The sequence below is a fragment of the Callospermophilus lateralis genome, chromosome 5 (genome assembly GCF_048772815.1).
Source record: "Callospermophilus lateralis isolate mCalLat2 chromosome 5, mCalLat2.hap1, whole genome shotgun sequence".
NCBI lineage: Eukaryota > Metazoa > Chordata > Mammalia > Rodentia > Sciuridae > Callospermophilus > Callospermophilus lateralis.
Genome location: NC_135309.1, coordinates 17,313,147 through 17,385,235, shown reverse-complemented (window position 1 = coordinate 17,385,235; position 72,089 = coordinate 17,313,147). Strand labels below are relative to the sequence as shown.

Genomic DNA, 72,089 nt, shown 5'->3' with positions numbered 1-72,089 from the left:
TAAAATATATATACTTTGAAAATACCATAAAATGACACAAATAAGTAAAGAATAAACAGGAACAGTGGAAACAAAAATGTTTGAAAAAGTGAGTGCTTGCATTGTTTCAATAATCTAGTTTTCAGGGAAAACAGAAGCAGAGGTTTTCAGTCTATGATCAAGGTCTAACAGAAGGACAAGATACGGATGAGTCAAGTGAGGTGCTTGGGACAGAAAACTTAGAGAGGCAGGGACATGACTTTCAGGACTTTTAGATCTCACACTAGTCTAACATTACATTGAAAATATGCCCAAAGTCAAAGGACCAGCTTCTTAGAGAAGCCTGGTACAAAACCAGTATCTGAAATGTATAATGGTAGATTTCTTTCTCTCTCTCCACACACACAAAAATAACCACTGAGTTTAAGTCTAACATATCTCATATACAATCTACTAAAATGCAAACTGAATGAAAGTCCTACCCTCTTCCTAGCTTTTCTGTTTTCCTTTGGGAATGTCATCCTGAGAAAGGAAAGGAGATTGTTTGGAGTGTATGGAGAGAGTCTTTTTAAAAGCCTGAATGTTGACCTTTGGACTCTCGAATGGTTCAACAGGGAATTTACTCTCTTCCTTTGACCAGAGTGATTTCAGCATAATCATTTGTAAGATTAGCTTCACAAGTTAGAAATGCACAATATGAGACTGGCTTAGAGTAAGATGAAATGACCTAAACCATATGCTCTGTATCTGAAATGCCCCAGAATGGCCCTATCATTTGCTTATGGAACTCACCTATTCTGACTAGTCAGTATCTATGCCTTGTTGTTTATAAATAATTTTGAATATCATCCCTGGGAAAATGTAAGACTGTGGCTCAACAAATAGTTTTATGTTCAACCAATCTAGCTGAGTTCATACCTATAGATATATAACTGGGTGGCATCTAGGTAACCACTAGAGGGTAAAAGTTCATGAATATGATACACCAAACTGAATCATCTCCCCAAACTCCATGCACTTTTCAAATTAGGCTTTCATTCCCCAATGGAATTGATCATGGATTAAAAACCACATGAAGCAACTTAAAATGGGGATCAAAATTTAGTAAATGGGGCAAAGAAGTAATTGGGGTTTTACTGTATAAAACAAAATTTTTTTAAATAGAATTACTCACCTTTTAATAATTTACGAATTTGTTGTAATTATCTTCTTATTACTAGGACAAATGTTGAATCAACTTTTGGTTGTACTGGAATAAAATTCTGTAATAAACTTTATGGGAGCTAATACAATAATACCCTTTGTTTCATGACTGAGTTTCTAAGCACTTTTTAAAATAAAAATAATGCATTGAACAAATTTTTCCCCCAAGGCCATCTCTTAATTATTTGATGGCCAAATCTTTTCTTTTTGAAGTGCTACTGTTTTCCTCTGGTTTGTTTTGTTTTCATTTGATAACTGGACTCACAGTACATGTGAGTAGGAACCAAGAAGTTCTCCAAAGATGGCTTTCATTGATGACATTAAATCTTGTTGCAGTAAGGCAGCCCCCAAGATTCCTGCCCCCTGGTATATATATAACTATATAATCCCCTCTCCTGGAGTGAAGGGGGAGACTGATTGTGATGAGAGAGTGACTCCTATAATTAATTATGTCTTATTATACAAGACTGGAAAGAGAACCTCAGGTTTGCCTGGTAGAAGTAAGCAGTCAAGTACCTATGGAAGGGGACATGGCAAAGCCTCAGAGCACCCTCTAGGAGCTAAGAGCTGTCCCAGCTAACAGCAAGAAATTGGAAACTTATGTCTTATAGCCATAGGAACTAAATCCCACCAACAACTAGTGAGTGTGAAAGAAGACCCCTATCTCAGAGGAGATCACAGTCCTTCTTAAAACTGTAATTTCACATTCAAGAGACTCTTGAGCAAAAGATCCAGCTATCCCATACCAAGACTCCTGCCCCACAGAAACTGAGATGGTTTATATGTGATGTTTTAAGCTTCTAAGTTTGGTAAAGTCTTACAGTAAGAGAAAACCAATACACTTAAAATTTCTCAAGTATTTATATTGTTTGAATGTTTAGAGAATCTCTAAATTTAAAAGTAAAATGGCAGAGTTATTAGCAGGTTAGATTAGGACAGTTTCCACAGTCAAGAGGAATGGGTTCTGAGGAGGGGTTTTGAATGGTTAGCTCATTGCTGAATATTTTAGTTCTATGATGACTTTTGCTTCCCTAAGCTTCCCCAAGCAACCCTGTAATTCTAAGGCAAAGGACACTTGGAAACAAGGACTCTTTCCTCACATTTAAGACAAAATCCCTAGTCTAAAAAGTGTTTGCTCCAGTCCTCTTCCTGCTCCCCTTTTCCCTTCTTCACAGATGTCGATCCTAAAGGAACCCATTAATAGACATCCAGTGTAAGAGACTCATTCCAAGAGTCCTCAAAATGAGATCCCAGGAAACCCAACCAAAATTAAACTTTTACAACAATGTCATCTGTGTTTTGTTCCAAAACATCCACAACACATTTGTGAACAGTGTTAATAAATGGTGTATATTTTAAAGTAGACACAGGTTTTATTGTATCATATTTTCAAAATTTTCATAGCTTTTTGTTTCAAAATAAAAAGAATTTGTATAGTGCTTTTGGTAGTATGGTCATTTTGATAATATTAATTCTGCTTATCCAAGAGCAAAGTGGATCTTTCCATCTTCTAAAGTCTTCGTGGATTTCCCTCTTTAGGGTTCTGTAGTTTTCATTGTAAAGATCTTTCACCTCTTTTGTTAAGTTGATTCCCAAGTATCTTTTTTTTTTTTTTTGAGGATATTGTGAATGGGGTAGTTTTCCTCATTTTCTTCTCAGAGGATTTGTCAGTGATATACAGAAATTCCTTTGATTTATGGGTGTTGATTTTATATCCTGCTACTTTGCTGAATTCATTTACTAGTTCTAGAAGTTTTCTGATGAAGTTTTTTGGGTCTTTTAGGTATAGAATCATACTGTCAGCAAATAGTGCTAATTTAAGTTTTTCTTTTCCTATAAATATCCCTTTAATTTCTTTCATCTGTCTAATTTTTCTGGCCACTTATAGCACAGGAATTAAAACCAAGAATCAATAAATAGGATGGAATCAAACTAGAAATTTTCTTCTCAGCAAAAGAAACAATCTGTGAAGTGAACAGAGAACCTACATCCTGGGAGCAAATTTTTACCCCTCACACATCAGATATAACACTAATCTCTAGGGCATATACAGAACTCAAAAAGCCAAGCACCAAAAAAACCAAATAACCCAATCAATAAATGTGTCAAGGACCTGAACAGACACTTCTCAGAAGAGGATATACAATCAATCAACAAATATATAAAAAAAAATGCTCATCATCTCTAGCAATTAGAGAAATGCAAATCAAAATCACACTAAGATAGCATCTCACTCTAGTCAGAATGGCAGCAATTATGAAGACAAACAACAATAAGCGTTGGTGAGGATATGGGGGAAAAGGCACACTCATACATTGCTGGTGGGACTGCAAATTGGTGCAGCCGATATGGAAAGCAGTATGGAGATTCCTTAGAAATCTGGGAATGGAACCACCTTTTGAATCAGCTATTCCACTCCTCAGTCTATATCCAAAGGACTTAAAAACAGCATATTACAGGGACATAGCCACATCAATGCTTATAGTAGCACAATTCACAATAGCTAAACTGTGGAGCCTACCTAGATGCCCTTCAGTGGATGAATGGATTAAAAAAAATGTGGCATATATACACTTTGGAATTTTTAAACAGCAATAAAAGAGAATAAAATCATGGCATTTGCAGGTAAATGGATGGCGTTGGAGAAGATAATGCTAAGTGAAGTTAGCCAATTTCAAAAAAACAAATGCTGAATGTTTTCTCTGATATAAGGAGGCTGACTCATAGTGGAGTAGGGAGGGGGAGCTTGGGAGGAATAGATGAATTCTAGATAGGGAAGAGGGGTGAGAGGGAAAAGGAGGGGGCAGGGGATTAGCAAGGATGGTGGAATGTGATAGACATCACGTATGAAGTACATGTATGAAGACATGAATTGGGTGTCAACCTACTTTATATACAAATAAAGATATGAACAATTGTGGTATAGATGTGTAATAAGAATTGTAATGCAAAAAAAAAAAACCAAAGTGCATGTATAAAGTCATGAATTGGCGTGAACATACTTTATATACAAAGATATGAAAAATTGTACTGTATATGTATAATAAGAATTATAATGCATTCTGCTGTCATGTATTTTAAAAAAATAAAATCAATTAAAAAACAAAACAAAAATAATAAAAAGAAAAGTAGGCAAAGAAGAAATAAACATGACTAACAAATAAGCCCCAAACAATACCCTCTTCTCAACACTGTCCAAGAACCCCTAAACAATATCCACTTCTCAACACAAGTAGTGGAATTTAGAAGACAGTGGAACTGTATCTGGAAAATAGGGAATGAAAATTATTGATTTATAACTTAATGCCCAACAAAAATTTTAGAAGTAGTCAAAAATAAAGATACTTTTATTTTTTATTTTTTTAAAGAGAGAGAGAGAGGAGGGAGGGAGGGAGGGAAGGAGAGAGAGAGAGAGAGAGAGAGAGAGAATTTTAATATTTCTTTTTTAGATTTCGGCGGACACATCTTTGTTTGTTTGTGGTGCTGAGGATTGAACCCGGGCCACACGCATGCCAGGCAAGCGCTACTGCTTGAGCCACATCCCCAGCCCTAAAGATACTTTTATATAAATAAGTGTTAAAAACATTTGTTAGAAGGAAGCTAATTGCAGACTGAAGCAGAGATACAGAAGTAATACATAACAATGGGAATTCAGAGAAAATGTCTATGGATACATCTATATCTCTTAACTTCATAAAACAATAATGATAATTAATTATGGGTCTCCATATCCAAACTTAGAATCCCTCCCCTGCTCTCAAATCTTTTTCTCTTTTATACCTTTTTTCTATGTTATGGATTTTTACTATTACATTTCCCTTATTAGTTATATATTCTTACACATAGTAGGGAAGAGCTCTGTCACTGAGCCACATCCCCAGCCCTAATATTCACCTTGAATTTGAATCTAACATAAATGTTTGCTTTTGTGAATTCTTAAGAAAGTCAAGGATGTTAGAACACTAACTCCACTTACCTCCACCATTTTACTTCTGTGCTATTATAATCACATATACATCCCTTTAGAGATATTTGCCAATTTTCTTCCACTTTTCATTATTGATTTTTATGGCCTTTCAATATTTGTAATATTCTGATACTCATCCTATATCTGTAATATATTGCAAATTTCTCTCAAATATCTGTATATTTTCTCCCATACATCTATGCATCTGGGAAAACAATACCATAATCAAGATATAGAATATATACTCATCATACACAGCAGGTTTTTTTCTTGTCCCTATGTAACCCCTCCCTCCCCTTCTCTTCTCTTCACCCCCACTGCTTTCAATTATGTACATTACTGATTTTCTGGAGTTTTAGATGAAAGAAATCATATAATGTGAGCTCATTTTTTGCTTGTTTTTTTTTCTCAGTGTATTTGTTTTAGGATTTATTCATGCTGTTCCTTGATTCTTTCTACTACTACTGAGTAGGCTACGCTTGTGTGGACATACTAAAATTTGTTTATCCATTCAAATATTGTTGGACAACTGAGTCACTAAAATTTCTTTTTTAACTTGAGCCATCCTAGTTAGTCTATAGTATCTCATTGTAGTGAACATATCCCTACAGTTAGTTATCCTGAGCTATGTTTTGTGGGCTTATTAACCAAAGTTGTCTGTATCTGATGCTCATTTGAATTGTGTTATTTTCATTTTCTTATTATTGAACCATAAGAATTCTTTGTATATTCTTGATACAAGCCCTTTGCCATATAGATGCATAGAGAATATTTTTTCCAGTTTATAACTTATCTTTCAAAGGAAGAAGTTTTTTTCTTTTCTTTTCTTTCTTTCTTTTTTTTTTTTTTTTGTACATCTCAGTAGCAACATATACTCTGAGGGTTGAATCTCAGAATCTGAGCTCAATTGTTTATGCTATTATTGGAACAAGAAGAATTACTCTTCAGTGTTTCTACCAGTGAAATATTTATACATCTCCCTGATGTCAAATAAAATATTGTCTAGAACAGCACAAAGAACCCTTAGTTAACTGTCATAAAGTTGTTGACTTTATAATGCATGCCTATCAGAAGTAATGAAGTTGTCATGCTGAAAATCTGCAACTTATTTAAAGTTCAGATATTATGGGCTCTAATTAAACTGAGTTCATCCTCCAAAAATCCATTTCAGAGACAATCATAAAGCTAAGACACTCCTAACCTGCTACACACAACTTGAGGCTGCTACTGACCCTTTCAGTTATGTGAGGTCTGTGGGAAAGCATTTCGTTCTTCACCAGGGCCCTACAAATTTTCATCTGCAATGTCACTGATTTCATACCTGCTTCATATAACTATTCAAGAATTTCTTCCAAAAGTCAATCTAAAGTGTTTGCTCTCTAGCCTCAGTTGCAATAATACCCCACAGGAAAAGAATCAGAAAAGAGTGTGAACAAGTGAAAGCAGGGAACATTGTCCTCCCAGGGAATGGCTTCTGTAAGACAGAACAATGCGACACTAGGGAACTCTCAAAAGCTCCCCAAGAAGAAACATCCACTTAAGTAGGAAGATGCAAATCCATTTTTATGTGACAACATTGAGATATGCAGGATAATAATTGAAAGTGTAATATTAACTGGTGTGTTCAAAGAGGAGGCTTCTAGTCATCCTTTGCTGGAAGTCACTACTCACAAGATAGGCATCTATGCTCAAAAAAATGCAGTGACAAAAGAACCAATTTCAAGCTTTAAAATCCAAGGGCTAAGGAATAAAATGAGTATTGCCTTCTCCAGTTTCACTTCCTCTCCCTCTCTGTACTCTGATAATTTTCTGAACTAATATTCTCAATTAAAGCCCCCTTTACTCAATTCTCAATAAAGGTCCAAGATAACTAAACATAATGAATGATTCCAAGTTAAATCTTAGATTAGGAAAAAAATTGAAAAGGAGACTGCTGGAAAAACTGAAAAATCTTTAATATGCATGTATATTAGTGTCTTTTTTCATTGTGTTGCTATAACAAAATACCTGATGCTGGGTAATGAGAGAAGAGGTGGCCAGATGTGGAGGGGCATCCTTGTAGTTCCAGTTACTCCAGAGACTGAGACAGGAGGATTACTTGAACTCAAGAGTTTGAGGCCAGAGTGGCAAAAATAGTAAGAGCCTATATCAAAAAGAAAAAGGGACTGGGAGTGGTGACATATGCCTGTAATCCCAGTGACTTGGAAGGCTCTGGCAGGAGGATCACAAGTTGAAAACTAGCCTTAGCAACTTTGAGAGGCCCTCAGCAACTTAGAAAGATCCTGTATCAAAATAAATAAAAACACCTGGAGATGTGGCTCAGTGGTTAAGCACCTCTGCGTTCAATTCCCCATACCAAAAAAAAAAAAAAAAAGGTTTATTTGACTCACAATTCTAGTGGCTGGAAGTCACCTGATACAAGTCTCTGGTGAGGGCCTCTGCCTGCATTATAACATGTTGAAGAAGCAGAAGGGAAGCAGGCATGAAAAATAAGACCAACATGAGGTGGTCTCACTTTAACAATCCACGCTAATGGTAACTAGTCAATTCCATGAGATGGGCATCAATCCCTCCAAGAATGGTGTCCCCTTGTCCCAAAACACTTCCTAAAGTCCCCATCACCTTTTAACACTGCTACACTGTGTACGAACGAGGCTTCCAACTAGAGTTTTGGTGGGGACAAACAATATTTAAACCATAGCTATTAGTAAGGACATTGTGTTAATATTAAATTTCCAAATTTGAGAAAGCAGAAGAATGTCTTGTTCTTGGGACATAAATGGTGAAGAATTTTGTGGGGAGAAGTTGTGAGTATGAGTGTGTGGACAGAGAGAGAGAGAGATTAAGCAAATGAGGCTACAAGTTAGCCATTACTATATCTAGATAAAGGATTACATATATTTATTATTATTATTACAACTTTTCTGAAAATTGAGCTTTTCAAAGTTGAACACTTTTGTAGATAGACAAAAATAGAATCAGAAAAAAAAAAGACAACAGTGATATTCTGGTCAGGGAGTCAGAAAGGAGGCTAGTGTTAACTGTGAAAGGAGAGTGATGATGAGATAGGAGAGGGGAATTCCCCCCCCACACACACACTGCCCACCTAGATCTGGGGAGGCAAGTAGCATTGCATGAAAGGATAGGTGAAAAAGGCTGCATGGATGTGTGGGGCCAAGAGAATCCAAACTGGCCAGCCACATCACCCAAGGCACGGCAAGGCAATGAACTGTGCATCGTTTCCTTGGCTGCTGAGAGATGTATGAGTTTCTGGTAGCTAACTCACCTCCCTAATGCCACGATGCTACCTGCCACTCAGGAAGAATGGAGAGAAGGGATGCTCAGCCTGCTGAGTTTAAATCAGGAAAGACTGAGTTTATCCACAAGGGACTAACTTTATATTTAGTTCTACTCAAGAGAATGAGGGTTGAATATTGATGTGAGGTTTGGTGCTTAAGAAAAATGTGAAGTTTTACATTTCTTGTATATCTATGTTTCTGTAGCCACAACAATATGTGCTAAGAAGCAAATATAGCTTGAATGTTAGCAATTTATTCTGCCTTGGGCATTGGTCATTTAATCTGTATTTTGTCCCAAGGATCCCCTGTGATCAGGATTAGTAGACTGAGACAAGAAGGGAGGAGATGAATTCATGTATATGAATACTGAACATGAAGACTCAGTGTACATCCATAAAATTCCTCTTTTGGGAAGTGCTTCTCTGGTAAAATCACAAACACTTTTAAAGCAACCAGTACAGTAGAGCATGGAAAGGTTTCATAACATTAAAATCTAATCTTGATGATTACATAGTTGTTTCTTTAAGTCAGACAAGGCACCTTATATATATATAGTTTCAGAATTTTAGAAGATTTTACAGTAACAATCATCAACTTGTGTTTTAAATGTCAGCCTTCAAAAAAAAACAAGAAATATTCCTTGTAGTTTGTGTTGTTAAGCTAGATTTTTACTTGGCAGCACTCAAGGTGAGGATTCTTGCAACATTAAGATAATGATCTCTTCTCTATAGATGTTTAGTACCTCAGGGATTCAAAGATCAAGTTGCTTAGAGACCCCATGGAATTTGCCTGGGAAAAGCAAACTCTAATCTTGACATCTGTAATTAACATTTTATTTGACTCTGAAAATTTAGTTTGCTAGCAGCTTAGCTTAGCTGTTCTTCCAAGCCTAATAATGATCTTACTACACCACATCCCAAATGACTGAGGGTGGGGTGGAGTGCTCTGGGGCTCTCTAGGGACTCTTCTCTCTTGGGCACAAAGTCAAGCTCTTGCTCTTATTATTAAAGGTTGCCTAAATTTCCTTTCAATTCCTCTCCCTGTGGGTTTCCTAAGCTAAGCTAACACTTCCCTGATTTCTGATGCCCTTTACACTGGTGTCACAGCCCAAAGAATATGTATGCATAGATGACAGCCTCAACCAAAAGCTGTGAAAATATCTGTATAATTATTTTTTCCATGAAATGTAAAATATTATCATCATGACAGTTAAAATTGTATCTTTACCTCAGTAACCCAGACCATTGATCACTCAGGCAAAAGCAAGTTAAGTACACCTGACCTAGATATGCATATATAAATATGAATTTTATTGTGACTAAGGCATATGCAGTTCTTATCACCTAGCATCTTCGCCATGCATGTATGTTGTAACTCTGTGGACTGAGGTGCAAAGTGCTTGGCTGACGAACTAATAAATACCATTATTAGAGAGAACCCATCTTCCATCTCACTTTTAAGAGATAATTTACTGATTTGACTAAGTGGTTGAGTTGTTAGAGTATTTTAGCCACTTTTCATACATTCAACAAATATTTCTTGAACTCCGTCTCTGTGGCCTGGCCTGCCATCTTCATTGAGGATGTCACAGTGACATGCTAGTTGGGGGATAGAAGCAATGAACAGGGAATGACATTAATAAAATAACAGTCAGATGGTGATATGAGCCAAGAAGGAACAAACACGGAGCAATGTCATAGACTGGCTGGTACTGCACCAGACCAAGGGGCCAGGGGACATTCCAAAGGAGGTCACTTCTGAACTGAGACTTGAAACATAGGGGTTTAGGTTACAGCATCATGCTCTTATTTTTTGGGGTCATCTTATGACTTGGTCATGAGAAAAAGATCTTCTTAACACACATTTAAATAAAGTTATTGAATATACATCTTGTGGATGTGGTTGTACAGTATACACTTAGTCTACTTCCTTTTAAAATCTTCACTCTTAATATGCTCAACTTCCATCTACTTCCTTGTTAAGCTTCACCCTCAAGTGCTGTCATATCACTGGAATTCATTTTAGAAATGTAAGTGGCAAATCTAGACCCATTAGCTATAATTGATATAAAAATCCACAAAAGATATTCCAGTGGTAACAGCACTGGTCTTGTAGACAAAAATAATGAATTCATTGCTCCACCAGCTGCCCTGGACACACACATCTCTACTTCTATCACTGACCATAATCATCCAACAAAATGAATCCGTAAGTGCTTATGATGAAGAGCAGTTACCAACACATGCAGGCAAGCATTCTTATATTCATATCTTCTGTGAATTCATCAGCCAGCAGTTCCCATGCACAGGGTAAGGAGCAGACATATTTCTTTCCAGGCAGTTTATCTATTGAGATGCTGTAGGATGCTGTTCATCTATCATTTTGGACTTCATATACCATAAGTCATATTGCTTATGACTTGTAGTCAACAGAGAGAGCCTTCTGAAGGTGTCCCCAAGCAAAGTTATAAGAGAAAAAAACTAGGCATATAACCTTATACCAATCAATTATTCTCCCTAAAATCAATTTTTATATGTAAAAAGAAGATATTAAACCAGACAAATTCTAAGTTCTAATTTTAAAGAAATAATATCTGAAGATTTTGAGTACTGTATCCATTGAGAATATGCTTGGTGGTAATCAATGAAAAAGTTAATAGTAGCCTAAACAAATATGTTGGGTTTTCCCACATAATAAAATGCCTGGAGGTAGACTTCAACAGGGTTTGGTTGAGCAATACCACAATGTTCAAGCCAGACTATCTTGTGGTCTTTCCCCATCTTGTAGCCTGCAGTTCACAAACTGGCTCCAATAATTGTAAAAATCACATCCTCATAAATGTACTGAATAACTGGAAGACTGGGGGAGAAGGGAACAATGACAGCCAGATCTATGGTTCCATCTAGAAAACAAAGTGCTTTATAGAAGCCCCTGCAGCAGCCAGAACCTCTGGTTTTATGTGTCACCTAGGCAACTATAAACCCAAGGGTGGCTGCAGAACTGGGCATCTTGTATCTCCAGCCTGAAGAGTGGAGATCCCTCTCTCTTCATTCTGTCTACTACAATTATTTCATTTCTGTCTCCTTAATTATAACTCCTTCTCTGTTCATTTCTGTCTCCTTAATTATAACTCCCAGGATATCACACCAAAATATAGGCATGGAACCAATACTAAATGATGGAAGAATTTAAATTTGTGAAGGCATTGGCTATAGGAAACATGAGTTGGGAAGACTAAAATCAAGGGAGTCAAATGGGAAGTCCTCAATGTTGTCAAAACAAACCAAGTCTAATGGTTGAACGTTTTTTTAAAAAGATTTTTTTTCTAATTTTTGGAAATACAGGTTGAATAAGAATCTTTTTCAAAATATTCCTATTTTCTATAATTAGTTATACATAACAGTAGAATGCATTTATGCTCCTTGATATATCATACATAGATGGGATATAATTTCTCATTTTTCAGAGTATACATTTGACAGAATCATATTGGTCATGTAGTCACATATATACATACAATAATAATGTCTGTTTCATTCTACTGTCTTTCCTATCCCCACATCCCTACCCCTTCCCTTCCATCACTTCCCTCTATCTAACCTAAGGTAATGTTATTCTTCCCTAGTGCCCCCTACCTTATTGTGAATTAGTATCTGCATATTAGAGAAAACATTCAGCTTTTGGGTTTGTGGGATTGGCTTATATCATTTAGCATAATATTCTCCAACTCCAACCATTTACTGTCAAATGCCATAATTTTACTCTTCTTTAAAGCTGAATAATATTCCATTGAGTATATATACCACATTTTCTTTATCCATTCATCTATTGAGGAATACCTAGCTAGGTTGGTTCCATAGTCCAGCTATTGTGAATTGAGCTGCTATAAACATTGATGTGGCTGCATCACAGTATGCTGATTTTAAGACCAAACTTAACACCAAAAAAAAAAAAAACAACCAAATGACCCAATCAATAAATGGGCTAAGGAACTGAACAGACACTTCACAGAAGAAGAAATATAATTGATCAGCAAATATATGAAAAGTATTCAATGTCTCTAGCAATTAGAGAAATGAAAATCAAAACTACTCTAAGATTGGGAATGGAACCACCATTTGACCCAGCTATCCCACTCCTTGGTTTATACCCAATAAGACTTTTAATTGTAAAGAATCATAAAGAAAGCAAAAGTGACCCCCAAATAACCCCTGATATAATAATTTGCTCTATAAAACCTTTCTTTCCAAGCATTCTATACATTTTCCTTCTTCCTCTGCTCCATTATGATAAGTCCTTCTGAAATCTGCTTTCCTCTATTGAATTTACCCTTACCCTCTCTGCACAGTTGCTGTGTTATATTATTATGACGTGTTGATTGTAAGACCAAATATTCAAGCCAGGCTGTCAGGTATCAATCTCAATACAACTCTTACCTGCTGATATCTCAACAAGTCACTCAACCTCCTTAGGGTTCAAATTCTCCATCTTTCAAATGAGATAATACCATCTATCAGAGGACTGTTGCAAAAGTTAAGTGAGTTAATCCTTATAAGACACTTAGTACAGTGACAGCCAAATAACAGTGTTCAATTAATGTCAGCTATTTTCATTATATGGATATATGTCAAGCAGTTTTATTAATACTGAATTGATAAATATTAAATTTTTAAAAAATATTTGACTTTTATAAATAGTCCATCCATTAATATACTTGAAGGTATACAGTTGTCTAATAATTTCCTAAGGATACAGTCCCTCAAACGTAGTTGCTGGTCCAAAAAACATCCACATTTTAAATTCTGAGACTTATTTCTGAGTTTCTCATCAGAAAACTTGTTCCAGGCCATGTAGGGAGTGTTGGCTTTTGTGTACAAGAACACCTGTTTTCCCACACCTTTTCTAACACAAAATATTAATTTTCCAAACTTAGAGGAAAAAAATTCCATCTTTAAATTTGTATTTCTTTGTTTAGTAAAAAGAATTAAAAATTTAAATATTTTTAACAATTTATATATTTTTTGAAATGCAAAACTACACTGAGATTCCATCTCACTTCAGTCAGAATGACAATTATCAAGAATATAAGCAAAAAATAAGTATGATTGGGATGTGGGGATACTTTGCTGGTGGGACTACAAATCGGTGCAACCACTCTAGAAAGCAGTATGGAGATTCCTCAGAAAACTTGGAATGGAACCACATTCCACTGAGTTATCTCACTCTTCAGTATACATCCAGAGTACTTTAAATCAGCACACTATAGTAATGCAACCATATCAATGTTTATAGAAGCTCAATTTAAAATAGCTAAACTATGGAACCAACCTAGGTGCCCTTCAACAGATGAATGGATAAAGAAAATGTGGTATGTTTACACAATGAAGTATTACTTAGCCATAAAAAAGAAAGACTTCATGACATTTGCTAGTAAATGGATGGATCTGGAGAGTATCGTGCTAAGTGAAATAAGCCAATCCACAAAAAATCAAAGGGCAAATGTTTTCTCTGATATGTAGAAGCTAACCCACAATAAGGAGTAGTGAGGGAGGAAGAAGAGAAGTCCAGTAGATTAGACAAAGGAGACTGGAAGAAAGGGAGCAGGATAGGAAAAGGAAAGACAGTGGAATGAATATGACATAACTTTCCCATGTACATATATGAAAACAACACAGTGAATCCCACCATCATATACATCCATAAAATAGGATCTTAACTAGAATAAGATATATTCCATGCTTGTATTATTATATCAAAATGGATTCTGCTGTCATGTATAACTAAAAAGAACCAATAAAATTCATATTTTAATGATTATTTTGATTATTTCCCCCAGAAATTAACTGATTTTTTTGTTACAGATGTTAATTGTCCAATATGATGTTTAAAGAAAAAATTCCAATGACAAGTGAGTTTGCCCATTTCCAAGCATTTTCTTTTGCATTCTCAGTGACTGTTACCAAATTCTCCTCAGTTTGAAAGAAATGTATAGTAAAGGCAAATTTTCTACATTTGTGAGACACATCTCTTTAGTAAAACCTATAAAAATGGAAAAAGTAAAAAGATAGCAGGGGCAGGAAGAAAACTGTTTTTAATGAGAATGAGGTATTGAATTATCTGCTTTATTTATTTTATTTTGAATATGTTTTGATTCGATTTACCATTGTTTTGATCTGTCCCAAATTGCTAAAATGAGAGTCAACTTGTTTGTTGAGTATTCTTGGAGTCCTTATTTGGAGGGAATATAAGTCACATACAATACCTTTTTCAAAAAGCTTCCATTTACCTTACCATCACTTGGAGTTTAATTATATACATACCCAATTTTGGAGCTTAACTTTCACACTAAGAATGAGAGTCTCCAAAGATATAGGCCAGACAGCTACATATTTTAAAGACCCTTCCTAGGAGATTCTTACAAATACCAAATTTGAAGAATTTAGGAAAATGCCAGTTTAATAACATCTATTTCTTAAAAAATAATGAAAATCAGGGGCTGGGGATGTGGCTCAATGTGGTAAGCCATTGTTGTAGATTGTGGCCGCCATTAGAAGATGGCGCCGGCTTCCACTGTGGCCTGTGGTAAACAAATTCTTTTGTGGAGAGTTGGCACGCTATCCCTTGCCACCCTATAAGAAAGATCCACGTGGCGGCTTAAGATGGTACGTAGGAGGCTTTATTAGGCTGTGCTTGGGCGCTCGGGAGTAGGAGGGGGGTCACTAAAAGATACTTTAATCAAGGCCTGAATAAACTGCTGAAAGAAGATTCCTGAGTTGCGTCTTCCTTGCGGGCAAGGGGTCGCGACAGCTCAAGCAGTAGCGCGCTCGCCTGGCATGCGTGCGGCCCGGGGTTCGATCCTCAGCACTACATACAAACAAAGATGTTGTGTCCGCCGAAAACTAAAAAATAAATATTAAAAAAAAATTTTCTCTCTCTCTCTCTCTCTCTCTCTCTCGCTCTCTCTCTCTCTCCACTCTCTCTTTAAAAAAATAATAAAAATGAAAATCATTTCTATGTACCTATGTGGCAGTAACTATTCAGGAAATTAAACACTGAACTAAAAAAAAAGTCCATGTTATAATAAAGCTTACTTTATAATGAAGAAAGTCAAACAACAGACAAGTAAATGTATATTATTACCCATAGTGGTTAAGTGCTATTACAAAGAAGAAAGCAAAGAAAAAAGAAAGGAGATGTGCAGTAGGTTCTTCTTTATATTCTTTATATGTTGATCAAGAATCAAACTTTCACTGGTCTCTTCTGTAGACAATAAAGTTACTCTAATATCAAACTTAGTGACATTCCAATTTCTCAATTCACTTGAGTTGGGGCTGTTCTCTAGCACAACATGTGCTTGCTTCCTTCTGTCCAAATCTACTGAGGTGAGGTAGTCCTTCAAACTACTGGCCCTATGGAGTATTAGAAAAAGATGGATTCAAAGGCCAAAGGGCCAACCACCTCCATTACAAGATCATTAGCAAATTAAGTGTAGTACACAGGATAGACAATAGTAAAGCAGTGGCAAAATATGAACCAAGGCAACAATGATAGTTCACCCAAGCCTAATAAATGTTTGCCGGAATCTTCAAGAAATGTACAGGCCATGGCACTTGGAGGCATCCAACACAATGGGTAGCACCAGAAGTTGCTGAGGCTCTGCTGGGAAGATGAGCTTACTGAGCACTCTCACTCATGCTTGGAGTAAAGAGAGGTCTAGGGGTGTGATCTAGAGGGATAAATTGAAAGGTTTGAAAGACCTTGAAACAAATCACTGGACAAGAAGTTTTAAGACTCTAAAACTGAAATTCAGCCAGAAACCCATACTAACAGATCCGCCTCTGTCAGAAGTAGCTGGAAATAGTCATAAACATATTCCTTGGCAGTTAGAGTTGTCTGTGTAGCCCTCAGATTAGAGATTCTTAACTGGTATCCATGCATTTACTGGTCCACGACCCCCTGAAGTATGCATACCTTCTATGTATGTGTTTGCAGAGGGCAGGGGAGCAAAGAGCACTGTGTGTTTTTTCCTAAGATGTTCCATATATTTCACTAAAGTGAACTATAACCCAATAAAGCTCAGAACCAAGAAACAGCATCCTATAGACCTTAAGATGGAATACATAATTCCACCTCAGAAGGCTTCTAGTTAGGATGACTGTCACAAAAGGCTTTTTCCACAGACCCTACAACACTGACATCCTCCCTGAGGGTTGTAAAATGCCTCATGCCTTATGAGTTAAGTCCTTTGCACAGGGTGGTAAAAGCTTCATGTTCATTATTGAAGACTTGCTTTAGGCACTTTAAGAAAACATATCACTGTGCTAGTTCTCTATCAGTTGATAATAAACCACTCCAAACATTGTGGAGGTGTTTACTTACAATTCTGTAAAGTCAGCACTAAGGGCTGGGTTCCGCTCAATGATTCTTCTGCCTAGAAATCACAAAACCTGAGTTTAGAATCTCCCAACATCACTTTTGTCACATCTATTAGACATAACATGCTAGAAGGCCAGCCTAGGTTGAAGGGGGTTCAAAAACAGACTTCATCCCCTGATGAAAGGAGCGAAAATAAGATTGCGAAGAGGCTCCACACAGAAGCATCATTGTGAACATCTTTCAAACAATACCACACTTGCATACTGAAAAATGGTATACCATCTGTGATGTGATTGCAAACATCCCAAAAAAAATTTATTGGGAAAATTGTTAAAACAAAAATCTCAAAAAATTCTTGTTGAAGTCTGACCGTGTACACATTGGGATTATTCACATTAGTCTCTTTACTTTCATGTGTGTTTATAATTTTCTAAATAAAAAGGATAAAATAAGCTAATAAAACACACCCTCTCAATTAATCCTTACAGTATTTTTCTCCTCTCCTTTTACAAATGGGGATATTGAGATAGGGGCAGCCGAGTGACTAGTCTTTGCTAAGGTCACTCATATAATAAGAGTAGCTAATAAGAATGAAGCACCAGCACCTTTCCAAACACATTGAATATCACATCCTATATAATCCGCACAACAGCCACAGATGGTATTATTATATCCATTTCTTAGATAAGAAAACCTTTCTAAGTTCACAGAATAAGTGGTGAAAGTATGATTTAGATCCAAGAAATGTGGCTCCAAAGCCCTTATTCTGTAAAGAAGTTAAGCTGAGACTAAAATCAAGCTTTGTATGATTCCCATTTTACAGTGCCAGCTTGGGACCTCTAAAGCTGGGTGCTTCCTCCATCATATCCTTCAGTCCAAGACCTGTCTATGTTTCCTCTCCCAAATTTGTTCATTGCAAGACTGGATGGATTTACTTGTCAGTAGTATTTCCTAAATATCCCAATCCCCCACACTCAATCAGAAATTTAACTAAATTGTTCCACATAATGCCCTTGTTTTCTTCCTATAAATAATGTAATGTGTCTATTAGTACTTTCCATACTGTGAGGTCTGATAAAAGGTTCACTCATTTTCCAACGCACATAGTGTTCTAAACCAAAATCATTTGAAATTTACTTTAAAGACTTTCCAAAGAAGTCAAATCTTATGGTAAATTTCCTTTTTGAAATTTTCCTTTCCAATACTTATAACTATCAATGTATAAATGTATTATTTTAGGGTGAGAATTGTAAGGTTTCAGAGGCATCATTGTAAAGTGAGAAGCAAGAATAACCATGAATGAAGCTTCTTTCCAGGGAGACCTGAAAACAACTGAATGGAGCAGCCTGGGAATTTGTCCATTCTCTTCCTTCTAAGTGGAGGTGCCACTTCTGAGTACCCTCCTATGAGTCAGAGCATCAGTCACCCCATGCTGAAGGCACTGCTCATTATTCTCAACCCTGAAAGAGCCAAAAAGCCAGAGGGAGGGATTCACTCCTGTGTCATGTGAACTGTCACTAGGCTCTGCCTGAAGGACTTCTTCCAATCAGCAGAAGTGTTCTAGCCTAACTGCAGTACTGGTGTGTAAATGTAGATTAGGGCTAGGGGTGTGTGTGTGTGTGTGTGTGTGTGTGTGAGAGAGAGAGAGAGAGAGAGAGAGAGAGAGAGAGAGAGAGAGAAGAGAGAGAGAGAGAGAGAGAGAGAGAGAGAGAGAGAGAGATATGGATGAGGTCCTGAAATCTAGAAACATGCCAAAAGTTTACAAATGAAGCACTCCTTCTAAGAATTAACTGCTGATAACCCCCACACACTCAAAAAAAAAAAACCTGCCATGATATTTTATTGAAATTTAGTATATTTCTCCAGGGTCACAGAATATCTGAACTTGTGTCTCTTCCAATATTGAGAAGAAATAAGTAAAACGGTGCCTTCCTCACAGAAGCAAAATATAGGATTTGCTTATCAAGAGCATTCTCTCAAGCAGCCCAGCTTTTCAGGGAAGATATCAGAGAACTGAAGATATTGATTCACTGATTGACTTCAAACTATCAGTGGTTTTTGATGCTTTACCTTCTTAAGAAATAAAATTAAGGAGCATGAGAAAGTGGTGTCAACTAATTACAAAATTTAGTACAGACATATGTAAAGTATATGGGCTATGTAGGTGTGAGTGTATATGCATATGTATTTGTGTGTGTATGTTTGTATGTGTGGAGGGAAGGAAGGAGAGAGAGAGAGAGAGAGAGAGAGAGAGAGAGAGAGAGAGACAGACAGAAGAGAGACAAGACAGAGAGGCAAACTCTTTACAGACATACACCTTAATCACCGAGGTCTCAAATTCAGTCTAAAAACACATAAAACAGTCAAATATTTAATAAAAACACAGTTGGAACTTGACCTCAAATATGTGTAGGTGCATTGTACATATCAGGTTTCCCAGAAACAGAAGTCATAAAAACACATTATTTATTAAGAAGTGTTTTCTCTCACCCTCCAAGTAAACTCTTCCCCTGGCAACCATGCAGCTGTTGCCTTCTGGACACAGGTTGGGCGTGGGTACTAACTTTTATGCCTTTTTGTTCCCTAGAACCAGACAAAAGTACTCTAAATTTTTAATTCTCTTTAGCTTTCAGAATTTCAGAGAAAATAAAAATCCATACCAGAATATAGGGAAAGTTGATTAGTCAGATACTGTGAGGAGGTCATCCTTGAGAGATTTGGGGGACTTTAACCTTAAAGACAGTGACATTCAGCCTGGGATGCACTCTTGGTCACAGCTCTCAGCACATGCCCCTGGTAGTCACGGCCACCAGACATTTTTCTTTTACTGTGGGAAAGTGTCAAATCTTTTCTCTGTGTGTTTGCATATTTGGGTCACAGGAAATGGTCTTCACATCTCACAGGAATGAATGAAGTGTGAAAAGATTTTAATATCACATAAATGCTTCATGTCTTTATCAGATTGGATTTGCTTTTGTTTCTTGCATATAACTGCTTAAAAATTTTAACAATTATAAAAGTAATATTAAAACATGTACACAAGATAATAAAAGAGAAGAGTGGGAGAAGCCATCTAAAGTCATGAAAAGACAACTAACTACTGCTAGCTTTTTTGTTTGGAAATCCTTTTTCTTAAAATATGAATTACAAATTTTTCATTATTGAGGTCATCTTCATGTTTTTAAGAAAAGAGCCTACAAAATGATTTATAATTTTATCACAAATAATTCTGAAACTTATAAAATAGTTGTGACAATGTTATAATTTTGTTATAAATAATGCTTCCAGAAATAAATAGTAAACAACAATGAAAACTGATAAATAAGCCTAAAATTGTGTCTATTATATAATTGAAGGCCACTAAGGGTAATGGACATAATATCAGCTTTTGTTAAATTCAATAGAGATGAGTTTGTGTGCCAGCTTGACAACAACCCATAGTGTGATCAAGAACAAGTTACTTTACTTATGATAAGTTCAGTTTTATTTGTAAAATTATGTGGCCAGCTATTGTCCATGAGGCCCCTTCTAGTGCTAAAGTTGTCTGATACTAAGTCGTGAAGATCCAAAAGTTGAGAACTACTTCTCTATATTTTGCCTACACTTGCAGCCACATTCAAATTGCTAATTCCATTTTCCATTTATAGATGAGCTTATCCAAATGATCAAAATTAATTCTTCACCAATGAAAATACAGCCAAAGAAGAAAATCAACTTAAGAGCTATTCTGTTGGTCACAAATTCATTCATGCCTTAAACAAACTAATTGAAATATGACAGAAATGACAGAACTTTATAGCTACAATATAGCTGAGTTCTTTCCCCCAAGCAAATATCAGATTATCTATAGCAAGATTGAGAATTCCATTTGTATAAAAGAAAATCAGAGAATCAGGTTGGAGGACAATGGAGCCATATCATAATCAAATCTTTCTGGCAAATTCAAATGCACACAGGAACAATGCACGAAAGTAATATAATTGTCTCCTTATATGTGACTCACCTTACTGAATGATAATACAATGAAAAGAGGCAGTGATGAACTAGAAAAAGAATAGCCAGACCAACACAAAGATCAGAATGAATTACTGAGATGAGGAATGTGGGTACAGGATAAAGAAACATTTTGATTTTTAAAACAAGCTGACAATCCAGATGTGTGTGTGTGTGTGTGTGTGTGTGTGCGCGCGCACGCGTGCGCACACATGCACCTGTGCGTGCATGTGTGTATTCCATACATATTCCATTTCTAAATTTGGCTCAAAGATTTTTCCTACACTGTATGTGGCAATGTTGGGCTACTAATTTGTACACAAATTTACATGGAAACCCAACTTGCTCCACTTTCTGTAACAAGTGTTGCCCAGAGATAGTACTGAAACATTCCAGAAGAACTAGAAGACCAAGACAATTGGGAAAAACAAGGATTAATCCTGGAATGTGCTAAAACAATGTCAACATTTAGACCCAAGGAGATAGATTTTTAGAAGCATTTTCTCCAAATTGTTTCGAGTTTGTTCATCTAGGAATAAAATAGCTAATAATGATTGTTTTATTCATAAGTAAATAGAGATGCAGACTTTTGCTTTTCAGTGTTGGCATCTTAAAAGACAAATTAACTCATTTTATGTGGACTTAAAGGTCTATTCTCCACTTGATCTTAGCCAAAAGGCTGAGAAGCGATGGGGGTCTATTCTCAATATATATGATTATCTTGAATTCAGTGTGACAATTAACCCAAAGCCTCTTTTTTCCAGCCACATGAGAAAGGAGAAGCATGGTGAAGAAACAGTCATTCCACCACTTTGCTAATATGTAAGTGTTACAATACCTGCCCCTCCTCTTGTTCCTATAAAAACATCTGTGCAAAGTGAGCCCAGGTGATCTGCAAGTGTGTTGCATAATTCGGGCCAGCTTCAGCCCTTCCCATGGCCTTTTTGTTTTGTCTTCTTGTTGCCAATAGACATTTCTCTTTTAAACATCCAATGCTTACTGAAAAAAAAATCACTGTTATCAGGTTAAAAGTTAATGTGCTTCACCTGTTTCACCTCCTTCCATTAGTTAACTTGGACCAGCACTGAGGGATTTGACATTTCACCCGTTTGCCCATCTTCTACTTGGAGGAATTATAAGGGGGTGCTCAAGAGTTGTTCATCAAAATGTCAGGCATCAATTTGGTAAAATAACTACAACTTCTGCTTTCTGGAATTGTTGTGAAATCTCACTCCTTTTCCCTTTATGGATACTGCTGTTGCCTAAGAAATACACCAACCATGACTTTTAGTCCTTCTTGGGATGAAGGGGAGGAAGGAAATATCAGGAATGAGCTAGAGTCGAACAGTCCTTTGAGTTTCAGGCCAAAAGGCATCCAGACTGCTTGAGAGGCCTCCTGAGATTAAGGTTCTTCCAAGACTGTCAGGGACTTTGAAAGTTTCCATTAGTTCGGACTCACTAGGCTAGGAGAACAGTTCCAGCTGGGAATAATCTTAACTCCAGCCAGGGCAGAAGGTATCTGATATTCAGGTAGATTAAGAAGGAATTATAATGTGAAAAAAGAATAAGGAAAAATAAGTCTGAAACCATAGAAAAGACTCAAAATGACAAAAAAGAAATCCCAGCACTACTGCAGCTAGGGTTCCTGAAAGCAAATCCTAGACTCCAGATTCAGGTATTCACCTCTTCTGTGTCCTATCTCCTTGCATAGCCATATCCTTCCTCTTCTGCACTTCTCACAACACCCCTAGCAAAAGGAAAATCTTCTTGGCTCACTGGGGGATTTTAAGCAATCTATAATTCTTAATATGCTGATGCCTTTTGGGGGGGGTTGGCTGGGAGTTACTGGGAATTGAACCCAATGCTTCATGCATACTAAACACATACTCTGACATACACCTCCAATCCCTGCATGTTTATCTTCCACTGATGGAGCTAGAACGGGTCAGAGCTAAAGTAAAAATCCCAGATTCTGAGGACTAATAGGATGGTGCTCTCTCCAATCCAAATTTGACTGCTGTCTTTCCCAAAGATAAGCCATATTCTCCTACCAATGAGTGTTTCCAAGCATGCATAAGGCACTGGTTTTGATTCTCAGCACAGCATATAAATAAATAAAACAAAGGTCCATCAACAACTAAAAAAAATAAAAATTAGAAATTAAAAAAATACAAGGTTCCAGTTCAATTTGAACTTCAGATAAACAGTAAATAATTTTTATTATTCATTGCAAACATTGCCTGGGCATACTTTTAAAAAAGTTTCATTTATCTGAAATCAAATTTAACTGGATTCCCTGTGTTTTATCAGGCAACACTACTACTGCACAGAGATTTGTGAAAATGTTTGAACTTTAAGGCCAAATGAACTTAGGAAGAAAATTCATTCCACAAAGCTATTGAATAGGAATTTTAACAATGCATAAAGCTCTTAACAGCAAGGAAAAAAAAGGCTAAGGGACTCACTTGATCCTACCTCTTTATATGATCAGCTGGTCCAGTGATTCTCTACCATGGCTGAATATTAAAGTCACTCAGGGAACACCTAAATATTTCTGATACTTACATTCTGCCTGATGCCACATGATACCAATAAGCAGTGAAGTTGAGAACCATTGAACTAAAGAGGCACTGAAGAAGAGCTGAAGTGTGTGATAGAGATCTCCTGATTGTTTGAACTCAGGTACCCAAACGTTGCTGCACATAGGATTCACTTGAGGATTTAAAAAACAATTGCTGATGTCTGTCATCCAACTCCAGACCTTCTGATTAAATTAGTTCTGGGTACAGCCCAGCCATCAGAATTTGTAAAACCCTCAGGTATTTTTAATACAGAATGATGCTTGGAAATCACTCTTCTCAAGATGAGAGCAGGACTAGTTACTTTTTGTGGAAGCAGCATTGAAATCTAAGATTCTAACCATATTATAAAATAAAATGTTACCTTTAAAACCTATTTTTCTGTTCATAAGACTAACACTGATTCCATTTCCAAGAATTTTGTGGATGGGAGAATGACAGTCACACAGGTCCTTCCATAATGCCCACCTTTAATCACACATCATCATTTGCCATATAACAATGCTCTGGTCAATGATGTACAGTAGTACATGTATAACAGTATCCCATAAGATTATAAGGGAGCTGAAAAATTTCAGTCACCTAGTGATGTCACAGCTATCATAATGCTGTAATGCATCATATCACTGGTGTGTTTGTAGTGATACTGGTGTAAATAAATCTGCTGAGCTGCCAGTCCTATAAAAGTATAATTATGCACAGTAAATTAAAGTCACTCAGGGAACACCTGAATATATCTGATACTTACATTCTGCCTGATGCCACATGATACCAATAAGCAGTGAAGCTGAGAACCATTAAAACCATTATTTGATAATAAACGACCATGTGACTGGTTTATGTATTCATAATACCATGCTTTCTCTCCTTATTTTAGAGTGTACTCCTATCTATAAAACGTTACTATAAGAGCATGCTGTTTTATCAACAGTAGCCTCATCCATCTCATTTTTACCACAACTCTTGAATACATTAAGAGTCCACATCAAGTGATTGACCTATATCATCTAGTTTATGCAAGTTTACTCTATGGTATGCATACAACCACAAAAATCATGTAAAGATGCAATACTCAGAACGTGGCCCTATTGTTAAGCAATCCATGACTAGATAATAAAAATGCTGGTGATTACACCAATTCAATTCAGAAGCCATACTTCATTTCTGTATAGATTGCTTCCCCTGAGGGGAAGATAGTGACACCAACCTCCAGACTAACACACAAGAAAGCAGAACATAATCTAGGCTTAAATGTAGTTATAAGGAACTCTGACCTTTGCTAAATGCACACTGACCCCTGGAACTGTTTGTCCTCTAACATTTAAAAGTTACTCAACCCCAAGAGATTATTCAGCCCTGATCTAACACACAATGAAAGAGCATTACTTTAGTGTCAAAACTGCAAAGATCTGAATTTCCAAGGAAGCATTCTTTCTGGGAGGATGTGGGCTTTGGCCCAGCTGCTTGGGTAATCTGAAAGCCAGAGGAAGATATGACTGTCAGAGATGACACCTGATGAGTTCCAGGACTTCATTTCAGAAAAGTATTTCACCAGACTGAACAATTGATCAAAGTGGCCAAATGCTGCAAGCATCATGTAGCATGTTGTGGGCAAGTTGATGGGATGCATTTGTGATAAAGCCACAATTCTGGCAGTCTGCCAGGTGGTGGACCATTAAGTACAACCATTAGTACAAAGAAAGGAGACAGCTATTTTAGAACTGCCTGAAGTCTCATCACCCTGGTAGGAAGAAACAAAGATTTGAGGTGCTAGGGATATAGCTCAGTTGGTATAGAGTGCTTGCCTTGCATGCACAAGGTGCTGGGTCAATCCCCAGCACCACAAGAAAAAAAAAAAAGAAAAAAAGAGACAAAACAAAGATTTGACTGTATGGAATATCTCAAGCCCACAAAGCACTTTCTCCTTTTCTCATATTTTGAGAATACTTTGAGAATGTTTTGAAGGATAAGCACAGAGCGCTGTGAATTCTATGTAGAAGACAAGCCCTAGGCTAGGAATTCAGAAAAGGGTCCCAACAGAAAAGACATTTGAGTCAAGACAATGCTCTCAAAAATAACAACTAATATTTGCTGACACTATGCTAAGTACTTTAAGAGTGTTAGCTCATTTAAGCTTCACACATACTAAATCAGGTACACTGATTATCCCATTTTGTACATAGGGAAATGGAGGCTCTGAAAGGCCAACTAGTTGGTTAAAGAAAACCACAGCTAGGAAGTAACAGAGCCTGCAGTAGGAACACAGATCCTGACTCCTGAATGTGTGTTATATGCATATGACTTAAACATTAGTCATAGATCTCTTCAGAGGAAAGAATGAGAATAGTGAATTAAGTAGAGAAAGAGTATTCCAGATGAGGGGTAACTATGATTTTGAAGAACTTCAAGTCTCAGGATTTAAAAAAAAAATATGTGCATTTGGCTAATCTAACTGAAACCACCTCTTCCAACAGAATTTAATTTCTGTGCCAGGAATGTTTTGTTCAGAAAAAATATTTGCAAAGACTGTCACCTAGTGGCAACAAGCAACATGGGCTGAACTGTTGAACAGCTAGCTGCTTATTGAGGGATGCTGACACATCAATTTCCCTGTGTATCATGTATATTCCAAGTTGCTTTTCCTAGAAATATATTAAATATTACAACATCAAGATAGTCACCATCTCTTTCAACTGAATTACAAAGAGAAAGAGGGAGGGAGAAAGAAAGAGAAGAGAATGGAGGGAGAAGGTGAAGGGATGTAGGAATGGCGGGGGGTGGAGAAGTAGTGTGGTAGTTTCAAGTCCTCAGAGAGATGTAAGATTTAATACCTGAAGTTTTATCCCACCCCCTATGACTTTAAATAAATTTAAACCAACAGAATGGGGAATAATATAATTCATAACTAGTGACTATATTTTATTCAGCAGTGAAGATTTGGGTCACTCTAATGAATAAGGAGCACCAATTGGCTACAAAACTGTCAGAAAAGAAGAGGAATATATAATAGATACTGGAAAGTAGGAGGTCATAAGAGACAATTACAGTCTTGTGAATAGTTACAAAAATTAGGACTCTGTGGTTATATACACATCTTTAATAAGAGTGGATACTGTTTTGGGCAAGTAAAAACCATATCTGATAATAACATGCAATCTTAATTCTAACTGGTTTAGGTGCTGGAATCTTCTAAAAAAAATTCATTTTAAATGCGTTGTGGGGTAATCTGAAGTAGAACCAAAAGTGATTACACACAGCCTGAATCCTTATTTTCCTCCACTATTCACCCCAGACCCCTTAATTTAGAATAAACCTTCCTTTTCATTCAACCAAGGCGTTTTTCTCAAAAAAGCCATCCTACCTCTGGAAGTAAGCAACTTTCAGTATTATGTTAATCTCATAAATTCATGAACATAGAAAAGGAACTTCTGATGCTTAGACCACTCAAGCTCATACACAAGTATTATTGCCTGTATTGATTAGAACTCCTGTGATTCAGGCAACAAAAACCTCAAAATGGAAGCTGTTCGAGCAAAAAATAAACATTGCAGGCCCACCCCTAACATCTTCAGAGGTTGCATACTGGACAACGATGGGTTGAGCGGGATGCTTTCCTCCCTCTCCATTTGTCAGCTTTGCTTTTGATTCTATTCCCAAGCTAACCTGTCCTTCATGGACCCAAGATGGTGGCTAGAATATGTAGGCTACAAAGTTTAACTACAGAAGGTGGCCTGCCTAGCATGTGGGAAGTTGGGTTAGTCGGCTCAGGCAATCATAATGAAATACCACAGATTGGCTAAAAAAACACACCTATTTTCTCACAGTTCTGGGGACTGGAAGATCAAGTGTCAGCAGAGCTGGGTTTTGGTGAGACCCTCTCCTTGGGTTGTAGACAGCTTCCTTCTCCCTGTGACCTTTCCTATGTGTACACAGATAGAGACAGAGAGACATATCTGGTGTCTCTTCCTCTTCTTACAAGGACATCAGTTGTATTATTAGGGTTCCACGCTTATGACCTTATTTAACCTTAAAGACCCTATCTCAACTCACATTGGAAATTAGGGCTTTGGCATATGAATTTGGGGGTACAAATCAGTCCATAACACAGGGTATTAATAAAAAAAAAATCCACTTTTCTGCAGTCCCAGTGACGAATCTCATTGGCTTGGATTCATTCACACACCCATCTTTTAAACAATCAAGGTGATGGGTATCCCAGAGCTGAATGGCAGAATAAATTTTAAGGAACCAGCATGGCTGAAAATGAAAGATGAATCACTCAAAGAACAAATGCAGTGCTTCTGGCAGGGTAAGTGAGAGAAACTGATGCTGGGAAGTTAACCAACTAATGCTGACAATATTGAGATAGCACACACTTGCTTTGAGTGAAGACTTCATCTATGAAGAGCAAAATAGAGCTCTTTAAAGAGCTGAAGATAGTGCTATACATTACAGCTCGCAAAGAGACTGGGTTTCATTACCGCTGTTACTATTAAACAGTCAAATTTGCCTGCCTGGAACAATTATTCATTTTGATATCTAATTATCACAGTGGGAATTGTGACAATTCAATTTCCTGGTCTCAGATGGCTCTTCAGTTTCTCTGGTTGAATCCTATACACCCCCTATTTCATGGATTAGAATAATCCCCAGGTCCTGCACTCAGCCCTCTCTTTTCTCTTCTTCATCTCAGCCGTTTTGAAAGATTCAATGACCTCAACCTTGAGTGTAACTTCCAGAACATCACCTCCAAGTCCATCCTATGAATCACAGAACTTTATTAAATCATCTAATTCTTATTTTAAGATTCTGTGTTGCAGAGTCCTGAGCTTGTTTTTGCTTGATCCCACCAAAATCTGGCTTACAACTCTACCCAATGTGAAGGAACAACAAACTATTCATCCCCTAAATAAGAATTCATTGTTTGGGAATGCCTCTTCCTTAAACTCTAAGCTCCTTGAGCATGAAGACTTCATCTGTAGTACCTAAAGCAACTATTAAGTAAGTTTGTGTCAAAATAAACACAGCTTGTCAATGCAATACAACACCTCCTTCTACACCACTTCTGCTAACTAAATGTTCTAAAGCACTCACAATGAAGGAAATATAACAAGCCCGCTACATCTATCTACATTTTGAAAAGCTATAATATTAGGAGTTAGGATGGGAAGCAGGCCGGATTTTTTTGTTGCTGTTTCCCAGTATCTAGAGTCCCCTTCTATGCTGGGTAATCACTACTGTGGAGGAAATGGCCTCTCGTTATATAAACTGAAAATTACAGATAAAAGGTTATGTTTTTATTTGTCTGGCCTTTGACATTTAAGGAATGGTATCTGGACCTTATCGGGGTATAGGAATCTGCATTTTGAACTATAAATCCGAAGTATGTTAACAAAAGCAGAGACTCTTTAGAATTCATTTCACTTGTGACATCTAGTGTCTAGTGGTGGTACTGGTAGCACTCTCATTAGACCATTCCTAGACAAATTGCAACTAATTTAAAAATCATAATTAGCTTTAACAACTCTAAAATTGGGCAGCCTACACGACCACAAGTTCAAAGACCTCCTTCCAGCAACATGATCAGACAGTTATTTATGGATAGTAAACAAAAATAAGGCATATGGATAGCTTAATGGGTTACAGCTCAGCACCTTGACTGATTTGAATCAGATAGCTACTTAGGATAGACTGAAACTCAATAGTAGAAATTGACTGAAGGCCAGCTATTCATTAAACATTTAGCAAGAGTACTTTCATATTGGTTTGGTTTACTGAACCCTGTACAGGAGTCTACTCCAAATTTATGTCCTCCTTCAAATTTTATCTAACAATTTTTATATGAGTAGCTTCTATGATAATGCTGTTCCCTCTTCCTGAATTCATTCCTCCTTAGCTCTGCCATCCCTCAAGACTTTTCTTAAAATGTCACCTACACTGCGAAGTTTTAAATGACCAAACAAAACATATCTGTCCATATAATATTTACTGTAAGGCTTATACCACGCAAGTGGCATTCATACACAGCCCCATAGTTACTTTTATATTTCTCATACTCCACTATGTTGTAAGCATCTCCCAGAAAGTAGTTATCATATCTCTGAATTCCTTCCACTATGTCTACCTCATGGTGGCCACTCAATCCTTTACATAAATGATGATACTGAGTTTACTTTCTCCTAGAAAAGGAGGAGGTAAAAAAAAAAAAAAGTTAAGAAAGACCTTTGGATTAGTTATTTCATTTCATTACTGGTCCAGGCTAGAATACTGTCTTCCTGACTTCTGAGTTGAGGAATCTTTGTTAAATGACAGGGGAAATGGTATTTATTTCATTTATCAAAGAACACAGGGTTGATTAAAAATGAATGAGCATTTGGTTCATTCAGGCCTCAGATGCATCTGTTATCTTTGTTACTTATCTTAAAACTGAGATTAGTCTTTTGTAATCTGGTCTACTCAGTCAGAATAAAAGTATCCAAAAGAAAGTGAAAAGAGGAAAAATCAAGGCGAGTGCGGCACCCCAAAACATAAAACAAAAATTTAATGAAAGCAATCAACTCTTGACAAATTTCAGCAGAAGGAAGAACTAATTATTGACTACTTGATATTGCAAGATACAAATCACTGGTGGATTTGAGGTGTAGCTCAGTGGTAGAGCACATCCTTAGCACGTACAAGAAGTCCAATACCCAGTACCAAAAAAAAAAAAAAAAAAAATCCCTGGTGATCTTGAGGTGTCATTTCACTATATTGGTTGGAATTGAACCCCAGCTGAAGTTGGAGCAGGCAAGGATAAAATGTAAGAAAATGAAGTTAGTAATTGTAAACATTTTTTTTTTCAGGTGTTTTGTTACAAAGAGAAGCAAACAAATGGGGTTGTACCTGATTTGGAGTCAGGGAAATTGTTGTTATTTTGCAATGGCAGTTATTACAAAATTTTATCTATTATTATTATTATTACTATTCTCACTTTGCAATGGCAGGTATTTCAACATTTTTTTCTGTGGAGAGGGACCCTCCAACAGAAAAGAAAAAAAGCTGAAGGAAGGGAGGGGAGCCAAAAACCAAGTCCTAAAATAGGCAAGAAAAGATGACCCCATAAGGGTTACTAGGACTCAGCAGTGTTCGCTAAACGTTGGACGCCATTCTTTATGAATGCTTAAATTTTTAAATAACGTATAGACACTGGGTTAACAAAATAAGATTATTTAAACACGCACGCTCTCAAGAGCCTGGATTCTGGAATCGGACTGCATTAGTTCATATGAGATTCTGTCACTTAAGACAGCCATTTTTTCTTCCTGGGGCTTTGCTTTCCTCTGAAGGTGACAGGTATCCTGTGCACCTTATTGGGCTGTTTGCCGTGTGCAACTTGGCGCCAAGGCGCTACAAGGTGGGGCACAAAGCCACATGGTAACCGTGGACCCACGTCGCCACCCAGACTCCGGGTCCTAGAACCACAAGAGATTCTGCAGGAAGGTCCTCCGAGGGCACGCGCGCAGTCCGTTAGTGGGTGGACAACGCTGTCAACGGCCCCCAAGGTCAGTCCCACCCATCCCCGCCAACCGACACTGTCCCTCCAGAAGGCCCTGACATAAACAACCACAAGCCCCACAAACACAGCAATTTTAAGCAGACACCTAGACGAAAGCCTGGAAAACCACCTGGGGTAAAACTGACACGCCAAGAGGCCAGGTCCGCGCCTGCGCCAGCCCAGGGCTCGCCACTCGCACTTGCGTAGTCGTTGCGGGGGGCGGGGGGGGGGTCGGGGCGCTTCTGCCGAACGCTCCTCGGCGTTGGCTTTTCTCGCGCTGTTAGAGGAACGTTTCCTGAGAAGTGAGAGTTCTCGCGGGAAGTGTGTTCAAAAAGCCCTGGCGCTTACAGGACTACCAGGTAAATGAATAGGAGGGCAACTCTCTGGCCGGCTGAGGTTAGCATCACGGATCTGGACGCCGGGACCTCTCAGCTCTTGCCAGCAGCTGGGGGAAGGAGTGAGGACGACAGAGGTAAAGACTAGTGAGAGTGGAGACGAGCGGTAGGCGGCGGGGAGCAGGGCTTGAGGAAGCCTGGGGCCTGGGTCTTGGCGGAGGCTTTGGCCGGAACGCCTTCGAACCCGGAACCCTAAATTCTTATAAGCTGGCTTCCAGTCGGGCCCCAGTCTTCGGTTGGACGTTCTCGGTTCTCTGGGGAACTCTGGATAAATAGGGAAGGCCAGGCGGCTGCTGGGGGCCTCAGACTGATGGCCCCTGGAGGTGCGTTGTCCAGTACGATGGCCCCCTAGCCACTGTGGCAACCCGAATTAAATGTAAATTATACACTGGATTTTAAAGGTAGTATCCCACAAGAGCTGTATCTCTGGCAATTATTATGATTACGAGTTGAAATGATATTTTGGATGCATTGGGTCAAGTAAAACGTCGATATGAATTTTGTTCTTTGTTTACTTTTTTTAAAACGTTGCTCGAAACTTTCAAATCATGCGTGTCTCCCTGCCCTATTTGTATTCCATCCATTATCATGTTTAATGTTCTCAATAAGCCTGTAAGATGGTCATTACCCTCCTTGTATTGGAGATGATGAAACAAGGCGTTAAGTTACTTGTCCGAATTTGTGCCACCAGTAAGGGATGGAGGTGGAAGGGCCTAGGCAGCTTTGATTTCTAGAGCTTCCTGTGTTCCAATGTTTTTTGTATGCTGTTTTCTCGGGGGGGGGGGGTGCGGGTGCGGGTGAAGCGGTGTACAGGAGATAGAACTCTGGGGCCCTCAACCACTGAGCCACATCCTCAGCCCTGTTTTGTATTTTATTTAGAGATAGGATCTCACTGAGCTGCTTAGGGACTAGCCATTGCTAAGGCTGGCTTTGAACTCGGGATGCTCCTGACTCAGCCTCCGGAGTCACTGGGATTATAGGCGTGAGCCACTGTGCATGGCTTGTATGCTGTTTTTGAGAGGCCAGACAGAAATGTGGTTAGAGCACCAGGCTTTGGAGATGGACTCTGGTTCCCATCTCATTGAGCTCCTGAGTGACTGATAACCCTGAGCAAGTTACTTAACCTTTCTGTGCCACATTAAGATTGCATGTTTAAAATGTAAGTTCTTCTACCCTATGAGATCTTTGAGAACATTGCTAAGAAAATGTACATAGAGCACCAAGCAAAATGTACAGCACATATTAGTTTTAGTTCGTCCATGGCTAAAGATATAGGTTAACTCTTTGCAGGTTGATAGATTAATTCTTTTTCACTCATTAGAGCTCAGCTGAAAAGTCACGTAATCAGGGAACAGTTCCCTCTTGTTCTAGGCTTAGCTACCACCTTAGTTACAGCTCTCCCTTTTGCACTTATCACACTTGTAACCTTATAGTTTAGTTATTTGATTTGATGCCTTTCTACTAATGGACTGTAAAATTCAAAATATTTTCTAGTGTTTGGATCATTATTTTATCCTCAACACTAAGTGCATTGTCTGACATGTAATAAAATTCCAGCAAATTTTTTGAATGAATGAGAACTAATGTTTTGGCTTCCTTGTGTATTCCTTAATGGGAGGCCTTGAGCTTAACCTCATTTTTATTTTGATAGATGGAGATAATAATAATGGCTTAACATGGGCTCATGAAGAGCATTAAATGAGATGATGTATTTGAAGCACTTCTTTTAGCGGGTGGTAAATCCCCAACAAGTATAAGTTATTGTTAATAAAGCAACAGTTAGCTGGCTAGCTTCACTGTATATAGGTTTTGAAAAGGTCTTGCATTTTAAAGTAGTCTGCACTGGTTAGTTTATGGTATCTATTTTACCCTATTATAAAACCCTATATCCCCTACCTACTGATTCTCAGTTAAGAACTTTGTTTTCTAATTCAGTGATAAGTGAGGCATTTAAAAGGTCACACTAGGGTTGGGGATGTAGCTCAGTGGTATAACACTTGCCTAGCATGGGCCAGGCCCTGGGTTCGATCCCCAATACCCTGCTACCAAAACATAAATGAACAAAAAACCAACTAGGTTTACTTCAATATACTACCTACTATATGTCCCTAGTTAATCAGCATCTATATTGTATGCTTTGTTTTCATTTTAGAGAAGATATCCATGCTATATTCTCAGTACATTAGACCTCATCCTCTAGTCAAGGACATCACTCTGGCAGTTCTCCAGTATCTCCTATGTCATCTTCTGTCCTGAATTTATCCTAGGGTATACACACATACTGTTTTGTATCTTTAAAATAGTAAGTAAACTTGTCTCTACTTCCATTCCAGCTACTATTCTACTTGTCTGCTTTTTGAAGCAAAACTGTATTTTCTGTCACTTTTTCATCTCCTACCATTCTCTATCATACTCATTTCAAGTGGGCTTTTACCCCATCTTCCCACCAAAATTCTCTTGGTGTCACCAGTGACCTCCATAAATTCAAAATCCAGTGGCCAATTTGACTTAGCAGCAGCGTTTGGTATGATCTCTCCTACCTCCTTAATACACTTTGTTTATTGGCTTCTAAGACAGCACATGCTCTTGATTTCCTCCTTACCTCACTGTTAACTCCTGAATATACTTTACATCTTTTTCCTCACCTTCTAGTAGGGTTCAGTGCTTCGTCCTCTTCTCTTTGTTATGTTCATCCTCTGTTGACACTCAATCTGAAGGACTTGTGCTGATAACTTCCAAATTTATATCTCTAGCCTACACCCCTCTCCTACACATATATTCATTCAGCTGCCTGCTTGACATCTTTCATGCAAAACTTGAAATCCTGGTCCCCCTGGCCCCCAAAAAACTTTACATCAATATCTCAAATGAGGGCAACTCCATTCTGCTAGTTGCTCCGGCAGAGCCGTGAAGGTATTTTTACTTTTTAAAGGCATTTTTTATTTTGCTATGTTCCATATATAAGAAAATCATGTTGGCTTTACCTTTAAAATATAGGCAGAATCTGGGCATTTCTCACCTACTATGCCACCACCTAGCATGAGGCATTATTATCTCAGATAGTCTCTCTGCTTCCAGTTTTGTTCCATCCTAACTATTCAACACAGCAGTGAAATGATTCTTTTAAATTTTACCAAATTGTCTACTTCAGACTTTGAAGTGACTTCCCATTTCACACACGCTAGAAGCCAAACTCTTTATAATGGACTGATCTGCCGGCTCGTTTATTATCTGTGACCTAAATTCTAGTTCATGTCTTGGACTCTTTTTCCATAGTAGGGTTTCCCATCTGCCTGGAGCATTCTTCCACACAATGAGGCATACCTATTTCCCATCTTTTGTCTCCTATTTACACCACCTATCTCTTTTGAGCTTTTTTTTTTCTTCCAATTCTATTTTCTAATGTATTTAATTATTACACTGTTACTTATTATTTTCCCCTCTTGGAATGTAAGTTTAATGAATGAGTAACTTTGCCAGTTTTACGCCATAATGATCTGAAGTGCCCAGAATGAAGCCTAGCTAATGGGGCATTCAGTAAATGTTTGTTAAATGCATGATTCTATAAACTTAAGACATAGGGAATCATCTGATGCTCTATGAAAGCAAAGTCCAGTTTCAATTTGGCTTAAAGGGACTAGGGCGAAAGAGGAAAGGACAATAATTGAGGTTAAGTTAAAGTACAGTTATCCTATGTATAAAGTTGTAAGGCTTAGCCTGGAAATTGCTCTGAACATAGTTTCTATTTTACATACTCTGTTAAGAGTAATTAGAAAAATACTGTGAATCAGTTTCCAATGAAACAAATCCATTCAGCAAAGTAGTACTACTATAAAAAATAAGACAGGATATTCTTTACTTTATCTTGTGAGTCTGATTTAAAACTGTCTTTTTATACTCTTAAGTAGCAGTCATGCATGCATACCATAAAGTTTCTTGGTTTCTGTCATTGCTCTCTTTTTACTTTTGATTATTTTGATAGTAACACAATTCTGAGACTAATTCTACCTTAGTAATTATGGACATTTAACATATAACAATTGAATAGTTTCCTAATGTTGAGTTTCTTAGGAGCCCAATTAAGTGTATTTTTTTTTTTTTCTGTTCTTTTTGGTTTGGTCTCAAGTAAAAAAATTATCAAAACCATTTTTGCTCTTAGAACAAGAATGCAAATTTAACTCCCTAGAAGTCAGGAATAAAATCTTAATATTATGTTTTTATATGATAGTAGCACTGGGGATACATGGTTCCTTTATTGTAGGGGTTTTTTGTTTGTTTAAGCTCAAAAAATTGTATTTCTTCTATTTATAATAGACTAAAAACAGGAAAAGAACATGGAGGCAGATATTGCAGATCTTCGAAGCAAGCTCAAAGAGGTTGAAAAAGTGCGACTAAAAGCTTCACAGTATGGTTTACAAGTATTGGAGAGCCAAAGTGAATTGCAAAATCAATTAGATAAATGTCGTAATGAAATGATGACCATGACTGAGGTAAGACTGTGGATTCCTCTGTTTATGATGTGTGCTTAGCTATTGAAGGTTTATTTTGTCTAGCAGTAATTATTTTATTTTCTGAAGATCTAATTTCCTATCTATGCCATTTTCATTAAAGGTGAATGAGCTAATGAATTCCTGATATTCTTTCCAAAGCAGCTGGTTCTGAGTTTCAATTATGTTTACTCTTTCTACCACAATTTACCTACCATATTTATCACTAAGTTTTGTTTGTCCACACTCTACATAGGTGATCTCACTTATTTTGGAGCTCTGAATATCATCTAAATGCCCCCATGGTAGTTTAGCAACCTAAACTGTTTAATTAACAATTAATTAAGAGTTCAAGGGAGGAGCAATAGTCCTCCCTTGAACTCTTAATTAATGTATTCAATTGCCCACTTAAGACTATCTCAAACTTGATATAAACAAACAGAATATTTAATTCCCTGTCTACTAATCCAACATTCTCTGTCTTTAGCTTATTTATTTAGTAAATTGAATGACGTTCAGTTGCTTGACCCAAAAATCTAGAAGTCTCACATTTAGTCCACAAATTCTTAGGACATGACTTATAAAACATCTATCTAGGCCACTGTCTTCTTTCTCCCAGCCTTCTAACCAGATTGGCTGCTCCATCATTGCCATTCAGATCATTCTTTCTCATCATAGAATCATTCTTTCTCATGGAAAAACACAAGAGATCATGTCATCTCCTTTCTCAATCTGCATAAGGCTTTCAATTGTATTTACAAAAGACAGTCTGAGGGTTTATACATCCCTATGTGATTTGACTTCTGCTGGACTTTTGCAAACATAGGAAACTGCTTTTCCTTGTTCAGGCTATCCTAGTCTTGCCTTATGGGTTTATGTGAGCTCTTTCCTCCTGCTTAGTTGTTCCTCACCCACTCTTCATAGATTGAATCCTCAATCTTCAGATTTCAGTTAAATGTCACTCACAGAGACCAGCCCTAACTAAAGTCGGCATCACTCACTCTTTTGTGGGGGGAGTTCAGGGGGTATAGTTAGCAGGGATTGCACTCGGGGGCACTTAAGCCACACCCCCAGCCCTGTTTTGTATTTTATTTAGAGACAGGGTCTCACTGCGTTGCCTGGCACCTTGCCTTTGCTGAGGCTGGCTTTGAACTTGTGATCCTCCTGCCTCCCTCCTGAGCCGCCAGGATTACAGGTGTGCACCACTGCACCTGGTAGCATCACTCACTCTTAATTCTTTGCAGTACTAATTATCTCCAGGATTGCAAGGTCCTTAAGAATTTTGTGTTGTTCACTGCTATATTCTCTAGTGCTTTGCACACAAATATTTATTGAAAGAATGAATAAATCAGTTTAATTTAGTAAATCCTCAGTGGTATAAACTAAAATTGAAAATTATAAATATAGCAGGTAAAAGTTACTAATGACAGCTCTTGTTTTTCCATATGGTACTGTTCTTGACCATGAGCTCAATACCTAATTATAAAGCAAAGCAAAGAATTACAAATCTAATAGTAGAAAATAAAACCATGTTATATATAATTATTTGGAGAAATAACTTATCAAAAATGGAAGTGCTTTTGGAGGAATAATGTTACTTGTTTTAGGTCTTTTTTCTAGTTTCATTTTATCTTATATTTTAAAGCTTCATGAAGGAGTTTGAGCTACTACTTCTCTGTCAATGCCTTCTACAGGGTAGTGAAGCAATTACCATATCTCTATCATGGACTTTACCATACAGTAGGCCCCCTCCTTATTTCTAGTTTCACTTTTCTTAGTGTGAATTACCTCTGGACAACTGTAGTCTAAAAATATTACATAGAAAGTGTCATAAGTAAATAATAAATTTTAAATTGCATGCCATTCTGAATAGTGTGAGGAAATCCGGTGCCATCCTACTTTATCCCACCTGCTCCACCTCACTTCCTCTCCTCACCTAGGCATAGTACAATGAGATATTTTGAGAGAGATCATATTCACATACTTTTATTACAGCATATTATTATAATTGTTATTAGTTGTGTTACCAACCTCCAACTTGCCTAATTTAAAATTAAAACTGATCAAGATATGTGTGTACATATGTATATATGGAGTTTGGTTCAACTTGTGGTTTCAGCTATCCACCCAGGGTCTTGGAACAATCCCTGCATGTAAAATGCAAATGATATCTGATGGTGTGTGGAGCTCAGACACCTGAATGATCTCACTAGTTAAACAGTTATTCACTTTATGATGTTCTCTGCATCAGAATGTAGTATGTAAGCATGTGTCCTAATACTTTCAAAACCAATATAGACATTACTTCCTTCAGGAAGTGTATTCTGAGCTAGCACTTACCAGTTACTGTGACTTAATGTAGTTGCTGAATTGTATGTTTATTGTTCCTCTAGACATTGATCCTCCTTGAAGTCAGGCATCATTTTTTATATGTATTTGAGTTTCTCTGTTACCTGGCGTATTTGCTGGGTTCTTAGTAAGTATGTGTGGAATAGATGGAAGATTGAATGCCTAAGACCTTGTTTCTGGTCTTTTGTTACCAAAAGTCCCTTTACTTTTTCATGTTCTCTCTCAGATGGACTCCAGATTTGAAGGTTGTGCTATCAAACTGCACTAAATAATAAGTAGCTTATTTTCCTAATCGTCAAACAAATGCCTAGTTTTTGGTCAGCATGAGATAAGACATGCTGCTGTGACAGTTGATATTCCAGCCAAAAGCAGGGACATTTTAAGGTAGCCTGGTGGTACTCATCATACAAAGTTTTTATTCAGATTTTGGAATCCGGAGAATGCCTCCCCAGTTATGTTTTGCATTGCAGGTTACTAGGGCATCAGCGCCCCAGATTGGAAAGTGGTTTCCTTGCATCTTTTCTAGAGTTGATGCCTGTACTAACTTCAGCCTGAGTGTTTTTGACATTACTGTACTTTCAGAGTATACCTTAGGGTTTCATAAAACTGATGAGCTACAAAGTTATTCCAGATTTAACATGAGGTTGTACCTCAGAAAGCAGCAAATGTATGAAACAGGAATAAGCCAGTTGAAGGTGAGAACTGATTCTATGTAATAGCTTTAAGTGATTTTTATGTAATTGAATTGTAATTGAATCTATTTTCAGAATTATGAACAAGAAAAATATACTCTTCAGAGAGAAGTTGAGCTCAAGAGTCGCATGTTAGAAAGTTTGAGTGTGAATGTGAAGCTATTAAGCAACAACAAAAATGCAGCTAGAACAATTAGAAGAGCAGCTAAGCAGAAGCCATGGACAGGAAGTGAATGAACTAAAAAACAAGGTTTGAATATATGTATGTTTTCAGAGCAAAAATGCCCCGTGTTGATGCAACCATCTGTTAATGTAAGGTGATAAAGATTTTTCTCAAGTACCACTGTGAAAATAGCATAGATCAGTTTTCTGTCATTTTAATGTTGAGAGTAGAAACACTGAGAAACAAAAACTTATAAAATGACTTGTAAAAGTGAGACTTGTATCAATATAGCCTTCTAATTACATATAATTTTCCAATTTTGATAACAGCAATTTTTTTTATGATTCATTTATTTAGTAACTACTGAGGCATCCTTGGTCATAGTCAAGCAGTCTCCTTATTTTTTGAGGAAAAACATGATCCTGTTTTCAACATATATTTTTAAGGGAAATCCTATTGTTATCTCCATATTACTGATGAGAAAGCCAATGTTTAGGTAGATGAAGCAAATTGGACAAGGTGAGAGCTAGAAATTGTCCGTTGTGAATTGAAGCAAGTCTTCCTCACACCAAATTCTGTGTCACTGAGTGTGTACATAATCTGATGACACATTACATACTAGCTCCACTTCATACATAAACACGAAATAGACAACAGCTGTTCATGAATGCCCATTTCTTTCTAGCACCCCCACCCATTCAGCCTTCAGATTGCTACTTAGGAATCCAGAACTTCACCATGGCTCCTCTTGGTGTGGAATCCAGACTTTTACAAACCCTTTCTTTCAAAACTTGCTTGACTTTTTTATTGTCTTCTCAGAAGTCTTTTCAATTTTTAGATTTTTTTTTTTATGTAGCATCTTCTAAGATTTTTTTCCATGTCTGTGTACAACCTATACTGCTGCCTTAATTCTTTACTGAATTAGCGCTAAGTGTTTTTCTATTTTTAGTAATGAAATCACATATTTGAGTTGGTTTATTTTTTCCTAATAGACGGTAAAACAAACAAATAATGCTTTTGTGAAATACATCGTCCTCCTGCACATTACTGACAAATAGTCTAGCTTGTCTGAACTAGTCTGGTTTTAGACAGTAACGACTGGTAATGATGCATTTTCATTTCTCCTGGTGTTTTTTTTTTTTTTTTTTTCATGTAGCTTTCATTACATAAACAAATGTAGCAGTATAGGGGATATATTTTCAGGGCCTGAAGTAAGGACCAACTGTGGAGATGGCTTAGGTGGTAGAGCAAAGAGTAAATCAATACAAAATTTTCAGTCTTACTGATGTTCTTAAATCACTTTTGCCAAATTTTGGCTTTTTTTTTCCCCCAATATCTTTCTCTTTCTAATCATGTTGAATTCATCAGCCTGTTGTGGGGATTTGGCCAACAGAACCTTGATGTAGGCTACTGTGGCTCTAGTCCTCACCATCCCCTCTCCCCTAGACTGTTGTGGAAGCCTTCCAATCAGGCTTCTGCTTCGGCATGGCTGGTCACAGCATCGTTTTCACAGCTACACAGTGCTTCTGGTAGCTTTAATGCATCCAAACCACTTGGATGGCTAGAATGGACTGTTTATAAAACAAGGTGGGTCACTATTGGAGTTTCCTTAGAAGCTCTAGTGGTCTTCTGTACAAGTTTGGATCATTCAGTGATGTTTTACAGAAAGAAAATACCTTTTGATTTATAAAATTGTGATTTTTTTTTTTTTATACTTTAGATAGAAAAACTGAAAGGAGAGTTAGATGAAGCTAGGCTTAGTGAAAAGCAGCTAAAGCACAAAGTAGACCACCAGAAGGAACTCCTGTCTCATAAATCGGAGGAAATACGGATGATGTCTGAGTGAGTCCACTAAAGCATGTCTTCAGAGATGCTGGCTCTTCAGGTCGAGCTGACTGAAATGGAAAGTGTGAAGGTAATTTTTATGGCATGTGTTTTCTTAGATTTTTAAATTTTTCTTTTGCATACATTTTATGTGTTTTTATAATAATTCTAATGAGCTAGTGTGGAGGAAGAAATGTGTTTTTTGACCTACTTTGATGTAACTATCCAAAAAATGTTTTATGTAGTTTAGGTGAATTACTTTATTTATAAAATAGTATTAGGTGACCTGATTAAATAAGGCAGACAGTACCTTTAGATTAATGAACGCTCTGAAAAGACATAGACATTTTCTGATCCTAGTTTGTGTCATAATATAAAGTTGAAATTTGTGTGAACATAGATTTTTCATTTCAGACTATGAGTCATTAAAAATTAAAGCCCTGAATTCACAGTCAGAAAGAGCAGTTTCTAGAGCCTTTTGTTTGGTTCTCTGCTGAAAAATTAAGTAATTTTTAAAATTTTAATAGGTATCTGACAACTTTGACAGGTTTTTGTAGTTTTAATTTGAATGTGAACCACTACAGATAAGTTAGCTGAGCAGCTGCTAAATGAAAGCATTTTCAAGAGAATTTTGTCTTTCGATTTCTGTTGAATAGAATGCTCTCAAGGAAGAAGTGAAGGAACTACAGTACAGACAGGAACAACTAGAACGTCTTAGTACTAACTTAATGCGCCAGGTAGACCGACTTAAAGAAGAGCGGGAGAAAGAAGCAGTTTCATACTATAATGCCTTAGAGGTATTATGATTACAGTAGTATTGTTTCCAGTTTTTAAATTGTTTTCATACTAATTTAATTTCTATTAGCTAAATTGTTTTCTTTTGAATTTAGAAAGCTCGTGTAGCAAATCAAGATCTGCAGGTGCAATTGGGCCAAGCCCTCCAGCAAGCCTTGGATCCCAATAGTAAGGGCAACTCTTTGTTTGCAGAGGTACTTACAAGTATTCTAATAATTGAATTGGGTAAACTGTTATTTCATTTAGTACAAGAACAATTAAACATATAATGTTTTCCAGGTAGAAGATCGAAGGGCGGCAATGGAACGCCAGCTTATCGGTATGAAAGTCAAGTATCAGTCACTAAAGAAGCAAAATGCATTTAATAGAGAACAGATGCAAAGAATGAAGGGGTGGAATTACCGCTCTTAAATGTTTGTTAAATCTACTTCATATTCGCATTATATAGATAAATATGTCACAAAAGCCATCTTTTCCTTCAAGGGGTATACTTTTATATTTTTTTCTAGAACTGCATGATTTTTTTAAAAATTAGAAATTCCAGGTAGATCATAAGATACTTTTATGTTTTCAAAAAGTTAATCTTGGAAAAACATTAGTGTGTTTAGCAACTACTAATTGTTTATTTTAATGATCATTCACTAACCTTGCCAGGGAGGTTTAAATCTTTGTAGAATAGGGAAAAGGAATTTAAAAGTGTTTGTTTCTCACTTATTCTGAGTCTTTCTGGGTTCCCCGCATCAAATGAGACTAGCTTTTGCCATTTCTCACTTCTCATGAAGGCTTATTTTAGATGGAAATTTGAACTATTTAGGGTTCCCTTTTCTGGCAGCTCCTCAAAGCATGTAATTTTAAGGGTTTTGTTGGTTGTTGCTGCACACAAATAAGAAGTAACAGAAAACCTTATGGCAATTAGAAAGATTCCAAGATTATAGCAGTCCTTAGAATTCCAATGTATGGTCTGTTCTACCTGATGTTCCTAAGGTGGTGTTTGGAAGAAAGTTTAGATTTTTTTTTTTCAAGATGTCAGTTTTACCAGAGAAATGGGAAAGGTCACTGATTGAACTTGGAATTAGATGGACTGGATTGAAGCATAGTTGTCATTTGCTAGTTGTGTTACCTGGGACATATATTCTGAGAGCATCTAAAAGGCATACCTCATTTACAAAGTAGAGGTGATAGAACTTGCCTCTCAGAACTGTCTTGGGGTTAAAGTGTAGAAAAATACTCATATGGTACTTCCCATTCTTATCATTGTGAATATCATGTTTGTGACTGAGCTGCTTAACAATTTTCCCTACTTAAGTAAAGCTAATGGAGAATTTTGAGAAATCGCTTTAACAGGAGTTAGTATAGATGGTGAATAGCAGGCCACATTTGTCCAGGCTTACTTACCAGTTAAATGACACCCTCTGGACCACAGTCATGCTGTTCAATTTTGTATCACAAACTAGGTAAAACTATATTAAAGACTTCAGATATCATTAAAAAGTAGAAGTACTCCAAAGTTATGTCTACAACAAAACTAATTGATGTATATTTTCCAATTATTAGACTAGAAATAACTAGTTTTCAAAACAAGTTCTAAATAATATTAGTACAAAATATAAATTGTTCCAGAAATATGCTTATCAGAATATCTCAATTTTGTTGTGGTGGGGGGATTCTAGTTACAGATTGCTACATTGCTACAGATGAAAGGATCTCAAACTGAATTTGAGCAGCAGGAACGGTTGTTTGCCATGTTAGAGCAGAAGAACGGTGAAATAAAACATCTTTTAGGTGAAATTAGAAATCTGGAGAAATTTAAGGTACGGATAATATCTTGAAAAGATGTGGCTGGATTTTTATTTGAATATCTTAAATTTTCAGTTTAAATAGGTTTCTCATGGTATAATTGACTTTCAGTTTCAGTACATATTGACCCAATCTTTAAATTATTTTTTTCTTGTCTCTGCTTTTCAGTATTATTGACCATGCTTCTTTTACTAAAGCAAAGACAAACCAATCTATTCTATTTTTGTTGTTATTATCTGGTTATTGTTTGTAAGTACCTATACCTTTAGTGTACAACTCACTGAGTTTTAACATATATATGTTTATATGTATACACACACACACACGTATTTATATATGTATATGTATATTCTTACAATTACTATCAGATTACATAAAATATTCCTAGCACTCCAGAAAAGCTCCATTTAAATGAAGTGCTCCCACCTCCTAACTTTGTGTCAACATTATGTGAACATTCTGTTGAACTTCATATAAATTGAATCATGTAATAGATATACCCTTGTTTCTGTCTTCTGCTCAGTGTTATGTCAGTGAGATTTCTTGCCTGAATGTCATCAGTAATTATTTTTTAGTGCTATCTGTTCCATTATTTTTAGAGCTTTATCAATTCAACATTGTATATCCACTGGAATTTATGGATGTCTTTAATAAATTCTAATAAATTTATTTTATTTTGCAATTAGTGCAACCTTCCAGGAAAGTGAAAGTACTTCTACATGCCTTTGACTCAGAGCTCCCTATTTCTTATTTGTATGCTTGATTTATAACTTTTTCTGTTTTTATATGTTTTTTCTTAAACTTTGAGAGTGAGTTCCAAACCAGATGTCCTTTTACCCCTAAGCACCATGATGTTATCGGAGATATAAGCAAATGGTCAAAATTACAAATTAACATTGATATGCATTGAACCATGCTATTAACCAAGCTACTTTTTACATTTTGCCAGTTATCATTGATACCCTGTTATGGTTTAGATATGAGATGTCCTTCAAAAGCTCTTGTGTTAGTGCAAGAATTTTTAGAGGGGAAATGTTTGGATTATGAGAGCTTTAACCTGATCCGTGGATTGATCCACTTATATGGATTAACTGAGTAGTAACTTTAGGCAGGTAGAGTGTGACTAGAGGAGTTAAGTTACTGGAGGGGTGACTGGAATTTTGTCCCTGGTGAGCAGAGAGCTCTCTCTCTCTCTGCTTCCTGATTACCATTTTCTAAGCTACTTTCCTCCCCCACACCCTTTCACTATGATATTCTACCTCACCTTGGGCCCAGAGCAATAGAGTTGGCCATCTGTGGATTGAGACCTGAAACCATAAACCCCAAGTAAACTTCTCCTTACATTGTTCTTGTTAGATCTTTTGGTCACAGAGACCAAAAAAAAAAAAAAAAAAAGCTGATGAAAACATACGCTAAACAAATTTTAAAAGAAAAAAAAAAAATCTAGTGTTTTCGATTCTAGGGCCTAATCCAAGGTTGCATGTTTTACCATGAAGTCTCTTCAGTCTTCCTTAATCTGGAACAGTTTCTCTTTCTTTATTTTGACATTTTTGAAGAAAAAATTGTTTATATGACTTTATCTCTGTTTCTTCTAAAAACTATTAAAAGTATTAATTTTAGCTAAATTTGCAGTGTGTCACTTGGCAGGTATATGTAGTCTATCCCTGGGGCTTTGTGCTATACTTTGAAAATTGTGACCTTAAATTAGGAGGATTTTTAAATGTGCAATCTCTGAAATTCTTTGCAAGTTTTTAAACATCTGCTTTTTTTTTTCCAGTAAAGAAAATATTCAAAGAGTGAATCAGAATATTTAAAGCGTGGATACCAAAAATAACCTCAAGAATCTCCTCTCTTTTTCCTATTTTTCCATTGTATAGCTTTGTCATACCAGAATTCAACCCCAAAAGCATTTGCTTCTCTCATTCTAAAAGCCAGGAGAGTGAAATCCTAAGACAGGTATAGTTGGAGTCAGAGATATGAGTGTGAGTTAGATCTGGATTCACAATCTAGCTCTTGATTTACTTGCCCGTAGTACCTTGAGCCACTTTTCTTACCTGAGGAAGGACTGGTGGTTCTTGTACCTACTGCACTCAGGTAAGTGGGTGGATCTTTGAAGAGTATTTGTCAAAGGATGAGAGATTAACATGTGGCTGCTGCCACTGTTAATAAGCATACAGTAACCTAATTTGTTATGTAAGTAATAAGAATTTTTGCTTTCTTTAGAATTTATATGAAAGTATGGATTCAAAACCTTCAGGCAACTCCGGTGCTCTGGAAGATAACACCTATTATACAGATTTACTTCAGCTAAAGCTTGAGAACTTAAAGTAGGTGTCTGGGTTGGCAGATGGAAGATAAAGACTTTTTATTTATTTTAATAGATGGTATTCATATAATAACAAACTTTTAAGTTCAAATTGTCAAAAGAAATTTCCACAGAAAAGAAAGTCAATAACATGTCTTTGTGTAATACATGAGTTTTATGCAAGATTTAATAATTACTAATTACTGAAGAATACTTTCAGTAAATAATTTGTGTTTAGCTTTTTAGATTGGTAAATAAAAAGGACTTTCATATAGAAAATATTCTTATAATCCAAATTTTTCAAGAATAAGTATCTCATAACTTAAAAGGAATTTATGCATGAGTCACCTTGGAATAATGCATGAATTTTGGCAGCGGGGGATGCTATTGTTAAACTTTAATTATTTGTTGTTTCTTTGTTACTAGAAATCCCAAAGAAATATATTTTTAACCAAGTGTTCAAATATAAAATTAAAGATTCATCCCACTAAGTTATACACAAAATTATATATTAACATTCCTTGGTTCTTCTTTTCTGTTACTGTAGCAAAGAAAATGAAAGCAGCAAAAGTGGATTGTCCATACAGCGGAGGAAAGCATTGTTTGAGAGCCAGCGGGCCCTGGATATGGAGCGAAAACTTTTTGCAAATGAAAGATGCCTTCAGCTTGCAGAAAGTGAAGATATGAAACTGAGAGCTAAGCTAGATGAATTAAAGCTGAAGTATGAACCTGAAGGTATGCAAGTTTCCTATGTTTTTGTCTTTTAAGTCCTAAGTAGCTCTGAGAAAGTGTGTCAACATTTTTTTCAAACTATAGCGTTTAGCAAATCTCATTACAAACCAATTTTGTGGTTATCAATCTGTAGTTAATAAGGGAAATTTACAGCTGAAAAATTCAAAGGGAACTAGGTATGCATGAATGTGATATGTGGCTTTTTTGGATGTCTAGGCTTCATCATACTGACACTTGAGGCTTTTCCACTTAAAATCGTAGCATATTGTCATACCGAAAAGTTAAATAAGCAGCTAATGTTGGAAGTTATGCTAATTCAGATTATTTATAGAAGATCTAAACACAGTTTAGGTTTAAGTGCTTGTGATTATTCTTCCGCCGATGAAAGTCTGAGGAGGCATTGCAGGATTCAGACTCCTTTTGTGTTTGTCTGCCACCATCCCATTGAGCAGAGTTTATTTATGTGGCCTTGCTGTCACAACAAGGCAAGATTGAGAAAATTCAATCTTGATTCTCAGGGGCCGTGTTCCAAGTAAATATTGGGAATTCTATATTTTTTATTGACACATAATAATTGGGCATTTATTATGTTTCTATTTATATATACATTGTGTAATGATTAAATGAAGGTAATTAGCATGTGATCACCTTAAATATTCATTCTTCATTGAGAACACTCAACTTCTACAAAATCAACCTAGTTTGGATTCCACAGATGAATAGGAACGTGTAAGTGTTTGCCTTTTTGTGCCTGACTTATTTCATTTAACACAAGATCCTTAGTTCATCCAAGTTGTCACAAATGACAGGATTTCGTACCTTTTTTATGAATGCACAGTATTCCATTACTTATACATATCACATTTTCTTTCTCCGTTTATGGGAGTTCAGATATCTGGAAAAACACACACACACACACACACACCCCTAGTATTGGGATTGCTGGGTCACATGTTAATTCTATTTTTAATTTTTGAGAAACTTCCATACTATTTTCCATAATGACTACTAATTTATAGACCCACTCACAGTATATGAGAGTTCTCCTTTCTCCATATTCTCACCAGAATTTCTTTCTTTCTTTTTTTTTTTTTTTTTTTTGGATAATAGTTATTCTAACTTGGGTGTCATAGTTTCTCATTGTGGTTTTAATTTGCATTTTTCCTGATGTTTAGTGATTTAGTGGTGTTGAGAATTTTTTTGTAAACCTCTGTATTCTTTAGAAAAATGTCTGTTCAGGTCTTTTGCCCATTTTTAAAATCAGATTATATGAAGGGTTTTTGCTATTGAGTTCTTTTAGTTCCTTATAGATACTACATAGTAATGCTTTGTTAGCTGTATAATTTGCAAGCAATTTCTTCTATTCTGTAGTTTTTCTTCACTTTATTGATTGTTTTCTTTGCTATAGAAATTTTTTAGTTTGATATTATCCAGTTTGCTTATTTTTGCTTTTGTTTCTCCTGCTTTTGAGGGATTGTCTAAAAAACCTTTGCCCAGAGCGTGGTCATGTAGCATTTCCCTATGTTTTCTTCAAGTAGTTTTATAGTTTTTAGTTGATTTTTGTATATGATAAGAGAGAAGTCTGGCACAAAAAGACAAATACCACACGATCCTATTCATCTGTGAAATTTAAAAAAGGTTGATTTTGTAGAAGTTGAGAATGTTCTCAATGAAGAAACAATGAATATTATTCATGGTTCTACATGTGGAGATCCAGTTTTCTCAGCACCATTTATTAAAGGACTGTCCTTTCCCCAGTATGTGTTCTGAGCTCCATTGCTGTCTTCACTCTTTTTGTGCCCGTACCATGCTATTTTGGTCAGTTTAGCACTGTAGTATATTTTGAAGTCAGGTACTAGGATTGTTCCAGTTTTGTTCTTTCTGCTCTTTGACTATTTGAAATTTTATTGTTTAAGACAGGTTAGGATTATTTTTTTCTTTTTCTGTAAAGAAAATTATGGAATTTTGATGAGGATTGCATTGAATTTGTAGATTGCTTTGGGTAGAATGAATATTTTAACAATATTAATTCTTCTAGTTCATGAATATGAGATATCTTGCCATGTCTTTCTGTCTTTTCAATTTTCACCAGTGTTTTATGGTTTTCACTGTAGAGCTCATTCATCTCCTTGATGAAATTATTTTATTTCACGTTTTTTTTTTTTTTTTTTAAAAACCATAGCTTTTATAAATGGGATTACTTTCCTTATTTCTTTTTCAGATAATTTGCTGTTGTTGAATGGAAACACTACTGACTTTTATATATTGGCTTTAGTATCTTATATCCTTACTGTATTTATTAGTTCTAATAGTTTTTAAGTAGAGTATTCAGAATTTTCTGTAAAAGATTGTATTATCTGAAAACAGGGACAGTTTCCTTTACAATTCGGCTGCCTATTATTTCTTCCTTTTATCTAATTTCTCTGGCTAGGACTTCAAGTTCTGTGTTGAGTCATAACAGTGAATGCTGGTGGCATCCTTGTCTTGTTCCAGATCCTAAAGGAAACACTTTGATTTTGACCCTGTTGAGTATGATGACTGTGGGTTTATCATCTATGGCCTTTAATATACTGAGATGTGTTCCTTCTATGTCTAATTTATTCAGAGTTTTTATCAAAAAAGGATGTTAAGTTTTGTCAATTTTTTTTCTATTGAAATGATCGTATGGTGTTTGCCCTTTTGTCTGTAATGTGATATATCAGCTTGTTGATTTGTGTTTTAAGCCATTCTTAGATCCTAGGGTGAATTCCATTTGATGGTGGTATTTAATTATTTTGATATGCTGTTGCCTTCTGCTCTCCAGAAATTTTTTTTTTCAGGTTTTCCAATTTGTTTGTATTTACTAGTTCTTAAAATTCTTTGTTTCTGTGGGGTCAGTTTATGTTTCCTTTTTCACCTCTGATTTTTTAAAATTTATTTGAGTTTGTTGTTGTTGTTTTTTTGTCTGGCTAAAGATTTATTCATTTTGTTTATCTTTTCAAAAACCAATTCTTCATATATCTTTTATTTTCTTTTTTTCTTCTATTTTGGTTATTTGTACTCTGATCCTTACCATTTCTTCCTTCTACTAATTTTGGTCTTATTTTTTTTTTTCTTATTTTTTTCTAGTTTATTGAGATGAAACATTGAGCTCTTCCTTCTTTTTAAAAAAAAAAAAAAATTAAATTGTTTTTGAACCTTTATTTTGTTTATATGCAGGGCTGAGGATTGAACCCAGTGCATCTCACGTGCTAAGCAAGCACTCCACCACTAAGCTGTTCTCTTCCTTCTTTTTTTGAAGTAGGAGTTTATTGCTATAAACTTCCTTCTTAGAACTGCTTTTGCTGAAAGCATAAAGTTTTGGCATATTTAGTATATTTTCATTTTTACTTATGAAAAGAAATATTTAAATTTATCTTTTAATTTCCTCATTGACTTATTGGTTGCTTCTAAGTATGTTTAATTTTTACATCTTTGTACAGTTTCTGATGTTCTCTTTTGTGGCCTGACATGATACCCTTGAGAACATTTTATGTGCAGTTGAGAGGAATGTGCTGCAGCTGGTGCATGGAAAGGTCTATAAATTCCGTTAGCTCCATTTGGTCTAGAGTACAGTTTAAATCTGATGTTTCTCTGCTGGTTTTCTGGCTAGATGCTCTTCCATTGCTAGAAGTGGGCTGTTAAAGTACCTTATCACTGCAAAAAAAAATTGCAGCCTATCATTCTACATTTAATAATGCTTGCTTTATGTATTTAGACATATATTTACAATTGTTGTATACTCTTTTTTTTTGTTCTGTAATGGCCTTGTCTCCTCAGTTTTTGAGTTGAAGCATATTTTGTATAAGTATAACCACTCCTACTCTCTTTTGGTTTCCATTTGAATGGAATATCTTTTTCCATTTGTTCACTCTCTGGCTATATTCCTTACAAATGAGTATCTTGTAGGCAGCAGAGTCAGATTTGGGTACTGTCATGTAATTACTTGTTTTCTGGTTGTTTTGTACATCTTTGTTCTTATCTTCCTGTCTTCCTTTGTTGTTACGTGATTTTTTTTTCCTATCAGCATGTTTTGATCCCATGGTTTTTATTTTCAGTGTATCTATTTAAGGTTTTTGCTCTGTGATTACCATGAGGCTTTCACAGAACATCTTATAATTACAACAGGTTATTTTGAGCTGCAACAACTTAATTTCAAAAGCAAAAAAGAAAAAAGCCTTCTACTCTTTAACTCCATTTCTCTCCCATATTTTGAGTTTTTGATGTTAAAATTTACATCTTTTTATATTACATATCCCTTAGCAGATTACTGTATTTGTATTAGTTTTGTCCTTTAGGCTTCTTACTAAGGATATAAATGGTTTACATCCCCTAGCTCCCGTGTTATTTTGGATTTATCTGAATGCTCACTTTTACCTGTGGGTTTTTATACCTTCAGATGTTTTCATATTAGACATTCTCATCTTTTTTTTTTTTTTTTTTTTTTTTCCTCTTTGCATTTGAAGAACTCCCTTCAGTCTTTCTTGTAAGATAGGTCTGGTTGCCGTGAGTGCATTCAGGTTTTGTCTGGGAAGGTCTGTCTTCCCTTTACTTCTGAAGAAGCTTTGGTGGGTACATTATTCTTGGTTGGCAGATGTTTTTCCTTCAGCAGTTTGGATATCATCTCATTCCCTTATATCCTTTGGGTTTTTTCTGAGAAGTCCACCAGTCATATTGGAATTGCCTTCTGTGTCACTTGCTTCTTTCTTTCCTCTTGCTGCTTTCATAGTCCTCTTTGTCTTTGACCTTTGAGAGTTATTTGGGTTGAATCTGATTGGCAACCTTTGATTATCCTGTAATTGGGTGTTTGTATCTTAGATTTGGAAAGTTTTCTATTATATTTTTGAATAAACTTAATTCTAACCTTTTGTCATTCTCTAGATCCTCTTGGACACCAATGACATAGATTTGCTCTTTTAATGGTGTCCCAGAGATCTCATGAATTTTCTTCATTCCTTCTCATACTTTTTTCTCCTCTGTTTTCAAATAGCCTGTTATCAAGCTCACCAATTCTTTCCTCTTCTTGATCAGTTCTGCTATTAATGCCCACCAGTGGTTTTTTATTTCATTTATTTATCAGCTCCAGGATTTGATTTTTAAAAATTATTTCAATCTGTTAAATGTCTCCTTATAAAATTTTCTTAATTGGTCCTCTGTTTTCTTGAAGTTTCTTGAGTTTTTTTTTTAAACCAGATATTTTAAATTCTTTGTCTGCCAAATCATGCATATGAATGTCTTTTGGGTCTATCTTTGGCAACATGTTTTGTCCATTTGATAAGGACATCTTTCCTTGGCTCTTTTTAGTCCTTGTAACATATATCTTTGTCTCTGCATTGATGAATTAGGTATCTCTTCCTTTTTTTTTTTTTTTTTTCCAGTCTGGACTTGTTTGTGACTGTTCTACTTCAGTAGGCTTGTTTAGACATTTTTAGCAGACTGCCTATGGTATTCCATTTCATCATTAGAGGGCACCCTGAGCTCAGGTTAGATGCAGGTTTTTTGACAACTCTGCTGCTGATGCAGTTTCCATCCTCGATGGACCCATGGGAGATTCATGGAGTACACTCAAGGCATGTGGGAGAGCCAGTCAGGCTCTTGAGTCCAGAGGATCTATGAACCCCGCCTCCAGCAGTAAACATTCCTAAACATTCTGTCTGCTAGCATGTCTCCTCTGGCAGGGATGGAGGGCCAGTGCCGAGTTCTGTGTGCTAGTTCGAGCCCTACTTCTCCTTCCTTCTAGCTGGTCTCAGGAGCATCCCACTGAGTATTCTCAGTGCTTGCTGTGAGCCCATGCAGTGAGACTCCCACAGAGGGACTCTGGTGGTGAGGAAGTCAAATATCTATTTCTTGCTTACTTTTTTCAGTGTACACACTGAGTTCTGGGGGCTTTCTGCGGGGTGGTACCATGAAAGCTTGGGGACAAGGGATTGCAGTAACAGGGAACCTTTCCCCTTGTGGGCTTCACAGTCTAACTTGCCTGTTCTGGTTTTCTGAGTTCTTGTGAATGTATTTTTGTGGCATATAGTTATTTAGCTTGGTGGTTCTGTAGGGGATTTATCACTGGAGATTTCTACCCGACCTCTTCTCGTACAGTTGTAGCCTTTAAGGAAAAATGTTTGGACAGTTATTAGAGCAAGTCACATCACTGAGAAAAAATAGCCCAGTACACCCTCTGCCTCTTGTATACTACAAAAAAATGAACTTTGCTATGTATAAATTTTAAAATAAAAGGCCAAATGTAAAGAAGTCCATGAATGTGATGGTCCTAACTCCCTCCCCTCCCCTCCCCAAAAGGTATTGTCAACATGTTTTAGGTTAAGGATTCTCAAGAGGTTTCTGCCCCCACCCTGTTGACAGGCTGAACTCTGTTCATTGTGGTCAATAGTGGGGAAAATGTCAACAATGAGAAGTTTTTTATATTGTTTTAAAAGACTTCTCTTTTGTCCTTTTTCTCTTCCCTGATCCTAGTAAGCTCCTGTGAGTAAAAATTACCCATTAGGAATTTCAGGGGTAGTGTGCTGAACGGAACACAGAAAGGGACAGGAGGATGGTTAGTAAATCCAGATGATCTGGGTTTCAAAGGAGCAGCAAGGGATATCCAATATTTAGAGTTTGACCTGTTCTTTTCATTTAACCCTTGTAACAGACAAAGCAAAGTAAGTATTTTTAATCCGCATTTTGCAGATTCATCCAGCTGCTAAGTGCCAGACTTGATCCTAAACTCCCTGACTGTTTGCCACTGCATCTTTATCTCCATGGCACCAAGGTCTCCCTTAGGAACCATCTCCCCTCAGAATTTTTTATCAAAATACCACAAGAGAACATTTTATTCATTCCTAGAATTCCTGTATTGAGTTCCCAAGGAAAAAATTATGGTCAAAATAACCTATAAAAGCTTTAATTAATGCAGTCTATGAAAAAGAAAGAAAAAGAAATAGATTTCAGTGAGGTGATGAGTGGATTTTGAAAGAATAGAAAAAAGGAAAAGACTTTATGTATAACTGCTCTCCCTTGGTCTGTCTTTTGTTCATTGACTGGATTTTTCTAATGGTTTTCATTCTCAGAGAAAATCGAAGTTCCTATACTCAAAAAGAGGCGGGAGGTGCTACCTCTGGATGTGACCCCTGCTGAAGACGAATGTGCCAGTGGTGCTGCCGGGGAAGGAACTTCTAGATTCCCACCTCACAAGGAGACACAGTCCTGTCCTAACCCTTCAGAAGGTGACTTGCAGTTAGAAAAGTCAGTGTCTGCAAACACTCCCACTGCCCCTCTCTGTCCTCACAAAAATCTGCCCGTGGATGTGCAGCCAAAGAAGGAGAAGAAATGTGTGAAGCTTGCTCAAGTCTTCAGTGAAAGAAGTGAGAACACGCCCGGCTCTCTCAGGTCAGTGTCCTCTTTTCAAGGCAGCCAGCAGCCCTCCCTTTCTCTCCCTTCTCGCTGCATGAGCTATGCTCTTTGTCTCTTTATCTGTCTTCTCAATATTGCATGCAGTCTAATCCCCCAGTTTCATCTGCCCTCCTTCAACTTCTCTAAAACTTTGAGAAAGACAAAAATGATTGCAAGGGGAAAGGACTCCTGAAGAAGGGAGTCATTAGAAAGCCACACATCTCTCTTGTTGGTTTGAATAAATGTGCTATTACTTTTCTCCTGGTAAAGGAGTAGCCATGAAGGAACAATCAACTTACCTTCTCAAAGGTTTTCCAGTAGTCTGAAGACAGTTTAGTTAAGAAAATGTAGGTGAAGTTTTCTATGGCTTTTGATGATGTTTATACCAGTCCTTCAGACATTACTTTTAATTATTTTGACATTTTTAAATATCCAAGGTAATTTGTTTCCATTTTTTCTAAAACATCAAAGCCTCCAATTTCTGCATAATTGAATTTGTGACTTAAAAGAGAAAGTGTCAGATATGTGTATCTGAAGGACCAGTTGAAGGGCCTTGTCCTTTAAAAGGAATAGAAGTGAGAAGGTAAGAGCAAGTGAACAGAGGGAAAAGGATGTAACTGGCTGCAGCTGGAGTTCTGGGCATGCACAGCAGGATCTGGGTAGGATAAACAGAAGTGAGTGAGGGAAATGGAGGGGAAATCAAGATGAAGGTTGTGTAAAGCAATGGCAGGTATATTAAAAATAAACACTTTTAGACATGTAAAATTCAAACTTGTTTCTGTGAAAGTAACCAGCTTGGGTTGTCTCCAATGAAGTGAGGTTTTTAAGGTGCTACTAGGGCTACTTTGTTCTTAGAAAGAAGGGAACAGAGTCAGGCATTTTCTGTGTGCATTCGATCGAAAAAGTAAAACAGTCCATCGTATGTGAAAGAACTTCCTTGTATGTTTTATCTGATTTTTCTTTAAGTTTTCAGTGCTACTAAATGTACTCAACAATGATAAAACTCTAGCTGCTGTTGTTATTGTAAGGAAGACTAATTAATTATTTCCTTCCTTGAGTTTTCGTATAATGTTGTAAGTCACATAAAATAAGAGCTTGATATTCTTGAGGAAATGACAAATGGATGCTACCTGTCAGTACCCATAGCGCTAACTGTTCTGAGGCGAGTTCCGCAGGCCGTGCATGTGTGTGTGTTGCTCACTGTGGGAGTGTGCCTATGGCCAGTGCGGGTTTGCGTGGCTCACGGTGTAGGTGTGTGTGTGGCCTGTATGGTCTTCCAGAGGTGGATTTCCAGAACCCATCAGTGCATATCTTGCCAGCTATGTTGCCTTCATTTCTTCTTCTGCCCTTTTGTGCTTGAAAAAAATATTGCTTCAATGTATCTAGTTAAATTGTTTGACTCAAATTGCATATTGGAAACTATTTGCCTTGCTAGTTAAACAAAAACAAATAAAATACCACAAAACACTTGATTTTTTTTTTTTTTTTTTTTTTTTTTGCGTGTGTGTGAGTCCATCTGCTCACTGCAGACATTTCCAACCTTGTGTCTTGCATGCTTAACTTAGATACACAATCTGAAGATGATTTTATAACAAAAGTGGCTTTTATTGGAAACTTCACTGTCGCATGCTTTATCAATTTAATTCATGCTCTTCTTTAAAGTGTTCGCAGGCCTATTTTATTATCTCCCCACTGTTTATATTTTTCTTTAAGTATTCTCCTAGTTGAAACTCAGTTTGAGTGTGTTTTCATTGTCTGAGACAGACATCTGTGCAGCCAGGATCCCATGGTGTTTTCATCTTGTGCATGGGCCTTTTGTGTGTCATGTTATCTTTAAAATACTGCTCCAGCATTTCAATTTTTGTGTTATGTGTACTTATCATGATAGATATCTCATCAGATTTAATTCTTTAATCTAGGCCTTAACAGGCCTTTTTTATCAACCTTAACATATTTACTAGACATTTAAAAATTAAGTCTATTGATAAGAATAATTCCTTTCAAGAGTCATTTAGTATTTTAATGGTACTGGAGTCAACTAATTTTTTTCCTTATTAAAAAAAAATAGCACCATTCCTCCTTAGAGGCTCAATATATTACGGGTTTGTTTCTCTATTTTTTTTCCTTAACTACATTTGAATTCAGAGTGGATGCTTTAATGCCTGTAGGTTAGCCGCTGAGTCAATGCTTCAAACAGACGTTAATGAAGGGAAAGAACCTGCAAGCAAATTGGAAAAAGAACCTTGTAAGAAATCACACCCTATTGTATACGTGTCCTCCAAATCCACTCCGGAGACCCAGGGTCCTCAGCAGTAAGGACTTCTCTCTGATCAGAGGGAGGTACTACTTGCCCTGAGGTTACTGAGGAGTTTAGTTAAGAGCCAGAGTGGTGCCTGAGTTCGAAATACTCAGGTCTCCTCATTGTATCAAGAGCCGGCATTTCCATGCTTCTCAACCAGGCTTTCAATTTTGATTGTGATTCTAAGGAGAGTTTCTTAAGTGATGAACCTTCATGGATCTTCTGTGATTCACACTGAATAAACTGTTAACGGAAGGAAGACTATACTTAATTTAAATCTACATGCAGTGTAGTGTCTGGATTTTTTTCAAGTGAAGTGAATATTTTAACCTACCTTCAGAGCCATATATTCAGAGAATGAACTAATATACTATTATATTTTCGTATGTAATCTTTCTATGAACATAGTTTTTCATTGTATTGTAAAAATAGGAAATTTGATTTGAAAATATATATTGTTATAGATTTTGTCAGTGTTTAAAGCACCTATATGTATCTTTATTTATATTCACTTTATGACTGAAGCATATGAGACAAATAATTTTTTTTAAATATAAAATAAAATTGCAACAATTTCTCCTCTTTGTGTTTTCTTATTCTGTGTGGATAACAGGATATTATCCAAAAAGAATAAAGGTGTGGTCAAAAAAAGAAACTTCAGGGATTCTCAATTCCTTGATACCTATGATCTTACATATAAATATATGTATTTTATACATAACTTTATATTTTGTGAATATATACCTATATGTTAAAAAAGATTTAATGCTAAACTTTCTAAATGAATATAGATTGGTTCATAGCGATTTCATGTATATTTTCTATAGGTGGGTGAATTAGGGTTCTTCCATGTACATATACCTACATATTTTCACATTCATTCATATTCACAAGCATTTCTGAATCCAGTGTGCTGAATTAGAAATGTTTCATTTAGTAAATTAAGTCTGAATAGAAATCTAGGAGCAACACCACAAAGAGTTTGGGAAATGTTTTCTACAAAGAGACTTGCACAAATATTTAAAGAAATGAAGCAGCCAATTGAAGGTTGAAGAACTGGGCCAACAAGGTAATCTCATACATTGAGGCTCTGCCTTAATCCCTAGAAACTGAGGCAATTCTGTTGATCTTGAGTCTTCTAGGAATATATTGAAAAATCACTGCTGTAGATGATGGGAAACAAATAATGGATATAAGCAAAATAGTGTCCTCACTCAATTTATTTTAGTAAAAGCTTTGCGAAGTCATAATGGAAAATGGATTTAGAAAAAGCTAAGAATGGAGGCCAGAAATGGCAAGGTTTGTCATTGGATAGTACAGTTAAATACACAATCAGACTGAGGCGGTAGGTCAGTAATATTTATAAAATGAGAGTTGGATTCAAGATACAGTTTAAAAGGAGCAGAATGGTCAGTAAGTGTTGAAAATGAGATGTGGGACTCAGATATTAGTGGATAAATGGTGGTGGTAATAGAATGTAGGAGTTGATGGATTCAGTTCTGGTGGACACTTTTACTCAAGTACATGCAGGGAGCTGGGCAAAATGGCGCACACCTATAATCCCAGCTGCTCAGGAAGCTAAGGCAGCAGGATTATAAGACACCAATCAAAAATTAAAGGAGCTTGGGATGTACCTCAGTGGTAGAGCACCCATAGTGTGTATGATTTGCAAAAGTAAGTTTTTTTATTGAAACTTAATTTTGAAAGGAAAATGTGAACTAACATATAGCCTTGTTCTAACAGGCACATTTCTCCCTCATCATTACTCCAAAAAGTAGCCTTGGTTTATTCACTATTAGACAGAACCTGGAGTACAGATGGCAAAACTATTTTGCCTCCTTGAGAAAGGTGTTAGTAGGAGGGAGCTAATGTTTGATTTGCTAGATATTTTATGTTCTGCTTCTCTTAGCAGAATAATAAGATTGTAGCATTCTAGGATATCTGAACCCAAATCTCAACTTCTCAGCATAAAGTTAGACTTGGGCAACTTTGTCTCTGGGAACAGTTGCTTTGGGTATTGCTTTTTTTTTTTTTTTAATAGTTGTAAGTAGACGCATTACATTTATGTTATTTATTTATGTGGTGCTGAGGATCAAACCCAGCACCTCCACACGTGCTAGGCAAGCATTCTACCACTGAAGTATAACCACAACTCCTCTGTATTGCTTATTTAATATTTTATTTTTTTATAATTATTTATAATATGTAGATTCATAATCTACAAAATAAAATATATTTATAAGAAAGGTTGATTTTATCCTTGTGTATGACTTACTTTTTCTCCCCTAACCTTTATGTAGACAATATAGGTAGATAGACTTTTCACCTCCTTTCTTAGATTAAAAACAGAATACTGAGAGATATCAGAGAAAAATGGTGTATAGGGAGCTTCAATGGACTACCTGTTCCTCTACAAAATTAGCCAATTAACTAAGGAATTGTAGAAAGCATAATGTGACTGTAGGAACTCTGGAGATTGATCAAGAGTGTACAGCAATGAGGGAACAGTCAAGGAAAAAATCAGCCTGAGTGTCGGCATTGAAGGAGATCTCTGATGATCACTACCAAATATTATAAGTAGCAATTACACAGCACACGCTTAAACTACCAGTGGGGTCAAAGAATCACAAAGAAAATACTTTTAAAGATGAATTTTAAATACTTAAGATGAATGAAAGTGAAAATGTAATAGAACTTAGAAGGAGATGTAGCAAAGTCAGAAGGACTCAGCAGGAAATTTATGGCTGTAAATGCCTCTGTTTAACAAGGATCTCAGGCCAATAACTCAACTTTAAGGAATTAGAAAAAAGAAGATTGAATCCAAAGCTAGGAGGAAAGAAAAAATCAGAGAGACAATACAAAAATAATAAGATGTATGGAAACAAAACGTTCATTCTTTGAAAAAAAAAAATCAATAAAATTGGCAGACTCAATTAGACAAACCAAGGGAAAAGAAGAAAAGACTCTACTTGATGAAATTAGAAATGAAATTGGAGCAATACTAACCATTTTATAGACATAAAAATCATAAAAGAATACTGTAAACAGTTATTAATTAGATATACCAATGAAGTTGTCAAATTCCTAGAAAAAAAAACTACCAAAATCTAAGAAGAAACAAAATTATAATATGGCATAACAAAAAAGAGATTGTAACAGTCAATAGTTTAAATAATAATTTTAAAAATAAATAATATTTTTTAAAAACTTTTCAGAATAAGATTCTGGGACCTACTGGCTTCACCAGCAAACTCTATCAAATGTTTTCCAAACCTTGCCAAAAAAAGGTGAAGATCATCTCCTAACTCATTCTTTTAGGAGAGTATTAGCCTTATACCAAAACCAAACAAAAACTTTAGAAGAAAACTATAGACCAATATCAATGATGACTGTGGCTGCAGAACTCTGTAAGGTAAAGGAATAGATACCATGGCTGGCAGGGCTTGCATCTGAATTGCCCCCCAAAGGCTCATGGGTTGAAGACTGTCCCCAGTGCAGATGTGGGTCTGTGGGGAAGTAATTGGATCGGGAGAATTCTGACCTTCTTTATGGGTTAATCCATAAATCCATAGCTGAATGGGTTATTGGACAGTGGTGGGACCTAGTTGGAGGGAGTGGGTCCTTGGCAGTGTGCCCTTGAGGGCTGTATCTTGTCCAGGGCCTCTTCCTCCCTCTGTGTTTCCCAGCTGCCATGAGGTGAGCAGCTTTGCTGTGTCATACCTTTCTGCCATGATACCCTACCTCACCACAGGCCCAGAACAATGTAGCAAGCTGACCATGGACTAAAACCTCTGAAACTGAGCCAAAGTGACTCTCTTCCCCCAAGTTCTATTTTGTCAGAGCAATGAAAATCTGACTAACACAATGACCAAGTAGGATTTGTTCCAGGAATTCAGATTGGATTAAAGTGAAAATCAATGTAATATAAATAGAAAGATACCCCATATTCAGGAATTGAAAAGCTCAATATTGTTAAGATGGCAGTACTCACTGTCTTAGTCAGTTTGGGCTACTGAATCCTGGGTGGTTCAAGCAACATTTTTCACACTTCTGAATGCTTGGAAGTTCAAGACGAAGGTGCTAATAGATGCAGTGTCATGAGGGCCCACTTTCTGGTGTGCAGAGCAATCATTGTATATTCTCATATGGTGAAGAACAGAGAAAGTAAGTGCATGTCTCCTTATAAGGTCACTAGTCCCATTCATGAGGACTCTACCCTCATGACCTGATTACCTCTTGAAGCAACCCCCCCACCACCCATACCATGGCAGTAGGGCTTAGCATTTCAACATAGGACTGGGGAGAGGGCACCATAAGATGACCCAAGTGATCTACAGAATCAATGCAATTCCTATCAAAATCCCAATGGCCATTTTTTTGCAGAAAAGCTAATTCTAAAATTTAAGTGGAATTGAAAGGCCTCCCAATAGCTAAATTCAACTTTAAAAAGAAGAAAGTTGGAGGTCTTTCACAAATTTCCATTTCCAAACTCACTGTAGAATTGCAGGAAACAAGACAGATACATGCTGCAATGTGGATGAACCTTGAGAACTGGCACAAAAGACATTTGTTTTATAATTCCATTTGTGTGACATATCTAGATAGGCTCATCCATAGAGAGAACAGCTTCCTGGTTGTCAGAGACAGAGAGGAGAAGGGAAAAGGGAAAAACTGCTTGATGGACACAATTTCAATTTGAAATGAAGAAAATGTTTTAACTAGATGGTGGTGATGGTTTCACAACGTTGAATGTACTTAATTCCACTGAACTGGACACCTTAAAACAGTTAAAATGATGACTTTTATGCTATGTCACAGAAAAATTCCTAAAATCTTGTAGAAAGCAGCTTTCAGAATGTGTAGTATGCAAAAAGAAAGGCCTCAAATTAACAGTTTAAACTTTGAGGAAAGTAAAAGAAAATCTAGCAATTAAACCTTTAAATTTTTTTTTGAGAAAGAAAGTACATTAATAAGAAGAAATCAATGAAATAGTGTATAAGTATGTAGTAGAGAATCCACAAAGCCAAAAATTGATTATCTAAAAAGATTATAAAACTGATAAACTCCAAACCAGATTTATGAAGTAAAAAAGAAAATACAAGTTAATAATATCAGGAATAAAGAAAATACATTACAGAATTTACTGATTTTTAAAAGATAACAGGTGGATGATCAGGTTACACCAACAAATCTGACAATTAGGATAAACTGATTAAATTTCTTGAAAAACACTTTTTAAAAAAACATAAGAAATAAAATTTGAATTACCTGATATTAAATTGACATTTTAACTAAATGCTTTTCCATGAAGAAAACTCTAGGCCCAAAACTTGAATGCATTCTTCTAATCATTTTAAAAACAACACCAACCTTAAAATTATTATTATTATTTTTTGTATGTTTGTTATTGGTAGTTACGAGGGGTGCTGAACCACTGAACTACAGCCTTTTTTATTTTTTATTTTGAGACAGGGTCTCACTAAGTTGCTAAAGCTAGCCTTGAGTTTGCAATCCTCTGGTTTCAGACTACTAAGTCACTGGGATTACAAGTGTGCACCAGCATACCTGGCTTAGAATAGTTTTTGCTTTATATATAACTAATGCAAAAAGGCAAGAAAAAGAAAATTAAAATATACAGCTTTGAAAGGAAGAAGTAAAACGTTTTATAGGTGACATCATTGGGTAGAAAATCACAAATAATCAACAGAAAAATACATGCTGACAGGGCACCATGGGACACACCTGTAATCCCAGTGAACCAGGAGGCTGAGGCAGGAGGTTCAAGCCCGTCCTTACCAATTTATTGAGAACCTGTCTCAAAGTATAAAATAAATAAATAAAAATTAAAAGGCTGAGGATATAGTTCAGTGGTAGAATGCCACTGGGTTCAACTCCCAGTACCCCCAAACAAAATCTGCTGAATCTAATAAGCAATTATACCAAGTTTATAGGATACTTTGGGTTTTGTAATGGCCCTTTAGATAAAACACCAAAGGCACAAGCCATGAAAGAAACAAAAATTTTAATTAAAAATGGGTAAAAGATCTAAATAGACACAAAACTACAGATGATAAATAATAAATAAACATATGAGAAGATGCTCAACATTTGTATCATTAGAGAATTGCAAATTAAAACAACAATGAGATCCCATTAAATTTCTATTAGAATGGTTAAAACCCAATACACTGAAAACAGCAAATGCTGGTGACAATTGGGAGCAACAGGAACTCTTATCCATTGCTGACAGAAGTACACAGTGACAAGCTATGTTGGAAGGCAGTTTTCTTACAAGGGTAAATACAGCATTAGTACACAATCCAGCAATTGCTCTCCTTTCTTGGCATTTACCCAACTGAATTAAAACAACAACAACAACAACAAATGTTCACAGAAATGTTTATAGTACACATACACCTACATTCAGTGCATCTGCTCAGAAGTGTTCTCAGTAAATTTATAATCGTCCAAACTTGGATGCAACAAAGATGTCCTTCAGAAGGTGAATGGATAAACAAATGGATATGCCCATACCATCCAGTCTTATTCAGTGGTAAAAAGAAATGTTATCAAGCTACAAAAAGACATGGAGGAACCTTTGACCTAAGGTTTCCTAAGGGAAGGAAGCCAGTCTGAAACTGCTACAGACTGTGATTCCAAATGCAAGATATTGTGGAGAAGGCAAAACTACAAAGACAGAAATCAGGGGTTGCCAGGAGTGAGGGGAGAGGGTAGGAAGTGGGATGGTGAGGTGGAGCACAGGGAGTTTTTAGGGCAGTGGAACTACTCTGTATGATACTGTGTGGGTGGACTCATGTCTGTCATTTGTTAAAACTCATGGAACTGCACAACATGAAGCTGAGTCCCTAAGGTCAACTGTGGACTCCATGATAATGTATCAGTATGGATTCATTAATTCTAACATGTTCTAACATGCTCCATGTAGCAATTACACAGCACACGCGAATTACGAAGAAAATACTTTTAAAGATGAATGTTAAATACTTAAGATGAATGAAAGTGTAAATGTAATAGAACTTAGGAGGAAGTGTAGCAATGTCAGAAGGACTCAGCAGGAAATTTATGGCTATAAATTAAAAAGGATCTCACGCCAATAACTCAACTTTAAGGAATTAGAAAAAAGAAGATTGAACTCAAAGCTAGAAGGAGGAAAGAAAAAATCAGAGAGACAATACAAAAATAATAATACTAACCATGTTATAGACATATAAAGGTCATAAGAGAATACTGTAAACAATCATTAATTAATTAGATATATCAATGAAGTTGGTGGAGGGCACCATTTTATAAGGAAAACTGCTTGTGGGCAAGAACATGTACAGGGGAACTCTATTTTCGGCTCAATTTTCTATAAATTCAAAACCGCTACAAAAAAAGTAATGAAAAAAAAAAAAGAAACAGTTTCCACCAAATAAAACAAGATGGGCTTTCTTTTAGATTAGAAATACCCCTCAAAAGCAAATAAATCTTATTTACTCACGAGAACTGTGTACAATGTTTCCACTTACCCAACAAGTAGAGCTATTTTTTAAATCATTTTTTATTTACATATGACAGCGAATGCATTACAATTCTTACTACCACATATAGAGCACAATCTTTCATATATCCGGCTGTATACAAAGTAGATTCACACCAATTTGTGTCTTCATACATGTACTTTGGTTAATAATGATCATCACACTCCACCATCATTTCTAACCCCATGCCCCCTCCCTTCCCCTCCCACCCCTCTGCCCTATCTATAGTTCATCTATTCCTCCCTTGTTTCCCCCACCCACCCCACAATGAATCAGCCTCCTTATATCAGAAAAAACATTAAGCATTTGTTTTTTTTGGGATTGGCTAACTTCACTTAGTACTATCTTCTTATTTTATTCTCTTTTATTGCTGATACACACACACACACACACACACACACACACACACATGCTTAAACTGTGGAACCAACCTAGATGATGTGGCATATATGCACAATAGAATATTACTCAGCAATAAAAGAGAATGAAATAAGAAGATTATATATATAATAAGAAGATTATAATATATATGTTATATATAATATAATCTAAAAAAAGTAATATATATAATATAATCTGTAAAAAGTAAAAATGGTTATCCTTTAGTTATAAAGGCTATAAGAAAATCATTTTATATATGTTACAACTCAGGGAATTTTGTAGCCATAAACCCTCCTTGAGGGATTTCCTAGAATGTAATCATCCCAACAGAAGGTGCCTGGAATAACTTTTGCAATAGGATTGAAAAATTGAAAAATAACTACACATGTTATGGATAACGGGAGTCAGAATGTGCAAAGGAGGAAGGCTAAAACAAACTCTGTGGTGTTGAATTGGAATTGAGTTTTATGAACTCCTGGATATGTCTACTGAGAGGTCCTGGCAGCAGTATCACCTGAGTACTGGTGAGTACCCTTGGCACCCAGACCTTGATTTCTTAATACCATTCTCCACCAAAAAGGAACCAGAATTTTTTGAAAATTAGTGGACTCCAGGAGTATGGCTGGGAATGAATGAGATGAGCCTTGAGCATCTTATGCCAAAAAGTAAGAAAGTGCTCAGAGAATGGTGGGGCACATCGAAATGAACTTATCACCTTGAAGTGGCTCCCATTTGTCAAATCTGAGGACATTTTGAGCATGACAATAGTAATGGGTCATAACACTGAGTAAAATAAGAAACCACAAGCCCATACAATTATAAAAAAAATTAAAATACTAATGAATAAATAAAGAAAATATTTTGCTCACAGTAGAATTGCATTGCATGAGCTCAGACGAGATAATAAATTTCAAAAATCTCTAGTACATATACTAGGTCATTTAGACAAGAATCACCAACAAATGCTATAATTAGTGGGATAAAAGTATAATAAGTTATAGGATATTTACTTAGCCTCAGAATATTTACTGAGTAGCATCTTTCCTGGCTTGTATACTTCAAAATGCAGAGCATGAGTGATAAGTAAATGTGGGAAACCTGATTCTGATTAGAGACATATATCTGATGAATGCAATTTGTGATAGGAACAGTGGAACAACTGGCAAATTTGTACTTTGATTAGCTGATAGTATTGTGGGAATGTTCATTCCCTGATTTTGATTCTTGTACTGCCTTGTTTTTAAGAAACGTACAATGAAATATTTAGGAGTGAATATTACTTATTCTCATGTCTGCACTTGATTCACAAGTGGTCCAGGAAAAAGAAAGTAGTTTTATATATTGAAAGGGACATAAAAGCAACTATATTGAAATGTTAACATTTGGGAAAGGTACACAAAGAATCTACAGGCTCCATTGTTCTTGTAACTTTCCTGTAAGTCTGAAACTATGTTAAAATTAGAAGCTTTTCAGTGTTACTATTTGCATATGCTTTGTAGAAAGTCTAAAATACTTTGTAGATCACCTATTAAAATTAATGATGGAATTTATTAAAGTTGCCTATCAAATGCAGGTTGAATTTTTAAAAATCAGCTATAGCAGCTATAAACACATGGAGAAATTTTTATTCAGTTTTATTAATTCTTTTTAGTTATGCATTACATTAGGATCTGTTTTGATGTAACTATAAAAGTCTGAAATATAATTTGCTTGAAGTCAGTCCCTCGTATTTCCCCTTTTCCCTTCCATCCTCCCTTCTCCCATTCCCTTCCCTCTTCTCTACTGATCTTTCTGCTATTTACTTGTATTTTTTCTTTTCAATTAGCCTTTTGAATATATGTAATGGTGAGAGTCACTGAGCTATATTCATATATCTACCTAGGAAAGTTGTTCATTCCACTGCTCTTCAATTATCCCATCCCTCCTGCTTCTTCCTCAACCCCCTTCCTGATCTTTCTTCTATTTTGATGAAATCCTTCCCCTTTTCTTTTCTATTTTTCCCCTTATTTTTGACTAGCTTTTGCATATCAGACAAAATATTCAGCCTTTGACTTTCTGGGTCTGCCTTATTTCACTTAGTACATTAGTCTCAAGTTCCATCTATTTATTGGCAAAGGCCACAATTCCATTCTTCTTTATGGCTGAGTAATACTCTCATATGTAAATAAACCACATTTTCTTTATCCATTCATCTGTTGATGGGCATCTAGGTTGGTTCCATAGCTTGGCTACTGTGAATTGTGGTGCTATAAACACAGATGTGGCTGCATCTCTATAGCACACAGATTTTAGAGCTTTTGGATATACTGAGGAGTGAGATAGCTGGGTTATATATTGGTTCCATTCCTAGTATTTGGAGGAATCTCCATACTGCTTTCCAGAGTGATTGTACTAATTTGCAGTCTCACCAACAACATTGGAGTATACCTTTCCTCCTATATGCTCACCAACAGTTCTTATTTGTATTTTTTATAATTGCAATTCTGACTGGAGTGAGATGAAATTTCAATGTAGTTTTAATTTGCATTTCTCTGATTGATAGAGATGTTAAACATTATTCATATATTTGTGGGCCATTTGTATTTTTTTATATTTCTTCTTTTGAGAAGAGTCTGTTTAGTTCTTTTGCCAATTTATTGATTGGGCTATTTTTTTTTTCATGGGCATGTGTGTGTGTGTGTGTGTGTGTGTGTGTGTGTGTGTGTGTGTGTGTTGAGATTTTAAATTTCTTTTTTCTTACTGGATATTAATCCTCTATCCAGGGAATAGCTGGCAAGATCTTCTCTTATTTTGTAGACTCTCTCTTCACATTCTTCATTGTTTCCTTTGCTGTGGAGAAGCTTTTTAATTTGATGCCATCCCACTTTTTAATTTGTGATTTTATTTATTACACTTTAGAAGTCTTGTTAAGGAAATCAATGCCTGTGCCAGTATGTTGGAGTGTTGGGCCTACATTTTTTCTAGCAATTGCACATATTCTGGTCTAATTCCTAAGTCTGTGATCAGCTTGATTTGTCTTTTGTGTGGTGTGAGAAATAGGGGTCAATTTTCATTTTTCTGCACAGGGAATATCCAGTTATACCAGCAACATTGGTTTAAAAAGTCTACCTTTTAACCAACACGTTTTTGGCACCTTTATGTAGTATGAGATAACTGTATAACCAGGCCTGGTGGTGCATGCCTATAATCCCAGCATCTTGGGAGGTTGAGGCAGGAGATCACAAGTTCAAAGCCAGTCTCAGCAATTTAGTGAAGCTGTAAACAACCTAGCAAGACCCTGTCTCAAAATAAAAAATAAAAAGGCTGGGAATTTGCTTAGTAGTTAAAGACCCTTGGGTTCAATCCCTGTTACAAAAATGGAAAATAAAAAATGACCGCTTGTATGTGGGTTTGTGTCTGTGTCTTCTATTCCATTGGTCTTTGGGTCTATTTTAGTGTCAATGCCATGGTGTTTTTTTCTGTAACTCTGTAATATAATTTGAGATCTGCTGTTAAGATGCCTCCAGCATTGCTCTTCTTTTTTTAGGATTGCTTTGGTTATTCTGGGTCTCTTATTTTTCCAAATGAATTTTAGGACTGTTTTTTTTTTCTATTTCCATGAAGAAAGTCATTGGGATTTTAACAGGAATTGCATTGAATCTGTATAGCACTTTGGTAGTGTAGCAATTTGGACAATATTAATTCTGCTTATCCAATAATACGAGTGGTCTTTCCATCTTCCATGGTCTTCTTCAGTGCCTTCAGTATTCTATAGTTTTCATTGTAGAGGTCCTTCACCTCCTTCATTAGATTAATTCACAAGCAATTTATTGTATTTTTTGAGCTTATTGTGAATAGGATAATTTCCCTAATTTCTTTTTCAGCAGATTCATTATCACCAATGGAGTATATAGGAAAGTGATTGACTTATGTATGTTAATCTTGTATTCTGCCACTTTACTATATCTGTTTTTTTTAACTCTAGAAGTCTTCTGATGGAGTTTTTTGGGGTCTTCTAAATATAAGATCATGTTATCAGCAGACTGATAATTTGGCCTCTTCTTTTACTATATGTATCCCTTCATTTTCCTTCTCTTGCCTAATTGTTCTGTCTGTGTTTCAAGGACTATGTTGAACAGGGTGATGAGAGTGGGCATTGTTGTCTGGTTCCTCACTTTAGAGGAAATGCTTTCAGTTTTTCTGTGTTCAGTCTGATGTTGGCCTTGGGTTTGCTGCAAATAACCAAGAAGAAAAATGTTTGATCATATAATTGTAAATATACCATATGCCTAGAGATAAAGCCAACAGAAAAAAAGTATAAGACTTCTCTATTAAGAACTTCAAACATCCCAGAGATAAAGAAGATCTACTTGGTGGCTTATATTAGATTAAAAATATCACTTCTCTCCAAATTGTTCTAAAGATTCAACACAATTCCAATAAATTCACAGTAAATCCCCCCTCACACTGGAACATAACAAGTTGAATCTAAAATTTATATGGAAATTCAACAAGCCAAGTATAGGCAAGAAAATCTTGAAGAATAAAGGGTGGGGAGATGCTTATACAAACATACAAAGAACATTAGCGTATAAAGAAAGAAATTGAAGAATACCTTAGAAGATGGAAAGATCTCCCATGGTCTTGGATAGGCAGCATTAATATTGTCAAAATGGCCATACTACCAAAAGTATCATACAGATTTAATGCAATTCCTGTTAAAATCCCAATGACATTCTAGAAAAAGCAATCATAAAATTCATTTGGAGAAATGAGACCCAGAATCGCCAAAGCAATTCTTAGCAAGTAAAGCAGGAGATATCACAACATCAGAACTTGAAGTGTACTACAGAGCCATAGTAACAAAAACAGCATGGTATTGACACCAAAACAGACATGTAGACCCATGGTACAGAAGACATAGAAAAAAATCCCACATAAATACAGTTATCTCATATTAGACAAAGGCACCAAAACATTCATTGGAGAAAAGACAGCCTCTTCACCAAATGGTGCTGGAAAAACTGGAAATCCATATGTAGCAAAATGAAATTAAATCCTTATCTCTCACCCTGCACGAAACTCAAAGTGGACCAAAGATTTAAGCATTAGAACAGAGACCCTGTGTCTAAAAGAAGAAAAAGGAGGCCCTCACCTTTTTGGCTTAGGAACTGACTTCCTTAATAAGACTCCTAAAGTGCAAGAAGTAAAATCAAGAATCAATAAATGGGATGGATCCAAACTAAAAAGCTTCTCAGCAAAGGAAACAATAAATAATGTGGAGAGAAAGCCTACAGATTGGGAGAAAATCTTTACCACATGCAGCTCAGATAGAGCATCAATCTCCAGGATATATGAAGAACTCAAAAAACTTAACACTGAAAAAAAAACAACCCAATTAATATATGGGTTAAGCAACTGAAAAGATAATTCATAGAAGAAATACAATTGATCAACAAATACATGAAAAAATGTTGAACATCTCTAGCAATTAGAGAAATACAAATCAGAAGTATCCTAAGATTTCATCTCACTTTAGTCAGAATAGCGATTATCAAAGATACAAGGAAAAAATAAATGTTGGCAAGGATGTAGGGGAAAAGGCACAGTGTTACATTGCTGGTGGGACTGCAAATCGGTACACTATGGAAAGCAGTTTGGAGATCCTCAGATAATTTGGAATGGAACCAACTTTGACCCAGCTATCCCACTCTTTGGTTTATATCCAAAGGATTTAAAATCAGCATACTACAGAGATGCAGCCCTATCAATGTGTATAGCAGCTCAATTAAAAACTGCCAAACTATGGAACCAACCTAGATGTCCTTCAACAGATGAATGGGTAAAGAAAATATGGTATATACACACTAATGGAATATTACTAAGTCTTAAAGAAGAATGAAATTATGACATTTGCGGTAAATGGATGGAGCTGGAGAATATCACGCTAAGTGAAATAAGCCAATCCCAGAAAACCAAAGGCCAAATGTTTTCTCTGATATGTGGGTGCTAATTCACAGTAAGGGGGTAGGAGCTAGGGACGAGTAGAGGTACTTAGGTTTAGAGAGAGGGGAGTGATGGGAAAGAAGGGAATATGGGAATAGGAAGGACAGTAGAATGAACTGGACATTATTATCCTATGTCCACATATGATTATGTGACCAGTGAGATTCTACGTTGTGTACAACCGGAAGAATGAGAAGTTGTACTCCATTGATGTATGATGTGTCAAAATGCATTTTACTGTCATGTATAACATTAGAACAATAACAAAAAGAACCTTAGTGTAAATAGTAATTGATTCAGCGTGGTTTAAGAGCAAACAGAGACTCAGTCATAAAGAAGAATGTAATAATGGCATTATTTGCCGGTAAAAGAATGGAACTGGAGCCTGTCATGCTAAGTGCAATAAGCCAATCCCCCAAACCCAAAGGCCAGATGTTCTCTCTGATATGTGGATGGTAACACATAATAAGGGAGGGGGAGGGAAGAATAGAAGTTCATTGGATTAGACAAAGGGAAAGGAAGGTGGTGGGAATAGAAAGATAGTAGAATGAATCAGACAGAAGTTTCCTATGTTTGTGTATGAATGCATGATCAGTGCAACTCTATATCATGTACAACCACAGGAATCCTAATTAGAATAAGTTTTACTCCATGTATGTATAATATGCCAAAATACACTCTACTGTCATTTATATCTAAAAAGAACAAATTATATATGTGCGTATATATACACATATACATAATATATATATGCCCAGTATATATATATATATATATTATATATATAATATATATATATACACACACACACACATATACATATCTATATATGCATACAGAGAAATAAACCAAAGAAAGGATAGAGAACCTGTAAACAGAGTCAAGCATGCACATGCTGTCCTATTTCATAACAACAGACCACATAGGGCCAGAGGGAAATGATAGTCTCTTTGAAAAATTGTGCTGGGGAAAGTTGGGTAGTGCATGGAGAAGACCCTTGATCCTCTCTCCACTTAACACAGTTATATGGGTGTTACAAGGGCAAATGTAAGGCCCAGTCAGTTTACTTGAGAGCCTAGGCTGAAATCTAGACTCTCTGGCCCCGCATGGACTGTTGCTTTTAGTAATGTTGATGCTTCCTGTGAGCCTTGAGGGATGCAAAGAGAAAAGAGCACAAAGAAAAGGCACTAAAGAAAATATAAAAGAGGCGCACACACACACAAAAACAATTACAAAGAAAATAAGGATAGTGAAATTTAAAACCTAAACAGGCGATCTCACTTAACTGAACAGGTGGCTCTTTGAAACCCTGCTTTTTTCCCATCTGGCTAGAATAATGCTTTACCATGAATCATCTGTTCTTCGCATTTCCTCTAGATCTGTTTTTAAACTCATTCTTTCTCTTTCTCTGAAAAATAACTTTATAAGGAAAGGAAAGATGGCATACCTGTTTTGACTACAAAATGGTTACAACGTTGAGAAATACAGAATCAACTTATGTTTAAATAGTATATGATTTATAATTTCAAATAATGTGTCCCACAAGGGTTCAGCAAGATACTCTTAAATTAATGAGTCTAATTGGCAACCTGGAAAAAAATCATAAAAACAGGGAAAAAGTATGACTGTTATATTTTTTAAGATTAACAACTGAACCATTAAATTTAGAGTACTCCATCCCAAAAGGTATGAGAATGATAAAGAATATCATGTTGGGTGTGTTAATTTACAAAGCAGGCAACAACTCTTAAACAATGTGTTTATTCCACCTTCAAGGACTTTGTGGACATCTTGTACAGTAAAACACTTTCCCACCGGGTTTAGCACTTTTCTACCTCACCTAAGCAGCACCGTGAGTGGTGACTTCAGGTGACACTGCTGAATATCTATGAGGCCTTCTCTTATTTCATGCTTCTCTTTGCTCTTTGAATGCCGACTGGACACAGGAGCAGGGCAAGGACAAGGGTGGGCGTGAAAATTGCTAAGCCTAGTTCCATAGTGGAGTCCCAG

At 36.3% G+C, this 72,089-nt stretch overlaps 1 pseudogene across 1 annotated transcript; it reads left to right on the top strand.

The window, feature by feature from the left end:
- The first annotated feature begins 31,192 nt into the window (after positions 1-31,192).
- LOC143399589 (protein Spindly-like) lies at positions 31,193-56,702 on the top strand (annotated as a pseudogene). The gene is made up of 12 exons (XR_013091418.2): positions 31,193-31,402; positions 35,640-35,815; positions 38,929-39,103; positions 40,737-40,931; positions 41,497-41,637; positions 41,731-41,829; positions 41,915-42,052; positions 43,306-43,446; positions 45,656-45,759; positions 46,285-46,472; positions 53,552-53,870; positions 56,042-56,702. The product of XR_013091418.2 is annotated as a protein Spindly-like (transcript).
- The last annotated feature ends 15,387 nt before the right edge of the window (positions 56,703-72,089 follow it).